At 34.2% G+C, this 61,926-nt stretch overlaps 1 protein-coding gene across 8 annotated transcripts; it reads left to right on the top strand.

The window, feature by feature from the left end:
• Positions 1–1,188: 1,188 nt before the first annotated feature.
• Positions 1,189–18,777, top strand: LOC107839081 (tubulin-folding cofactor E; the record flags this gene model as incomplete). Of its 8 annotated transcripts, none has more annotated exon segments than XR_007044139.1 (15): positions 1,189–1,359; positions 8,049–8,095; positions 8,847–8,993; positions 9,068–9,142; positions 10,324–10,433; positions 10,517–10,659; positions 10,745–10,806; positions 12,186–12,293; positions 12,375–12,409; positions 14,154–14,219; positions 14,769–14,860; positions 14,953–15,029; positions 15,112–15,189; positions 17,934–18,176; positions 18,337–18,777. XR_007044139.1 is itself a non-coding variant. In XM_047395804.1 (14 exon segments), coding segments are annotated over 14 exon segments (1,310 nt in total), but the record flags the coding sequence as incomplete, so codon positions are not given.
• Positions 18,778–61,926: the final 43,149 nt, after the last annotated feature.

Here is a 61,926-nt window from a genome sequence, read left to right as displayed (position 1 = left end):
ATACAATTAATTCAATCTTGATTTAGTAAATTAACTAGTAATTCGGGACAACTATTTATAGTAAGATGATCAACTAATATGGGACAAAGGGAGTATTTTCATTTGGTTTTGTAGTTAAAGGGTCAAAAACACACTGAGTTATTCCAATATTTTGAGTTTCACACCCGAAAAGTTGAGTAAGAGTTTTCTGCCTATACTATCACCTAATTATTAGGAATACACACCTCGACTGACGGTGTGTACTACATTCTCTTTTATTTAAAATTTCTGCCACATGGAAAAACAATTCCATCGTGGTAGAGTTTTATAAATGAATATTAAGTTAAAAGTTAAAGTTTAAAGATTAAAAATTATCACCATATAAAAATTTATTTCTCCATTGAGACATCCAACATCTTCTCCACCTTTTTAGTCGTGGTCTCGTCTCAGCTGTGACGTCGGTGTCTTCGGCTTGGAAGGGGAGACTGAGTTTTAAAGAAATCAACAGGAAAATATATATATAAAAAAGAAATAATGTGTTAGCTAATACAGCCTTTATATATTCTAGGTGGATGAAGATTTTATGGCCAAATACGCCTAGAAGAGTAGAAGTATTTGTAGGCAAATGTACATTTGGTCTGGTCATCGTCTAGGTGTGTTTCGCTGACAGCTGGGTGATAGTTCAGGTAGGAAACTCACATTCCCAATAGTTTAGTTATGGAATCCAAAAAACTTGGATAGTTAAGGTGTGCTTTTGACCCTCAAATGATACTGGTTAGTCAAATTAGTATCCAAAGTTTGTTTTCACTAGAGGGCTGATTTTTTTGGCAAAATAGAACTTATGCACTGAAAGATATGTGATATAACCACATTAAAAAGAAATTGTGATTTAACCCTATTAACGGAAGATTACAACTCTCTGAATCGACTACTAATCTGTCAAGTGAACAAGCCAGCAAATCTCACTGTGTAGTTCCAGAAAGCATGGAAGTTAGGAAGTCAATCTCCCAGTATCTTATCTATACCTACTAAATGAAGCATGGGTTGTTAGTTTCTTGTGCTCGGAATATATGCTTTTCAATGACGGGGTCCATTTGGCTCCTGCTTTTACCTTAATTTGCAGTCATTTCTTATCTCGCTGAACAAAGACTTCGTTCTTTGAACAGTTATACACTTTTTTAAAAAAATTTCTTGTGCATTATGCTCCAGATGAGATGTATGTTCTTTCTGCGACAAACAAAAAGGTTTCTATTGAGCTGCTGGGTATAGATAAAATTCAAAACAAGCTGAGTCGATTTGAGGAGTTGACAAGTGTATCACTTGCTTATTTAGGGGTTAGTTCAGCTGGACCCCCAGGTCATATCAATACAACTATACCAAGTAAGTATGTGTTTCTTCAAGTGCTTACTTTTCCTAATTGTACATGATTGTTCCTTCATATTTTAAAGCTTCGATTTGTCATTTCCAACTTATGCAATACTTGCATTTTCTGTTACCTGAAGTCAATGACTTTAATTATGAGGAAGTCGATTATGAAATTTCTTATTTCTTGTGTATCATACTGATTATTGATTTATTAAGGTTTGGCCAGGAAGGAATATATGAGTTTGCAGGCTTTTATTTTCTGGAGTGTTTATTCTGTCATTCACATTTATAGTTGGCTGTCCATCTTTTCAAAAGCTTCTTGCTTACAGTTATTCCAAATTGATTTTCCGAGTTTGACTTGATACAATCATAGGGCTCTTCCTCCCTAAACTAACGGCTCTCTCTCTTCTCTCTCTTCCTCCCTACCCTCTCTCTCGCTCGCACCGGTCACCGGCCCCCGTCGCCGTCGCCGACCGTCGGCGCCGACCCGGCCCGATCTCCGAGCCCGACCTCCGGCCCCCGGCGCCGACCTCCGGCGCCGCCCAAATGGCTCTCTCTCTCTCTCCCTACCCTCTCTCCCTCTCTCTCGCACCGGCCCCCGGTCCCCGGCGCCGTCGCTGACCTTCGGCGCCGACCCGACCCGACCGCCGGCCCCGACCTCCGGTCCCCGGCGCCGGCCCCGACCGCCGGCCCCCCCCCCCCCCCCCCCCTTCCCCCCCCCCCCCCCCCCCCCCCCCCCCCCCCGCGGGGTACACCAGCACTCCCCCCAACCTCGGTCTTCAGCCAGCCAGCCGCCGCTCCGTCTCCAGCAGCCGCAGCTCCAAGCGTAATCCGGTGACTTCTAACCTTTGTTATTTTCGTTATTTCATACTCCATTTTATTTCATTATTTCATATTCCATTCTTAGTATTATGCTAGTAGTAGCCCCTGTACCTTGACTTGCGTGGAATTTGTGGACATTGTCTGTTGTCTGTTGTTGCTGTTGCTGTGGTCGTTTCTTCCACTGCTTTGGATTGGGTTATTGGCTGGGAAACTGTATTTGGGGCGGTGGGTGTTGAGTCCGGTGGTGTTTGCCTCCTAATTGAGTATAGTTTTGTTTCGGGAGTATTTCTTTGAATTTGTGTGAGCCTTGTATTTCCTTGCTGCTGATTTGATACTACCACCGTGTATATCTATATATTTTCCTATACTTTCGTGTAGTGGTGGCTGTGGGCGGTAATGGGTGGATAGGGTCATGTCCGAGGGGGTTGGGGAGTGGGGCCGTGGTGGGGGCGGGGGATGAGGAGAGGGCGAGAGTGGGAGGGGGGCCAAGGTTTGGCCGCGGGGGGGGTAGTGGAGGGCGGGACGGTAGGCTGAGGGTTGGGTCTTGGAATATAGGGACCCTTCAGGGTAAGTCCATAGAGCTGCGAAGATTCTTAGGAAGAGGAGGATCAACATTGCGTGTGTCCAAGAGACCAAGTGGGTAGGGTCTAAGGCTAGGGATGTGGATGGTTACAAGCTGTGGTACTCTGGGAGCGACAGGCGTAGGAATGGAGTTGACATCTTAGTAGATGAAGAGCTTAGAGGTCAGGTAGTGGAGGTGAAGAGGATCAACGATAGGTTGATGACTATTAAGTTGGTTGTTCGGGGGTTTACCCTGAACGTGTGTAGTGCTTATGCGCCGCAAGTGGGATCGGAGGGGGAGGAGAAGATGCGGTTTTGGGAGGCTTTGGAGGAGGTGGTGAGAGGCGTACCTAGTTCGGAGAAGATTGTTGTAGCAGGGGATTTCAACAGGCACATCGGGGCGCTACCGGGAGGCTTTGGTGACGTGCATGGGGGTTTTGGTTTTGGGGAGAGAAATGACGAGGGGGCGACCCTACTGGAGTTTGCGAGGGCATTTGGGCTGGTGGTGGTGAACTCGGGCTTCCCGAAGAAGGACGAGCACCTGATCACCTTTCAAAGCGCGGTAGCCAGGACTCAGATTGACTTTTTGTTGCTTAAGAAAGGGGATAGGGCGTTGTGTAAAGACTGTAAAGTTATCCCGAGTGAGAATCTTTCGACCCAGCATAGGCTCTTGGTTATGGACTTGGGTATAAAGAAGAATAGAAAGAGGAGGACTAAGGAGTGTAGACCGAGAATTAAGTGGGGCGGCCTGACGCCAGTGAATGCGTGGGAGATAGGGGAGAGGTTGGCGGGAATGGGGGTGTGGGAGTGTAGGGGGGATGTGGATAGTATGTGGGACAGGGCGGCAAGGTGCATCAGGGAGAATGCAAGTGAGGTGTTGGGTGTTTCTAGGGGCCGAGCCGGGTACCGTCGGGGGGATTGGTGGTGGAATGAAGAGGTGGAGAAGAAAATGGGGACCAAGAAAGGGGCGTATGCTAAGTTGGTGGAAAGTAAGGACGAAGAGGAAAAGCGGGTAAACAGGAAAGAGTACAAGTTAGCGAGGAAGGAGGCGAAGTCAGCAGTCACGGCAGCTAAGACGGCCGCTTTTGAGAGCTTGTATGCAGGGTTACAGGAGAAAGGAGGGGAGAAAAAGTTGTTTAGACTCGCTAAGGCTAGGGAGAGGAAGGGTCGTGACCTCGATCAGGTGAGGTGCATTAAGGGGGAGGACGGTAGAGTGTTGGTGGAGGACGGCCACATTAAGAAGAGATGGCAGTCGTATTTTCATAGGCTCTTGAATGACGAAGGGGATAGAGCTATTGTGTTAGGGGAACTGGAGCACTCAGAGGATTGTCGGGATTTTAGGTATTGTAGACGTTTTAAGGTAGAAGAGGTTAGACAAGCTGTCCGCAGGATGCGAAGGGGTAGGGCGACGGGGCCGGATGAGATACCGGTGGAGTTTTGGAAGTTCGTTGGAGAGGCTGGTGTAAGGTGGTTGACTGGATTGTTTAATGAAATCTTCAGGACGGCAAAGATGCCCGAGGCGTGGAGGTGGAGTACCATGGTCCCTCTCTATAAGAATAAGGGGGACATTCAGAGTTGCAATAACTACAGGAGGATTAAGTTATTGAGTCACTCTATGAAGATCTGGGAGAGAGTGGTCGAGGTGAGGCTGAGACGGATAGTGTCTATTTCGGAAAACCAGTTCGGATTTATGCCCGGCCGCTCGACTACGGAGGCAATCCACCTGGTGCGGAGGTTGATGGAGCAGTATAGGGAGCGGAAGAAGGATCTGCACATGGTGTTTATCGATCTGGAGAAGGCATACGACAAAGTCCCCAGGGAGGTGCTTTGGAGATGCTTGGAGGTGAGTGGAGTACCGCTGGCATATACCAGAGTAATTAAGGATATGTATGGTGGAGCGAAAACCCAGGTGAGGGCGGCGGGAGGAGACTCAGAGCATTTCACTGTCCTGACAGGATTGCACTAGGGATCTACTCTTAGTCCCTTTTTGTTTGCGTTGGTGATGGATGTGTTGACGCGGCGCATTCAAGGGGAGGTGCCGTGGTGTATGCTTTTTGCAGACGATGTAGTTCTGATAGATGAGACTCGAGGGGGTGTGAATGACAAATTAGAGGTGTGGAGGCAAACTCTTGAGTCTAAAGGGTTCAGGGTGAGCAGAAGCAAGACAGAGTATGTGGAATGCAAGTTTAATGACGTGAGGCGGGAGAATGAGGTAGTAGTGAAGCTGGAAGCACAAGAGGTATGTAAGAGGGATAAGTTCAAGTATCTTGGGTCTGTGATCCAGAGTAACGGTGAGATCGACGAGGATGTCTCGCACCGTATTGGGGCGGGATGGATGAAGTGGAAACTCGCGTCGGGGGTGCTGTGTGATAAGAAGGTGCCGCCCAAGCTTAAAGGCAAATTCTACAGGGTGGTAGTCCGTCCGGCCTTGTTGTATGGAGCGGAGTGTTGGCCAGTTAAGAACTCCCACATCCAGAAAATGAAGGTGGCAGAAATGCGGATGTTGCGCTGGATGTGTGGACTGACTAGAGGGGATAGAGTTCGGAATGAGACTATCCGGGAGAAGGTTGGTGTGACTTCAGTGGAGTGCAAGATGCGGGAAGCACGATTGAGATGGTTCGGACACGTGAAGAGGAGGGGCATGGATGCCCCGGTCCGTAGGTGTGAGAGGCTAGCGTTGGATGGTTTTAGGCGGGGTAGGGGTAGGCTGAAGAAGTACTGGGGCGAGGTGATTAGGCGGGACATGGAACAGTTACAGCTCACCGAGGACATGACCCTAGATAGGAAGGTCTGGAGGGCGCGAATTTCGGCAGAGGATTAGGGCCAGTTTGGGCCGCTAGTGTAGGGAATTACTTGGTGGGGGTTTTATTCCTGTTATGATTCCGTCTTCCGTGTTCCATGTTTTATTACGAATCTGTGTGCTTTCCTTTGCTTTCCTCTGTTTTATATTACTTATGGGTGCCGTATTTATGTTAGGTAATCTGCTTCTGTTCTTTACTATGTGTTTGTGTGGTATCTCGTGTCTTGAGCCGGGGGTCTATCCGAAACAGCCTTTCTACCTCATCAGAGGTAGAGGTATGGACTGCGTACATCTTAACCCCCAGACCCCACTAGGTGGGAATACACTGGGTTTGTTGTTGTTGTTGTTGTTGTTGTTGTTGACTTGATACAATCATAAAAAGGAAGAGTTCCCTGCAAAGGATGATGTGTCAATATGAATATCTGTATGGGATACATCAGCTGGATTCCACCTATGTCTGGCTGGTACAAACTCAATATTGATGGAGCCGCCAAAAGTGATCCAGCTGGAGAAGTGTTGAATGGTATTATCAGGGATTGCAATTGGAATTGGAAAGTTGGATTGTAGAAATGTATCCCCTTCACCACAAATAGCTTTGCAGTAATCACTGCTGTTTTTGAGTGGCCTTTAAATAATTCTTCAACACGGGTTGCTTGCACTCATTAATTAGTGGAATTGATTCGCAGGAAACTATCAACATTATCACTCAGCAATACTTACACTAATATTGTAGATGACTGCAGATCAATCTTAGATAAGCTCTTGGTCTCCTTTACATTATGTCTACCGTGAAGCTAACCAGGTGGCTAATGCTTTGGCAAAGAAAGGCTGCAAATTGGATTTTTTTTTGTGTGTATGGTGGTGGTGGGGGGGGGGGCAGATCAAATGTCTGTACTGGACTTCACTATTAATATAATGTTACTGGAAAAGAAAAAAAAAAGAATTTCTACTGTAATGAGAGTTGAAATTGCATTTTTTTGAATATGTAAACTATTGTGAAATTTTCCGTTGGAATATGGACGGTGTTGGGACGAAACAAAGATGAAAACAGGGTGTTTGATTGAACTGAAAGAATTAATAGATGATAGTTTTTATTTTTAAATTTCTTTTTTCACATGATGATAATTAGCCGGATCAGCTTCCATACGCATATGCTAATCCATCGGGAGTCTGCTACAACATCCAAGCCTGCTAAATGTACTAGCACTGATGTCGAGTAAACCTATGCACCTAGTATCTATTTCTGGTGGGAGGTGGTAGATATCTCGTGGATTTAGTTGAGGTGCGCGAAAGCTGGCACATACACCACAATTATCAAAAAAAAAAATAAAAAATTATTGGATTAATTTCCAAGCCTTGGTCATGGCTGATCGTATTAAATATATGAACATCGCTGGTGAATGAAAGTTCTGCTAAGGTTGAAGGTTAGATTGGATGATCAAGGATGAGACAATAGAGTTGAGGTTCAAAGGAACCAGGAACTAGGATTGCCTAACGCTGATCAGTTTTGTCTAGAGTTTTAGGTGTCCATTGCAGCATCTCATGATATAGGTTTGAAAATCAGTAGAGAATGCAATTTGGAAAGAGAAGAGACTGAAAATTAGGTCTAGAAATCTAGCAAAGTTTTTAACAATTATATGTGCACTTAAGCAATATGACCAAGATACTTATGAATGCCACTGAACTTCTTGTTTTAATTATCTGAACATGGAAAAGCAACCAAAACATATTTAGGTTGTAGTGTTGAAATATTGAGGTAAGTAGTCTTGCTCCCTGAGGAATTTATTTGCCTTGCATGTTTTGAAGTTGTTAAATCTACAGCTTACTATTGAAAGTCGATGACGGTGTAAAAATTGCAAATACATTAAATACTTGCAAACCCAGATCCCACTTGTAGAATTACGCTGGGTATGTTGTTTTTGTTATTTATTAAGTACGTGAAAAGTTGGACATGACCTAGTGAACTGAAAGCAAGAAAAAGAAGTGTATCGAGTTTCTTTTATCCTCCTGAGCTGTAAAAGATTTCCACTTTTCCCCTAGACTACGTATACTAGTATTTTCATCTTAAGAGTCAAAAGACCTACAATCTCTAAGTTCCATGTGGTCTTAAGAATAACATAGCACAATGAAACAAAGGATCCATATATGTGACACACAACTAATCGGGATTAAAGGTTAGCAAGTTTGTACACTTAAAATTAGGTGAGAGTTGCCAGGAATGTGTAGACACATATATCAGTAAAAAATAATGAGAATATCGTGGTAGAAAACCCTTAATTTGTCTTAAAAGACAAGTTGAGCGTTGGAATGCAACATGTGCTGATGGAACAAATGGATGTTGAGAATTCATAGCAGACCCTAACTAGTTAGAGATTTTTGTTGTTGTTTCCGTTTTGCTGTTGTTACGTTCTATCTGCTGACATTTGCTTACATATTAGTTGATTCAGTTTCATGATTCAGCCCCATGAGCTTTCTAACAGGAAGCAATCTTTTACATGAACTTTACACGTCTTTTTCGCAGGATTAAAGGAGCTTGATTTGACTGGAAATCTGCTTTTTGATTGGAGGGTAATGCTTGCTTCTCTGAGTGAAATTGCATCCTATTCTGTTTGGTTGTGTAATTTTAGCATATAGCAGATTGTAACCAGATCCTTTTCTTAAGCACTCTCTACCTGTTGACTGGTTACGCGGTGTGATGATTTTTACTTTGTCCAATTTTATGGTGATATAGTTTGATTTTGGGTGTAAATTGAGAAGTCAATTTGACCACATGACATGCTCTTCATAGAAGACAAACTTTTTTTTTATAAGTAGTAAAAAAGGTGAACTAGTTACTAGGAGAACAACAGATCATGGTTTAAATCTGAAATGGTTAATTGCATCTGAAAGTGGAATAGATTCAAAGGTATGTTTGATTGCAAGTGTCTTGAATATTAGACTGAAAACTTGTTATGTGAACTGGGTTGAAGTTTAGATATCAAAATGGAAGGAGAGTGTAAGATTGTGTTTGTGCTGAATTCCTTTTCCATAACACCTTTCGACTCAGAATTTAGTTTATTTGATATATTGGTTTTAACTCTAAAAGGGCCTACTCAACTTTGACCTTGCCTTGAGAAAGCATTTGAGTCCAGCCTTTTTTTTTTCATAATACTTAGTTGGACTGCAAAATGTAGACAATCAACGTCGAAAAGAGGACTCAGATCATTAATTGTAGGACTCTTTGTGTTCATTAATTTGTGCATTGTCTTATTCACAACAGTGGCACCAGTTCTTTGCGCTCTCTATTCTAAGGTTTAGCTGAGCAAGCATATCTTTGCAGGAAATTGCTGCAATCTGTAAAGACTTACCAGCTCTTGTAACTCTGAACTTATCATACAACATCATGTCTCACGATATAAGTGGGATGCCCCTGCTAAATCACATCAAAGTTGTTGTTTTGAACCACACTGGTATATGTTGGAAACAGGTGAGAGCAACCTTATTGCTGTCTTCTTGCATTTTAACTTAATCGTTTATTGAGTACCAGATTTGATTTGGCAGGTCGAAATGCTTAAAGACTCTCTCCCTCTTGTGGAAGAGCTCCATCTGATGGGAAACAAACTGAGAGGAATAACGGTGAGTTTTCCCTTATTAGAGTTATTGGCAGTTGAGTCTCAAATTTCTGATGTCATTATCCACAAGTTTTATTAGTAGTTCTCTAACTGAAGATAAATAACTGGCTTTTGCCATTATCTTTTCATCTTTTTTTTAATCTTTTTGTGATCTCTCTTTCTCTCTCTTTTAGAACATAACAAAACAAACAAGTGTTAATTCACTAGTAAAACTCCTTCAAATTTCATTGATATATGCATAAGCATGCTAGAGAAGGTGTTGCAAATATCTTGCAGAAACTTCGTTGTAGCTCCAACGTTGCTTTTACCTTTGCTTTTATACCTGGATCATCATCATTTTCCTGGAGGGAATGAATCATATGCGAGATAGAGGATGACTACTGATCATTAGAGGAATTTGGGGAGGTGCTCTCAGCGGTGGTCACAAGATGATTGTGGGATACAAAACCAAATACTCCAAATAGAATGTCAAATTTAGTTTGTTATTCCATTTCTTCTAGCTGGACAAGAAAATTCATGTATCTCGACTCTCATATTGACCACTCTGGTTTTTATTAGATTCTGCATGGTAATAACAAGTAATTACTTTTGTTTGTAACGTGAAAATTGGGACGATGAAATTTGCTACTGTATTCAGCCGTTAGGTGGAGAACGTTTAACCGGGTCAAAATCAATTTAACAGATAATTTCTAGAAAATGTCGGTTCCAGAATTACCACAGAGTTTTTTTTAAACTTTCATATGAAAGGCATTGTTTGAATGTTCCTACTATTTCTGTCCTCTACGTAAAGTGCCGACCGCTGATCATACTTTATTTCCTAGTTACTGACATCAAGAACAATTACTATTCTACCACTCTCATGTCTGTAACCAATAGAGTACTAAATGATCTTTCCATGTGAAATACGATGATGAATCTCTTCATCTATATAAATTAGATAGAGGCCTAGCGGTTAATAAAGTGTGTTGAGAATCATGAAATCTCACGTTCAAATCTCGCCATAGGCAAAAACACTTGGTAATTTTTTTTATTTGTCCAAGCCTTGGTAGATAGAGTTACCCGTACTTGTGTTGGTGGGGAATTAGTTGAGGTGTGTGCAAGCTGGCTCACACACCATGGTTATAAAAAAGAAAGATCTATACTTTATTCACTGATTTGCTTAAAGATTTTCTTTTTCCTTTCCAGCCATTATCTTCAGATATTGTTCATGGATTTGATTCTCTTCGTCTTCTCAATTTGGAGAATAACTTTATAGCCTCCTGGGATGAAATCTTGAAGTTGTCACAGTTAAAAAGGTGATGCAAATTAAAGCCCTCGTCAAACACATTACCGTTATGTTGCATGTCGTTGAGATTTTGGTTTGCCATCTTACATTCAGATTGGAACAGCTCTTTTTGAATAACAACTGTATCAGTCATATCTGGTACCCTGATCATAATTCATTATCTAAACCACCCAACAGTCATGAACTTCTTGGGGAAAGCTTTAGGCCTTTCCAGAATCTTTGTTGCCTTCTTGTGGGTAATACTCAACTCTTTCTAGAGTTAACATTAATCTTGAATATTTAATTGAGACTTAACCGGTAGGTTACTTGTTGCATCTACAGGAGGGAACAAAATTGAAGATTTTTCTTCTATTGATACTCTTAATCTTTTTCCTAATTTGTTGGTAAGATTTTTTTAAAGTACAGACCATTTGATTTGATTGCATATTTTTTCATGAATTATTTGGATAATGATTTGTTATTATAGGTTAAACTCTATCTGGAAAACAAATGTAATAAATTAAACCGGTGTTTGGATCTAAATTCTTGTGGTGAAGCTTCATATGAAGTGATCTAAACCTTTTAGTGTTACACATTAGAAGCATATCTTGGAATTATGCAACCACTGCATGTGTGTTTTTAACTCTATCTTCCACTATCTTCCAAAACACGTTGCTGGTATGGTAATTGCGACATAATGTGGTTATTCCGTTGGATCTCACTTTGTATCTAAATGGTTCTTGTTATTTAGAACTTTGCATTTTACTCAAGGGATAACCTGTTCTCTTTGCATTTATTATGGGGCAATGAGAACTATAGATTTGGGTGGTTTTTTATTGTGCCAGTAGCTGATTTTTCTGTACTTATATTTGAGACGTTTCTTGGATTGGTACAATAAAATAATTTTTCCATCAATAAGACTCAAAGGGCTAAGTGCAAGCTAGCTTTTAAAGCTATAGCCATGTTTAAGCTGTACGTATTGTCACTAATTTGAGCTATAGTTTTGTCTTTCACAATGTAGTTGTGCTACTTTTGTTTCAGCTCCCTCCAACATTCAAGGTTCTTCTTGAAGTGTTTGAATGTTGAGTGTATTTATCAGGCATAACTTATAGCCGAACAAATAAAATAAAGAAATTTTAAAAGAATATTGCTGTTGACTAACAACTATTCTAGAGATAGTATTCTTTCTGGAAAGAGAGGAATAGGAGGGCTTTTGAAGGGGTGGAACTTGATTTTGTAAAATTAAAGATTAGTGTTTTGTACCTAGTTTACTTTTGGTGTGCTTGCAAGGTCCCAATTTGTATAGAGGATTGACCTCTTTTGTTGAGAAACATATTTTAGTGTAGGTTCTCTTTTTTGGTATATGTTTGCAGGGTTTCACCCCAAATGTTAATAAAATTATTTACCTTAACAAAAAAAAAGAGAGAGTATATCTTCTTAAAAAAACTATTCTACAGATACTGCAGTTGTCAAAAAGATGTTCGAAATTTTTGACTGCTTAAACCTTGCATTGGTCTATTTGGTATGACATAACGGAAAGATCTAACCTGACATGTCGAAAGAGGATGTGTATGTGCAACTCTTATCGCTGTAAAGAAGAAAATGAAGTCCCATTATTCTCTTCTTCGTCGAAGTTCTTTTATCATTAAAAACCAATTGCTAACTGCATTGATCCACAATTTACTTGCCTTCTATCTACACTAGTGGAGCATCTAAAAAGTTTAACTCACTACAAGCCCTGGGATCTTGTTTCAAATTCAGTTATTTGGTCAAATTTTGGTAGGATATAAGGCTTTCTGAGAATCCAATAGCAGATCCAGGGAAAGGTGGCGTGCCCCGGTTTGTTTTTATTGCTCGCCTTGCAAAAGTTGAAATTTTAAATGGAAGCCAGGTAAATCCCCCATATTCTATTGGCTCATTTTTGCAAGCATTTGAAGTTGCTCAAATTTTTTGATCCTTCTATTTCTTTCAGGTTAGTCCTCGAGAGAGGAAGGAATCTGAAATTCGGTATGTTCTTTCTCTTATGTAGCATGTGCTAATAAATTCATAGCGATTATATCAAGATCATTACTTATTATTTACCTATGCATCTAGAAATCTTACTTCTATTAATTACCATTGCTGGCTCTTTTTTAATCTTAAACTTATCATACTCTTTAGTTTCACTTGTGTTGTCTACTGAATAATCATAAATACAAAAATGTAGCTGGTTTATTGTTGAGAACCATGCTTTAACTAATCTTCATTATCGTTAGTGTTAAGGGCAGCTGTACTTGTAAATTTAATCACCTATATTATTAGTTCCTCCTTTTTTTTTTTCCTTTCTTTTCGTTTTTGGGAGCGTGGATGGGGGTAAAACCTATTTTAGTCTCTTTATGTTTGAAATATGTTAACCAAGAACCATCATGTATCATAAAGGTGTCAGTCCATGTATTAAAGTCTTAACTTCAAATTTTATTTGAGAAATTTAACTTCTAACAGAAGCTAAAAATCTAAAGGGAAGTTCTTATTAAGTTCTTGTTCTTTTATCTCTTAGTCCTGCATCAGCTGTTCCTTGAGAAGTCTATTATAGCTGTTATACATCGTACTGTGAGATGAATTAAAAAAGCTAAAGCCTTTCACTCACTTAAGGCCGTTTATTTATGTGTTCTGTTTGAATTTCACAAATCTTGAGGCATATTATTTGTTGGTTATTGTGATATTCTTAACTAGTTTTGATAATTCTTTTCCCCTTTTTTTTTGGAGAAAGGTAACCATTTGTATTAATAGTAAAGCTCAGAACCTAAAAGCTCCCGAGCTGTGAACTTTACAAACAAAAGTATAGAGGAATCCTGTTTTACACAAGATTCAAAAACTTACACATTGTTGCACCCAAGGGTGTGGCCTAGTGGTCAATGAAGTGGGTTGAGAAAATGAGGTTTCAGGTTCAAATCCCTGTAGAAACAAAAAAACACTAGGTGATTGTTTCCATCTGTCCTAGCGTTTCCATCTGTCCTAGCCTAGTTGGCCAGTGTTACCTGGTATGTGTTGCTGGTGGGAGGTGAGAGTTATCCCTTGGATTTGGTCGAGGTGCGCGAAAGCTGGCCCGGACAACACGGTTATTAAAAAAAAGGGCAAACTCACACATTACCAATTAACTCTTAACAAATCCCGAACTTCCCTTTATATTTCTGTTTACACCAGAATAGGAAAAGACACTAAGACAATTCATCCTGATTTTCTGGATGGAATTGCTACAATAACAACAACAGGCCCAGTGTATTCCCACAAAGTGAGGTCTGGATGGAATTGCTAGTGTCTTAAAAATTCTTGAGTTCTTTCCTTCCAAAAAATCCACCATACACAAGCTGGAATGATCATCCACCAACCTTCTACATTGCTTTTCCACCCCACACTCTTCCAATAGTTTAGGAATCTATAGCAGAATTAGACATAGTCCAATTTATGCCAAGAATACAAAAGAAAATGTACCAGAGATTTGTAGTTACCTTGCAGTGTAAGAAAAGATTCTCATTGCTTTTACAAACCTGACCACATAAAGGACATCTTGAACAAATCTGAAGACCTTTCTTTGTGATTTCTCTTGGGTGAGGCCAGCTGTCCTTTTTTGGTTTGCAAGCATTGGTGGGATGAGGCTAGTGTTTTTACGTTATTGCTGATTGATTCTTTAGGAAAATACACTATCTTGAGGTACATTAATTTATTTTAGTGGAGTCATTTTCCGATAATAGACTTCAAAATCCTTCTTCAGGTATGTGCGTTTGGTCATGTCTAAATGCCACGATAACCCAGAGGAAATTAAGAAGCTTCACCCCAGGTATTTATTTTATCTACGACTTAAATATGTCTTCAAATATTTTTGATGTGGCTAGAATATCAAGAAGCCAGTATTTGGTATATTTGGTCTCTGGAATATATTAGCTTGTGTCATTGGTACAAACTGTTTAGACTTTAGAGGTGATGTTTTGAAAAAAATTGTAGTGCTTACATCAAAAAATAAATACCTCAACCTATTCCTCTGTTTTTTGATTTACTCGCTTATATTTAAGTTAAATGCACTAACAGTGTTAAAAGTTTCACATGATCAGTTTATTTTGACCTTTTTTAGAAGATTGTTTCCCCTTTTTTTAAGATGCCAATTTAATATTTGTATAGAAAATTTATCTACTGTTGCCTTTCGAATGACCTGATAATGAATTTTTTTTACACCATCAATGTTAGAACGTTTACTCATCCGATAACTACATTTACTTTAGTTTCCTTTTGTTTCTCAAGTAATGAAGAGTATTAACTGGTTATCAAAAAGTAACTAAGAGTATTAACTAGGAATCCTACTAGCGCTCAAAGTATGTGCTAATTGGTGCAGATTTGCAGAGCTGAAAAAATTTCATGGGATTGAGAATGAAAAGGTTGCAAATGGAGCAACAGTTCCACAAAAGATGTCATCGAGCCTCATTTGTATGGAATGTCAACTCTAAACTTCTCCATAATTAGAGTTTATAATCTGATTTAAGAAAATGCACTTACCACTTATGCTCGCCTCTGTGCAGCTATTACCCTTAAGTGTGTTGCAGCATCAATTGGTGAGAAAGCCCCATTGACTAAAAAGCTGCCTGCGACAACAACAGTATGATCTTTTTCATTTACTGGACAAGCATTTGATTCCTCTTATGGTTTAAGTTTCTCTACTCAACTCTGGTTCAATTCAGGTCGCCAAGCTGAAAATCCTTTGTGAGAGTTTCTTCAAGATAAAATCTGTTAAGCCAAAGTTGTTTCTTCAAGAAGAGGTACATATCAGTCACTTAGATTTCATTAATAGATGATATAATGGATCAAACCGCTCCTAAACTATCACAATTTTATTAGTGTCATACTTAAACGGTGCTAGTTTACGTTACCCTTTCATACTTACACGATGCTAGTTTACATTACCCCCCTGAACTATAACTTTCAGGTGCTAAACCCCCCTAAACTATCAAATTTTTATTAATTTCATACTTGAACTATATCTTCAAAGGGAGCTGCTGACTTAAGGTATCCGGTGATCCAAGAAAAAGTATAATTTTGTATGGTGAAGAGTAAAGCAAGAAGTCATTGCTAAGGAGGACGACATTTACCATTTCCGCTGCCTGCCTAAAAGATTATTGGTAGCTCTTAGGTTCTCTGTCAGTAGAGTGATTGCCAAAACCTAGGTATGTTTTAGGAGAAAGGGAAGAACGAAGAAGTTCAGATAGGAGCAGGCGGCGGGAAGGTTAAGGGAGCAGTAAAGGTTAAGGTTAAGTAACCCCTTTCTTGAGAAAAAGCCGGATTAAATAAATAAAGATATTGAGCAAAGTATCCTATATAAAGAAACATTATATACTAAACTATATTCCAAGTTTGAATAAAGATATTGAGAACCTATGTAAAGAAACATTATATACTACATTTTATACTATATACAAAGAAACACAGAACATTATATACAATTTTCTCGGTGTTGATACAGATAGGCTTGGCGCTTAGTATATCTTGAAAAGAAAAGCAAGATGCTTATTATCTTGTAGACTTTAATACAATACTAGAAATGCATGAGTAAAGTGATTTCAGGGCTGCTTAATCAAGAAGTAAGATAGATTAAATGCTTCATTCCCCTGATTATTAGGATGGATAAAGTGGACTGGCTTTTCATCTAGATTGTGCCAGCGTCTTTTCTGGCTTTTATTAGCATTAATCCTGCAATCGAACTTAAAGAGAAGGTAAGACTTAAAGAAACTAACAACAGATGTTAGTTCTAGCTAACAGGTAATCCAATATTCATAATGTGAAATGAAGTCACTCTGGAGGCATGACGTATGATTGAATGATCAGGCCTGCTAATCCGAGCTAAGAACTGGAAATGTTAGTGACTTAAAGAAGTGAAGAGAGCATTATCCTTGAGTTACTTCTTTCCTTGCTTCTTAGTTTGTCTGGGAGTAGGAGTAAGAATTCATAAGTAGTGGTGAATCTGTGTAGCTGTCAGCTTAAATGGTAGTTTGTTTATTCTCACCTACTAGCTACTTTTAGTGAATAGTATCTCTTGCTTGGAGCTCTTCTTCATCCTTCGACCTTTTCAAGAATGATGCACTCTTTGGTGTAGCCTTTTCTAGAATATTCTATTCCCTAGGAAAGCTAATTTAATAGGAATTTTCTCTCTCGCCGATGCTATTGAATCCGCTCCTCTTGGTCTTACTGGTCTTGGTGGTAGGCAATAGGATCAGTATTAGGGCTTAAAGAGAATGTTCTGTCAGAGAAGAACTAATAGAATAGATGAATCGGCTGCAAGTCTTTTGGCACAGACGCTCTTCCTGGAATAACCAGCAATGGTAAACTCTCCATTGTCAAAGTCTCCGCCCTTTTGGTGCTATCATCATATATATAATAAAATAGATCACACCTCTAACTAGAACTCAAAATATCATAAGAGAAGACAAAGCTACGCATTCACTCGTAGCACTCGTTAGGGCTCCCATTAATATGTATGGCGACATGGAGCCATGCACATGATTCCAAGAATCACTATAGTTGCTACGGCCAGGCAGGGGATTAAAGTAGTTTACTTGCTGGCTGATAAGTCAGGTAACGAAGCCTTATGCTATTGAATGCGGAAGGATGGATGACTTCATGCGAGAATCCTCCATTTTTTATTTCTGATCTTGAGAAATGATGTAAGTAATAGATGGAATCCTTTAGTAGGCTAATCTTGATTGTAGTTTACGTTAAGACATTAAATATGACTTTTAGGTGCTAAACCCCCACATTTTATGTCATGTAAGTGTGTTCACCCTCCTGAAAAAAGCTTAAACTCAATGTCCAGTGCCACTAATTTAGTTTCTTTTTAAATGCTGTTTCGATTATTAATGATTTTAATTATAACATACAATTCTCTCTTTTTTTTTTAAGAAGGATATTACATACAATTCTAACTAGATAAGTAAAACTAAAGAAAAACAAGAGTAAAACTGAATTAGTATAGTAAATAGTAGCCATAAGGTCATACCTATCCAAAATAAATTCTTCTTTTGCCTCAACTAATTAACCCCTGAAAAATGCTAGAAACGGCTGCGCTGAAAAGAGTAGCTTCCTTTCCTAATTTGCAATATATAAATATTGCTAGTAGGGACAAAAAATGCCAGGTGATTTTTTCCCATCTACCTAAGTCCATGGCAGATGCAGTTATCCAGCCCATGTGTTTGAGAGGTAGTAGGTACCTGATGGAATAATTGAGGTGTGCAAGGAAAGATGGTGCGGGGGGGTCCCACTAAGGTGAATGTTATTGAACCCAAACGTTAAAAGCCATGCAAGGAATTCCTTCTACGTCCATTGCTACTGTAAGACCCCCAACAAATTGCCCGGACCACCGTTATTGGAAAAGGAAAAATAATTATACTATTGTTGTTTCTTTGAATTTCCACAACCAGTTGTTCTCTGTGTTTTTTATTATAGTTGCTGCAGATTTATCAGTGTTAAAATTTTGTGAATTTATGTTCAGAAGCTGTTTTGGACTTCTCAGGGTTCCCCATTACCAACACTGCTTGATGATGATATGACATCCTTATTTGATTTTGGAGTTGGCAATGGATCAACAATTCTTGTGGACGAGGAGTGTTAATGTCATAAGAAATCTTGGAACGTCCAGTGGATCTTCATCACTCACTAACATTATTGGAATGTCTTTGTTGAGTCCTGCACTTTTAAGTTTCTGCTCCAGAAATGTTTTCATGACTCCTTCCTTTCCTTTTCATCTCTCTCAAAGGTAATTATACCAGATTGCTGGATGTTTGGTTTGGTTTTCTATCTAATACATGAAGATGCTTTTGAGACACTACAATATGTGCATGATTATGGGGCAATGCTAGTGTTGTCTTTAGCTTTTAAGTATGTTGACCGACATTTGGGCTATGTGCTAGTTCCAGCCGCCAAGGCATGGGTCGTGGAATGAAGTGAAACAAGAAATGTGTGTAGAACATGAGTGTCAAGAATTTTCACATGGAGCCAAATTGGGCATTTGTGACGATCCACTAGAGTTTCTCCAACAACTAATCCTTTTTCTTCTTTTGATCTGCAAACTATTACATTGTGAGTTTTAATATGATTCTGTTATGAACTATTATAAGTATATAATATGAATGTCCACTCCTCTTCTCAACAATGTAAATACTGCCCCATTACTACTATTCACCATCATGGTTATGACTCCACACCTTTCGTAACCTTCCCCTTAACCTTCATGGTTACTTTTTGTATGCCTCTATATAATATTAAAAATAAAGGCATAAGAATTCATATTGTATAACACTTAAAAAAGATAAATACATTTGGATGAATAAGAAAAGTTCTCCTCTCTTGTTTCTCTATTCTATCGTTTTCATCTTTTGGTATTGTTTCTTATTCGCTTTAATTTATAAAACATCATTAAAACAATGGTCTAAGCGTTCAAGCCTTTCATGGGAATACCATGTGTTATTGTGGCTTTGAAAAGTGAGAAGAAAAGGCTACATTTTATTTTGTCAGTAACCATTGCATCAAATTCTTATGAATATTTTTAGGGGTGGGTTGGCAGAGTGTATAAGATAATAATGAATAGGGTGTATTAGTAATGCTGGGATTAATAGTGCTGGGATTAGTAATATTGGAATTAGTAATGCTGTGATTATTTTTTATATAGTGTTTGGTTTGATGTATTGAAAACATGAATGTTATATTTTAAGAAGAATATTATTTGTTTACAAAAATACCATCGACATACAATAACTTTGTATATTTAGGCCTCATTTGTTTGTACTTAATGGAGTTCTGAATCTGAATGGTTCAAATTTTAAACCATTAAGTGCATTTGTGTTTTATTAAGGTTTTAACTCTTAATAGGTCTGAATAGGTTTTAATCATTTAGATCTAGAACTAAGTCTTAATAGGTCTGACGGGATATTCTGGTATTGGATAATATTTACCACTCTATTCATAATCAGCAATCACTACCACTAACTACCTCTACCACTGTCACCATTATCAACCACCACCTACCAACAACAACAACCTTCACCATCGACAAAAAATGTTGCTACCAACCATAATTGTCAACCGCTACCGCACCTACTACCTCTTTTATTCTAATTATATTCACCGCCACCACTGCCGTCAACAACACCACAATCAGCAATCACTACCGGTCAATCCCTACTACCAACCAACTCATCTATCACAACTATCACCATCACTAACTACCACTAATACATCACAACCTCTGCACATTCTTTGGCCGCCACCACCATTGTCACTAGTAATGCCACCACTTCAACTAGTACCATCGCTACAATTTATCTCTACTAACAACCATCTCCACCATCACAACAAGTAACATCTCCAACTAGCACCAACACATCGTCAATCATCATGCATTCATGTTTCAGTCAACATAATCAGCACCTTAAACTACTAACATCAAGCAACTTCAAATCACAGCAACCACCACCACCATCATAACAGTTACTATAATATCAACTATTACAATTATCACCACCAACATTATTAATCACTAACATCAATCATTGTCACCGCAACCACTATTATAAGACATCTCCACTGTGACTAACAAACATAAATGTTTTTTTTCAATCAAATACTAATAATTTTGTTGTATTAAACTACATATTTTTTAAATATATAATTAATTTTTTATTTGAATTGTATTTTTTATTTTATTATGTATACAAATAATTTTTTTTACACATTCAGATGTTGAAAAACAGACAGTCTTAATCATTTAGTTTTCAGATTTAGAGACATCTTAATCATTCAGATGTGCATTCAGATTTTGTATTTAGATTCAGACGTCTGAATCTTAAAAAAACAAAAACAAATGGAGCCTTACTTTGCAAAGCTTTATTATTCTTTTTTAAAAATAAAAAAAAATCAACAATATAACTATAGTAATAACTTACTTTGAAATCTTGAACTTGTTTTTTTTGTTGTATTTTCTTTATTTGTTCATCATTTGTTTGTTATTCACATTTTGTGGTGTTCTTAAGTTGGAGGGTGTAACTTTTGAATGGGACAATTGAATTATTGTTAACATAAAATTGTGTTCCATGAAGTATTAAATCTAAGTAAAAAAATTATTTTTATTTGTGATATGTTCTATTTACAAAATTAAAACTTTATGTAACGATGCAATTTATTTTCGGGCTTTGGCCAATTTAAGTTAATGGAGTATTTTTTTATATGATTAAAATTATTTAAAGAGATATTATCATCTTGAAAATTGAAAAGAAATAACTCACATTGAATAAATTAAAAAAGATCTTGAAATCTAAGAATTTGAGGACATTTTTATCTTTATTCATATTTATCCATGAATTACTAATTCCATCAAATTGGGTGTATTAGTTATACATTCTATAATACCATGTAGGGTGTATAACTAATCAATGTATTAGTTAATCATTGCTCATTATTTACTACCAAACATTGTATTAGTTTATTCCGCATTTTAATACATGGATTAGAAAAATAATCCCCTACCAAACGGCTCCTTAATACATTAAGTACTTAGAATTTTTCTAATTGTTTTGTGAAAACATCTACTATTTTGTTAAAAGGTACGTACTATTTTGTGAAAAAAAGTATTGTCTACGTAGTTGTATACTAGCAGAAAAGAAAAAGATTTCTGTTCTGATAATTGAGATTATGCTTAAGAGGAAATTTATGATGATTTGAACGTATTTAAAAGAAAAATAGAACTTCACCTAAGTTCGTGATAATATGGTTATATTTTATATGTTTTGTTTAAATATAATTTACTTATGTATATAATCACAGAAATAATAATTTTTTTAAGGTTCAAGGGTACTTTATCGTATTATGTCAATAGTTGTGGGTGAGTCGCTGGATTTAGTTCCATCGCGCTAGACGGTAAAACATCTTTTGAGTTTTGATACACTATGATGATGTTGAGCTCAAGTCCCATCATGTTATGGTCTAACACACTTTTATATAGGTTAGATATTTGGTTCAAATATTAATACACCGTATTGATGAATATTATGATAATCAGACAAAATAATATTTTGATGAAAAAAATTGTGAAGTCCATCTCATACACTCAAAATACATCTTCAAATGTAACATGGTCATATGCAAGAATAGTAATTCCACTGGAGTCTAATCCATAAAAAATATGGGATAGCTTTTACGGAAGTGATTTACTATCAGTTTAGCTATCTGAAAAAAAGACAAATTCAATATCTTAAGATTGTACAGAATGGTTGTCACTTAAAACTAATATGCAGAAAGTACATATGCTGAAAGCATGGATGCTTGTAAAACTATAAGATTTAAACCACTGGGATGGTGTCCCATAGTGGATTGCTTTGTTTGTTGGTAATCATGCAACTACATATATGTTGGATCATAAATATATACCTGCTTCTTGCAATATCTCTTAGCCTTTTTCAAGGTCATGAATGATGTATCTACATATGATGCTTTTGCAATTATATGAGTTATTGACAATATGAGTGACCGATTATGTTAAATGAATCCTATTAGTCCTAAAATAAATTTATCAAAACAAGAGTTAATGCCTTGAGTTCATGCAAATTTTCTTTTACCAAATCTTAATTGCTCGTTCGAATATGTAGATTAAGATATTATGGCATAGGATAATATTTTCAACCACTATTACTTAATTAATAACTTAAAGAAGTTTGATATCAAACAATGCTAATTATATGCAAAGCACATGAAAATTTTATGAACTTTACAATTTCATTTGGTTTTACAACGTTAGTATGAAGATTTAGCTACTCATAATGATGGTAAGATAATAAGATATAAATTGAAAGAGAACATTACTTACTATAATTAATGAAAAGTTTGAATAATTGTTGAAGACTTCATTCAATAACTAAGAAAGCAAAAAGTTGCATGACAAGACTAGGATCGAACTAAACTAAGAGAATAATTGTAGACTCTTTACAATTGAGACCTAATGTGTCTATATTCTGTCTATTTATAATAGTTAAAAAGTAAAAAAATTCTAAACTAAATACATTCAACAATCAATATGCTTCGCGTCTTACTTTTGTGACTATTAGCTGGTTCAAGATTCGTGAAATAAGCTTGTGTCATTGTGGATTGCCTGTTAATTTTTTGAAGCCTTTATGATGGTACTTCGCTTTCACGATCACATAATTACCTCGCAGTCCTTGACAGTTGTTATCAAATGAATCTGCGACCGTCCTCCATTTTGTGATCTGATCTTCGTATGTAAGTTCCTGAATGACACTCTCTCTGATTCTTTTCATGACCTTAGATGCGCTCAGCCAAATGATCTGCGATCCGTAATGCGGCCATAAATTACCTAATTTCTGACGGTGTTTTCCATCTTTATGTCCTTTGGACATCCAAACCTAAAAAGAAGTATACTAATATAAAAACATCGTGAAACAAGTTTAAGAACAATTAAAACATTAAAAATATAGTAGAGAATGCGTGCTAAAATTTAGGCACGTCAACACCTCTTAAGATCTTTGCTTGTCCTTAAGCAAGTAACACGACTTGACTCTACTATAAATATGTTTAGGTAAAACAAAGAAAATTATCTGCAATGATTTCAAAAGTTGCTACCGGCAATCACTTCCAAATAGTTTTGGGGCCCTTTTGTTTTAACAGCCTGTAACACCCCGGGTGTTTGGGAGTCAAAAATCGAGCTTATTTGGTCCCTAAATTAAGCGTAAATCACTTTGGGAGGGGTTTAGATGCATTGGGGGAGATTTAGGATGCAAAAATAGGCTGTGCATCGTGAGGGGGCCAATGCGCGATGACCCCGCGCCGTGAGGGACCCCGCGAGGGCTCACTGCCTCACACTCGCACCGCAAGGAGGCTGCCTTGCGATGGGGTCCACTCCGCGACCCCCCTCCCCTTAGTCAATGGAACATCATTTTAATTGTTTTTAAGGATACTTAGGTCCTTTCCCATTTATTAAACCGTCCCACCTTCACTTAATACGTTCTCAAGCCCTTAATAACGATAGAAACCATCCCAAAGGGACATTTTATACTTCAAAGCTAATTTTGAAAGTAAAAAAGGCAAGGGTTCAAACTTAGGACTTCTCTTCTTGCGATTTACGGGGAAATTCTCTTCAAAAAGGTATGTTGAACACTCCCTATCTTATTTATTTTATTATGACATCGATTTTATTTGATTTTCATCTGTTCTTGAATATTTGATTTAAACTAGGGTTAAGAAAATTCATTTATGAAAGCTTTAAATCAGTTTTCTTCCAATCTTAATGGATTTCTATGTATGATTGTGGGTATTTGAACTTAAATGCATCCCATATAAAGGGTGGTGTTGGTATTATGGTTTAACAATAAGTTACACATTTGCATGATAATGATATGAACCTTAATTCATATTATAATTTGGTCTTTCAGTGAGGATTTTATGGTATATCTTTCCTTGAAATATTACAACTCATAAAGTGTTAAAGTACTTAAACGGATATTAAAATGCCCTTGATGGTTATGATTATGGATTTTGAAATAGGAGCTTGGAGTTTAAATGGTTTGGTGAAAATGGTATGGCATAATATGAACGATTTGCAAGCGTTGATATGACGATATCAATATGGGAATGCCTTAATGAAAGACTCTATGGTTCATGGTATGTACAAATATTTTAATTGGGCTTAAAGGAAATTGCGTTGCTTCACCGAGAAGGTGTAGTCATTGTGACCATCCTTGAAACTATGTTTGCCGATGTTGGCAGATTTTGTCCTGAAATATGGACGACTGTTGTGTGCTTGCTTCGCACAGCAGTATACATTTGTTTTAGGGAGGCTATTGTCTATTGATGACTTTAGCCTAATCCTCGGTCCACATGGTTAACATGGATTAGGGCCCCGAAGGTTGGGGGCACCAGACCCATATAACCTGTGGGTTATTGGAGGTTGGTGAAAGTTACATAGTTTAGGACTAAGTTTTAATGGTCTGATTTTTATGTTCCTCGTTCCCTACCCTCTTACTTTAACGTATTTTGGATGATGAACTTGTATTTTATGACTGATTTTGATAAAAGGATTATTTTATCCCTTTTCCCGTATTGCATGCCACTACTCGCCGTACTGATCATCTCCTGACGCTACATCATTTCATGATATAGGTTTGGAGGCTTTTTCTATGCAGGGTTAGAGTTTTCATTTCCTCCATTAGACAACTGGTGAGAAGTGGTGGGCCCTCCATCATCCGGGAAGCATTGTTACTTTTCAGTCCTTCTTTCATTTCGTACTTTTGGTTCTTCTTTTGGCATAGTCGAGATCATTCCCAGCTTAATAGATTTTTTAAGAAGGCTTTGTAAATGGTATTGGGTTATTGTTTTCTGGATTTGATTTGACTTCTGAGTTTTATCCTATGGTTTACTACACTTCTTATTTTATGGGCTGACTTCCGCAAACTTCTTATTATTACAGTGCTTATGATGTACCTCATGCTTTTATTGGCTTGAGATGTTGTCACGGTCAGGGTTCGATTTAATCGTGACACAGCCTTTTCAAGATCAATGCTTTACTTCAAATTGATACAATTAACTATGCAACTTCAATTCGTGACACGTTACTTTATCAGCTATATCGATGCATATAATAAATAGAGTTTATGGAATTTGACTTTATTTAGCCACTTTCATCCATATACCTTTACAATAGATTAAAGAATTGTCCCAAAATAAAACACACATATATATACACAAAATTAGTGGAACAAGGAGATTAAAGAGAAGAAAACTCTCACACTCACAAAAGAATTTGTATTATATACATGAACATATATAGACTTGTTTTTATTTTCTATTGCCGACATTTTAGGATGACTTTATTAAGATTATACAAAGAATTTTTTAATCTTATAATGTAGATTTCGATACGGATATGATATATATATTTTTTTTCAAATAGTGATTACTTCTTCCTTGAATACTATAATTTTAACAACTTTCAACCCTTTTCACTTCTCAACCATTTCTTCTTTCCCCCTTTTATCTTTTGCTTTTATTGACTTGGTGCTTTGTTTTCTATCACAAGTAGAAAAAAACTGTAAGTGCTCCTCTTTTGTTCATCTTTGACCGTTCTATTCCTTTCCTACCAAGTCAAAGTTTAAATATAATTTTCTGCTCTGCCTTCAACTTAGGCTTGAAATTTCATATCACTTTTCTTTTTCACCCTTCACTTGCAATTTAGGTTTTTATTCATCATATTCATTTCTAATGTCGGAGGGACATATTTCAAGAGAAGGTACATATTAAACAAGGGTTGTGATAATTTTTGTTTCTTTTCTTTTTAATTTACTTTTTATTTCTATTATATGTTAATTTATTTATTTATTTTTACTCTTTGTTTACATTATTTTTTCTTTCATTCTCTTTCCTTCTTTCTTTCATTTCTCAATCTTTACATCTTCTGACTTCATGCAATTGCTCGTATTTTTATTTTTTATTTTCATCATGTACCGTAGTTGCGTTATTATTTTAGTTTTTAAACTAAAGTAGAATTTTTGTAACAATGAGGTTATAAACTTATTTTTGTTATGAAATATAAAGAAAAAATAAGAAGAATAAATAGAGAGAGAAAAGTAAGACTTCTTTATTTCTCTTGATGGATGAGAGATTGTAATATTGAAAATACAATGAACAAAACCCCTTTATTTATAGGGGAAATTTACTCCTAGTCTGAGTAAAAGACGGATGCTTCAAATTCTAATAAATATCAAAGTAGATCTTGATAGATCTTGCTAGACATTCACTATAATGTAAATACATTTATAACACTCCCCCTTGAATGTCTAATTAGTAGGTAATGTGCCTCGTTAAAATCTTACTAGAAAAAATCCAGTAGGAAAAAAATCTAGTGAAGGAAAAAGAGTACACATCTCTAATAATATGCATTTCGGCTGCCTCAGTAAAAACCTTACAAGGAAAATCCAGTGAGAAAAAACCTCATAAGGGAAAAAGTGTACAGCGCGTATCAACTCCCCTTAATGAGAACATCCTTGGACCTTTGCATCCCGATCTTGTGCACCATCTTCTTGAAAGTTGCAATTGGAGGAAACTTGGTAAATAAATCAATTGCATTGTCACTTAAACGAATCTGTTGCATATAACTATCACTATTCTTTTGGAGCTCATGCATATAGAAAAGCTTTGATGAAGTATGCTTCGTTCTATCTCTTCTTATGAATCCTCCATTAAGATGTGCTATGCATGTTGCATTATCTATGTATAAAACTGTGGGTACATTGTCACATTTCAAACCACATTTTTCTCGAAAGAGATGTATCATGAACCTCAACCATATACATTCTCGACTAGCTTCATGAATAGCTATTATCTCAACATGCTTCGATGAAGTGGCTAGATATACTGCCTTGCATATGTCCAAGATATGACAGTATCCCTACATGTGAACACATTACATGTTTGAGATCGAGATTTATGTGGGTTAAATAAGTACCCAACATCAACATGATCAATAAGATCGGGACTGCAATCTTGCTAACAAATTAACCGAAAAGGTTATTCAGGCCTTGTAGTATTTGCAAGATATATTAGTACATCAATTGTACTAAGATATGGTACTTCATAACTAATTCAATTCGGTATGTTTCACATTTCAACAAATAATCTTATTATTTTTAAAAACTCTTCAAGAGTTTTAATGATTTTCAAACCATTAATTTATCCCTTATAAGAATAATAAACAAGTTTTCCAGAAACTTTATATGCTTCAGACATTTTGAATCCTTTAGGGATTTTCATATAGATTATTGTCAAGTGATAATATCCAACATGTCAAGTGTGACATCTTCAAGTGTGTGGACTGCAAATCAAATAAGTTTTACGCTTACCAATATGCATCCTTTCATGTCACTTGATAAATATTTCTACGTCTGCATGCTTAAATAAACATAGAATTCAGATCCTCGAGATCTTTCACAATATTGCGCCAATATTATATCAAAGATATTGGCGATATATCATTTCGCATCGGTTCATAATGCAACATAACATTTTGAGATCTCATCTTCATTATTTTCAGGTACCTGAACCTTTCATAAGGTTTTATAAAGTGTCATGTCGTATGCTCTTCAAGAGCACACTGCCTTCTTATTATGATTATTTGCTCCTTATCCTTTTCAAAGATTATTTCATTTGGAACCGATTGGTCTACCACTCTTCTTACATGCATAGACCTTGTGCTTTAAGGACACAAAATAGGAGCACTTGCAACTTAAATATGAGATTGTATTTGAGTCAGTAAATGCTTCCGACATATGACTTGAATTATCTTTTTCATGAGAATCTGATGATAATTCCTAACATATTTTATAACTGCTTATAATCTCCCACTTATGTTAGAAAAACTAACATATATCCTTCATTCTTTGAGGAATCCATCTTTGTGCATCATGGTAAATTCACTAATCGTATACCGCATATCAATATTATTAGATGGAATAGTTGGTTCCGACCTTGAACCAATTGGGAGGGAAGAAATAATTATAATTTATTAGTCTAATGCATACAAGTGTTATTGTATGCAACATATCATATTTCGGACCAACACATGAAACTTTGTTCTCATTAGCAATGACTTAGCTATTTATCGAAGACATTCAATGCCAAACCATCATCATCAAGATTGTCTTGATTACACAATCTGAAAGTTATGTTCTTAACTCAATTTTATTGAGCAAGCAACTTTATGAATGTCAAACTACAAGTTGACAATACATATACATGTGATCATCTTATTGATGCATTTTTTTAATATATCACATGATAGGTGAACGGGTCCTTATTCACCTTTTATAATTTTCAGATTTGAAGGGATCCAATCCCAATATTAGTTGGTTCAAGAAACTTTCATGAGCACAAACGACATAAATAATTCTTGAAGAATCTTCTAGTTCTTCAATACATGCACATCTTCTAGATGTCACAATCGTTCATATCAATTTATGAACTTTTATTCTAGTAAACTCCAAGTTTACCATGACATGTACTTGTTCTTTAGTAAATTTCAGATTTACTATTACATGAATAAATTTTAGATTTACTACTTTAGAAGTAGATTTCAAAATTATTCAACCTCTTTCGGAGGTGAGTTGTGATACAATCACAATCAAGTGCACGTTTGCATTAATAAGTTTTTCATTCCCGAGGAATGAAATATAACCGTGCCTTAAGCCTATCAAATTATGATAGTTTATAACCTCTTTCAAGATTTTTCTACTTCAGAAGCAAATCGAGGCATACATATAATGTAGAGAATTTTTCTCTAGCATATCTTATAATCATATAAGCGTGTGAAAATATCATCACTTTTGATGATCATTATCATATTGTCCCTCCACGCGTATATTCGTGCATTCAATTACTTGCCTTCTTTTAGATATTTTATGCACTGCTACTACATACACCTCAAGAATGACGTAAGTTGTCATATTTCAGACTTATCATATATTGCTACCACATTCACTTCATGGAATGAAGCATATTCAATGGGTCGAATTTCAAACTTTTAATCAAACACCCATCATTTTACCTTAGCCATCACAATATCATCAATATGGTGTATTGAGATTCAAACTCAATATTTGATCTATATAAAGGCGTCTTAGGCATGAATCTATGAGACTTGAACCCAACATATTATCATCCCTTTTTATAATATTGTTCTTGAGGAATAAATTTAAAATATAAATGGTTCTAAACTAATTATTTTTCCTCAAATCCAACAATAATTATATCATTGATAGAAAAATACAAATAACATAAGGAATTACTAACCTTGACTTTTAGATTTATAATCTCACTTTATTTGGCAGAGTCTCGTGCTGATAACGTGTTATGAAATATAAAGAAAAAACAAGAAGAATAAATAGAGAGAGAAAAGGAAGACTTCTTTATTTCTCTTGATGGATAAGAGATCGTAAGATTGTAAATACAATGATTAAAATCCCTTTATTTATAGGAAAAATTTACTCCTAGTCTGAGTAAAAGACGGATGCTTCAAATTCTAATAGATATCAAAGTAGATCTTGATAGATCTTGATAGACATTCACTATAATGTAAATACATTTATAACAATTTTTCCTTTCTTTTGAATTATATGTATATATTTATTTAAGTTCCGTTGGAGCTTATCTTATGTTATGTTGGCATTTGACATAAGAGTATAGTGTTAATTTTTTTTTTTTTTTGAATTGATGTTATAATTAATTTCGTTCTAATTTTTTTCTTTAATAGTATTGACTTGTTATTTGACAGGCCACGAAATTCATTTTTTAGTTAGAATTGATAGATTTTTTTAGCCGAACGTTTGAATAATTTTATGACATTATATTATAAATTAATCTTTTTGTCAAACATAAACTCTATGATGTCCTTACAAAATGTGTACTTTAGTTTTTATAATTGAATAAATTAAAATATTGTCACTTTGAAATATATATATCAATTATTATTTATAATATTAGTTAAAATATACATGTTTATTAATAAATGTATTTTCAAGAGATTATATGTATCTTAAATACCTGATTGATATTCTTTATAAATGCAAATATTAACTTTTGATTTTTGATAATCAGTTTTTACTTTAAAATTCAATCTAGCTGTATAATTACACATGGCACCCCAACAACATAATTATATTTACACTATAATTACATTATGACAAACAAATAGGTCATTTTAATTACTACTCCCTCCGTCCCATTTTATTCGTTCCAAATTTTCTAATCTAGTGTCCCATTTTACTTGTCCTTTTTTATCTATCAAGACAAGATAATTTTTTTTTTTCATATTTTACCCATTGCATTAATTACTTTTTCTTTAAATTAAAATGTAAATATCATTTAATAGGGGTACTATGGTAAACTAGCCATGTTATTTATTATTTTTCTTAATAGCTGTATCATCCCAATTTGGGACGAGTAAAATGGGACAGAGGGAGTATATTGTATAATTACAGCCCTAACAATCATACCAAAATCATACCAATTTCTATTTACTAGGTGACTTTTCAAACGTACCCTAAATTTAATATTATGATTGTGAAGCCTCCTAATGGGTAAATGTCCACACATAAAATCGGGTGAATCTCAAAAATAGACTCAAATTGGGATGACTTTTAAATTTTAGCCCCAAATAAAAAGGCTTCCTTAAAATAGCCTTTTACCTATTAACTGATATTTTCTAAGACGAAATTGACCCTGATCAATGGAGTAAATTACATAAATGATCCTCATAATGGATAATAACTCCATATTTATATCTTTCAACTTTTATTTTTTTTCTCTTTTTAATTTTACTTTGGTTTTTATTTTTCCTTTTCTCTTTTTTTATTTTTAATTTTTCTCAAACCTTACTTTTTTTCCCTCTCAACTTCTTTTTTTATTTTTTATTTTATATTATTTAAATTTTTTTTTTGTTCTTTTTAGTTTTTCTCAACCTTTATTTTTTTCCTTTACGCCTCTCAACGTCTACTTTTATAATTTTTTTTTAATTTTTTTCTTTTTTTCTTTTAAAATTTTTCTCGACCTGTATTTTTATTTAATCTTTTTTTATCAATCTTTATTTTTTTATCTATTCTCTCTCAACTTCTAAATTTTCTTTGATTTTTATTTTTTTAATATTTTTCTTCATTTTCTTCTTTTCCCGCAATTTTTATAATTTTTGTTCTTTTCTTTGATTTCTTCCATTCAAGTTACATCTCATGAGTAAGAGTTGACACTATCACATTATAAAGACAAGACTTATGACTTCGAACAACAAACTACGTTTCATGGGCAAGAATTGACGCTACTATATTATATTTTCATTTATGAGATGTTCTACAACTATTGCCTTAGAGGCAAGACTTAACTCAAGGACTTACAAACTACAAATTATGCCCCACGGGTAAGAGTTAACTTTACCACGTTATGTTTTCATTTATGAGATGTTCTAAACTATTGCCTTAGAGGCAAAACTATAATTAGTTCAAGGACTTTCAAACTACAAATTATGCCCCATGGGCAAGAGTTGACTCTACCACGTTATGTCTTCATTTATGAGATGTTCTACAACTCTTGCCTTAGAGGCAAAACTTAGCTCAAGGACTTTCAAACAATAAATTATGTCCCACAGGCAAGAGTTGACACTACCACATTATGTCTTCATTTATGAGATGTTCTACAACTCTAACCTTAGAGGCAAGACTTAGCTCAAAGACTTTCAAACTACAAATTATGCCCCACGGGCAAGAGTTGACACTACCACGTTGTGTCTTCATTTATGAGATGTTCAACAACTCTTGCCTTAGAGGCAAGAATTAGCTCAAAGACTTTCAAACTATAAATTATGCCCCATGGGCAAGAGGTGACACTACCATGTTATGTATTCATTTATGATATGTTCTACAATTCTTGCGCTCAAAGACTTTCAAACTATAAATTATGCCCTACGGGCAAGAGTTGACATTACCACGTTATGTCTTCATTTATGAGATGTTCTACAACTCTTGTATTAGAGGCAAGACTTAACTCAAAGACTTTCAAACTACAAATTATACCCCACGGGCAAGAGTTGACACTACCACGTTATGTGTTCATATTTGAGATATTTTACAATTCTTGCGCTCAAAGACTTTCAAACTACAAATTATGCCCTACGGTCAAGATTTGATATTACCACGTTATGTCTTCATTTATGAGATGTTCTACAACTCTTGCCTTAGAGGCAAGACTTAACTCAAAAACTAAACTACAAATTATGTCCCATGAAAAAGAGTTGACACTAACACGTTATGTCTTCATTTATGGGATGTTCTACAACTCTTGCCTTAGAGGCAAGACTTAGCTCAAGGACTTTCAAATAATAAATTATGCCCCACGGGAAAAAGTTGACACTACCACATTATGTCTTCATTTTTGGGATGTTCTACAACTCTTGCCTTAGAGGCAAGACTTAGCTCAAGGCCTTTCGAATAATAAATTATGTCCCACGAGCAAGAGTTGACACTACCACATTATGTCTTCATTTATGAGATGTTCTACAACTCTTGCCTTAGAGGCAAGACTTAGCTCAAGGACTTTCAAATAATAAATTATGCCCCACGGGCAAGAGGTGGCACAACCACTTATTTATGAGATATTCTACAACTTTCGCCTTAGAGACACGACTTATCTCAAAAGTTTTCAAAGAACTTTGTAAAAATAATTCATGCCCTTAAATTTACTTTGATGTAAAAAAAAAGATTCCTTTGCAGATTATCTAATTTTTTATTTATTAGTAAAATACAATAGAAGTTGAGAAAAAAAAATGATCAAACAAAATAGAGAAATAAAAAAAAGATTGAGAAAAAAAAGAAAGAAAAAAATTAAAGATCAAGAAAAAAATGAAGAATTAAAAAAATTAAGAAAAATAAAAATGAGAGGAAAAATAAACATAAAGTTTGAGAAAAATAAGGGGAAAAAGAGAGCAGAAAAAAGAAAAAAAAAACGATCAAACAAAATAGAGAAAAAAAAGATTGAGAAAAAAAAAGGCAAGAAAAAATAAAGATTAAGAAAAAAGCGAAGAATTAAAAAAATTGAGAAAATAAAAAATGAGAGGAAAAAATAAAAATAAAGTTTGAGAAAAATGAGGGGAAAAAATGGAACTGATAAAAAAATAAAATAAAAGAAAAATAAAGGTTAAAGACAAATGAATTAAAAAAAGAAATAGATAATGCTTGAGAAAAAATAAAAAATAAAAGATAAAGGTTGAGACAAATGAATTAAAATATGAAAATAAAATTAAAGAAAAAATAAAAAGTAAAAATAATAAAAAATAGAATAATAAAGTTAAAGGAAAAAATAAAAAGTGAAAATAATAAAAAGTAAAATTTGAGAGACAAATGAGTATGAAAAGTTTAAAAATATATTTGAGGTGTAGAGGGACAAAATGATATTTTTACTATACTTAAAAAGTAAGGAAGGTTATTCTTTAAAGACATTTCTTATTGGGGTCAAATATCTAAAGCCACCCATATTTGGGTCTATGACATGCAATTTCCTGCATAAAATCCCAAAATTGGGCCCCTTATAGGTTCTTTATGACTCAAAGAACATGTGCGCAAAATTTGGGCACAATCCTAGCTCATTAGCTCACTCAAATCAACCCCAACATTAGAAGTCAAGAACCTTCAATGGAGAAATTAAGAGAAGGAAAGCTTGAAACTTATAAGATTCAGACGATAAAGGTTGCCTTGACATTCCCATAATATACACGACCTTAAGCTAATATTCCCAAGCTGATTCTTGAGCTCAAATGACATTTAAGGGGCTTTGAAAATGGAGGAATGAACTTGGGGTTGTAGGTGAAACAAGCATAAAAGTCCTCAGCTAATTGCTAAGGTACCAAATGGGATCTCCAAGGTGCCCCCAACTTCGCATAGGTGACACCCTTGGTCGCTTAGGTGACCTAGCCTAGGCGCCAAGGAGGTCGCTTGGGCGATGCACCAAAAACCATCAATTACCCAATTTTCGTTTGGGTGCTCTGAGCCCATTCGAGGTCCTATGGATGCAAAGAAATAGTGTTATCCCATAAAAAATGGTATTCCAGACTCAACAAAATCAATAACATTTCTAACGGAGGTTGTTTCAGCAAAATGTACCACCAAACCCCATGTGTCATTTTAACCAACTTCTGATCTATATCTCAAAACGAGATTAAAAGTCTCGAGACCCGAACCAAAGGTTTTCCTAATCTAAAATCCATGTTCTGGAGATGACACGCTGTCAAAATATTTATCTAAATACATTTACTAGGAATTTTGATCTGAGACCAACTTTTCAACTTTAAAAGCTCTAAAATAGAAAAATGAACTTAAAATTCAAAAAAACTGCCCAAAAATCAAACCGTTGATTCTAGCAAATCATAAATAACCTGTAGCTTTTGTGGGAAGGCACTAATTGTCAAAAATAAACAAAAATCAAGAAAAAAGTGGAGGATCATTAAATATATTCATTGGGGACTTACCTAGACTCCCATATTTAGTGTGCACCCATACATTTACTCCACTCTTTCTGCACGTATAACCTTCCATATTAACCTTAATCGCCACCATAATTATCTTACCATTCATATTCTCACTTACTAGCACTGTATCATAAATCGAGTCGAAAACACATCCATTAACCTTTAACACCATTACTTCAAGCTTATTAACCCTATGAGTATTCATAGCTGAATCTACATTCGCGATAATAATTATTCCAGATCATAAACACTTCAAAATACACATAAACCACAATTATTGTTCAAGAAAATTTGAAATTACTGATTTTATCTCACCAAACATTGCACCCTGATGTGAGGTCAATATATATATATATACACTCACATATTAGTTATTGTTTGCCTCGCATCTAGTATTTTTATTTGTCTTTTTTTAGCATTGATTTTATTGATTATGCTTAGTATTATATTTGATGTGTAGGATTAAAATGGTGTGTAGATGAAGAATTTGAGTCTAAAATGAATTAAAGATGAAAAATTATAGAAGACAATTAAGAAGACAACTTAATGGAATAAATTTATTAAAATAATAAAAAGTGACCCTTGAATTTAAAATGTCAATGGTTGCATATCCAGTGATTGTCCGCCTTTTTACCGTGACACAGAACATTTGCTCCACGTTATCGCCGTGGCACAAAGGAGATGTTTCGGATTTAATTTTTCTCAGTCTATTTTGGACTCTATTATTTTATTTGGAACATTTTTCTACATCTATAGATATTCTAAAAATTCAATTCTGACATTACTTTTGACTAGGAAGAGCTAGGATCCTCCGTGGAGGCATGATATAGAATCAAACTATAAAACTAACGACGATATAAAAAAGTAGGGATAATCGATAAGATAGATAATCAGATTAAGATAGATAATCAGACACAAGAAAAGAAGTAATTAAGAATAAAAGAGTCTATCAAACTTTAATACCCTCAACTACAATCTAATCGAACACCTAATTCCTACGGTGACCAAGAGGAATATGAACGTCCTCTAAACCAATGTTTCTAAATCATAGTTCAACAAAAGTTGTCCGACACTCTCACTCAATGGAGAAGCATTCATCAATTCATCAATAATCTAGCAAAAACTAAGGAAATAAGCTAGCTCTTAGGTATTTATAGTTTAGGCTAATTATTACACATTTAGGGTCCAAAAGTGACCCAATTGCAAGAAAATACCCACTAGGGGCTGTTTTGACCCTCTCTTGAAATGTTAGAGTGGATCAAAGGCGGATCTAAAGCGCCTTGGGCGCATGTCCCTTCCAAGGGGCTTTCTAGCCCCGTTTTGTATTCTCTTTGCTTCTCCATTGATCCTGGACCCCATGCAAGTGCGATCATCAACAAATAACACCCTCTTGATGATGAGAAGACTTCGTCAAGTACCTCCTGCTTCATGAATAATCCTTGAATCCTTTGGAGTTCCAAGGCTTGACTTCTAGTAAACGGCTTGGAGCTAATCCGAATTGTATCATCCTTTCCATCTTGAGAAGAATTTAACCTCAAATTCAAGGGGTGATCATCTTCTATCATGTCAAAGAGTGAAGGATACACACATTAAATATATTGTGTACTTGATATTCTGGAGGAAGGTCAATCTTGTAGGAATTGTCTTTATCTTTTCAAGCACTTAAAATAGACCATCACCTCGAGGAATCAATTTGTGTTTTCTTTAGGTTGGAAATCTATCCTTCCAGAGGTACACCCGTACCCAATCACCAGGTTTAAGCATAATCCATTTACTTCTCTTACTCACTCTTTTAGCCACCTCTTGATTCTTCTTCTCAAGATGAATCCTCTCCTTCTCATGCATCTTCTTCATGGTTTTCTCCCTCTTGTTTCCATCTAAGCTTATCATAATATCACTAGTCAAAGGAGTGAGGTCTAAAGGGGTAAGGGGGTTAAAATCATAAATATATTCAAAAGGATTCATACCAATAGTCGAATGGATAACACGATTATAAGCAAATTAGACAAAAGATAGATGGTCCTCCCAAGAGGTTATTTTTTCTCTAACTAAGGTGTGCAACAAAAAACCCAAGATTTTATTTACCATATCCATTTGCCTATCCATTTTTGGGTGGAAAGACATTGAGAAAAACAATTTGGTGTCAAGCCTACCCTACAACGACCTCCAAAAGTGACTAAGGAACTTAGAGTCCCTATCACTAATAGTGGCTCGAGGGATTCCACGTATTTTGACAACATGATCAACAAATAAAGAAGCCACATTGGAAGAATCATCAATGTTATGACATAGAATGAAATGGAATATTCTTTAGAACCTATCAACCACAACAAAAATGCAATCTCTACCCCTCCTTGTCCTAGGCAAGCCTAAAACAAAATCCATATAGATATCAAGCCATGGGCATTTGGGAGTGGGTAGTTGTAACACCCTAAAAATGGTCTCGAGATGTCACACGGTGCTTGGGACCACAAGTGATCCCAAGCTAACCCTTCTACTAGAATAACTCATAAGCAACTGAATAAAATACATAAATCTGAATGAAATAAGCGAAAGATAACTCTTTTCTGAATCTGATCAATACCCAACTAAATTAAAATAATTACAACTCTGCTTTTACAAATAAAATTGAAATCAAATACCTTAACTCTACTAACTGTCTATGAAACCTCTACTAGTATTAACTATAGGTAGCCTGGACATGACCCCCAACTATCCCAAATCAATGCGGCTGAATAAAGAAAAAAAATATTGCTCAAACTGTATAACTGACTCGAGCCCTTAAATCAAGAGGACTCATCACCTGCTGACTGGAATCTGCAATTGTCTGAATATGGTATGTGTGCTATAACTCATACCTACATTATTAGATAGTGTAGCACATAGACATATATGTGAATCAGTACTTTGAGGATGTACTGAGTATATGGAGGTGGAATGCATAAGTAAAAAAATCATCTCATCATCATTACTTGTAAAAAAATGCATGCAAAATGTAAATGACTCACATAAGCTGTAATATCTGAATCTGAAATTCTGAAAATAATAATCATGAGAAACAAATCATACTTGTAAATCTAGTGAGCCATAACATTTAGTTCTAAAAGCTGTGCTATTACTCTGTTTTTAAATCATACTGTCTAAGTGTAGAAAGGACTCACTTCTAAGTCTGAAATCTGAAAGCTGAAATCCATAACTCTTATCTTTCTGTAAAGCATAATCTGAGAAAATGGTGAGCCTTTACACTTAGTTTTCTAAAAATCTAGGAAATACTTTATCTTAGAGCTTAAGAATCATAAATCCATAACTTCCAAAGCATATGCTTTTATCTTAAACTTTTAAATCAATAGACTGTTGAAGAGTGGGGGACATCTATTGGGAGGTTCTTCTAACCGACATACACCATGTGAGCATCCATGGAGTCCCACGTCTGGCCCCCGTTAGGTAGGGCTGTTCTACCCTTGCCATCAAAATAGAACTTCTATCTTAGTGATCACAATATGAGTCATCCACATAGAAGTAGGAATAATCTGAATCCTATGGTGGTACGTAGTTTTGGAGTATGAAACCTTGGAATCATACCCAACTCAGTGCTAAATACTACTCCCATTCTTATGCTCAAAATCTTAAGAAATCCACTTTAAAATTAGCACAAGGGTTTACAAGAAAACTTCTTTAAATCTCAAGTAATATGAATAAAGTAGATTCTTTATCTTAGCTTAGGACCAAAAAGGTCAAATCTTTATCAAAATTTGAGAATAGTCTTATCTGAGGGTGCTTATAGCACAAATAATCTTAAAATAGCAATCTTAATTAGGGCTTAATGACCCATGCAATAATCTCATGTTCAAACATCTAAAAATTCATGCTTGATAACGTAAACACTTATAATTCATCATAAAATTTGGAAATTACTGCACAATGCATAGAAATATGAATTAAGTCATGTAATTTCAATTTCTAAATCAATGGAAATCTCACAAGTTTGTAAACAACAATAATGGGTATAAATTCTAACTTCAGTTTCATGGAAAATAATATAAAATCAAATAACTTTGTAATTTAAAACAAGTTTTGGGCACAAAGATGAAAGGAGTATCCTTGTTCATAACTCCACATATCTTGGATGATGAACTAGATGAACAAGTTTGCTTTTGGAATTCTATTTGTTCTCTTGAATGATGATTCTTGGTGTTCTTAAATTGGGAACTTTGAATCTTGAACTGATTTGGGAAAAGAATGGTGGAATCTTGAGGATTCTTGAAGTTGAATGATGAAGTTTAGGGTTTTGATTGACAGAAATTTTGAACATAAGCATAGAAGGCTTGTAATAGGGTTAAATCATGTGTTTGGACGGATTTGGAGGCTTGGGAATTGACCAAAACACTACTTTGAGCTTTTAAATAATACTGGAAAAGTAGAAAAAAATCCCAATTGGCTGGCCACCGCGACGCGCCACAATTGCGGTGACTCACTGAACAAGGACGAGTAGGAACTGGGCTTTCTTTGCGACGCGGAGCTATCACGGTGCCCTATCATTTTGCCATTTTGGCCACTGGTGCGCCGCGCCGCTATGGCGTAGGCTTGCTAAAAATTGACAAATGTGAAATGGAACTTCTCCGCGACGTGGTGGAATCACGGAGTCTCACTGAAATTTGAAAACTGCCAATTTTCTTAGCTCCGCGATGTGCTGAGAGTCCTGATGACATACTGTCAACTTTAAAATGTCATAACTCCTTCACCGAGTGTCGGATTTGGGCGAATTTGGTATCGATGAAAAGCTTATTCAATTTTCCACACAATGGAAAGTCGAAATCTTGAAAATTTCATATGAAATAAATATTATTCATTTTTGAAGCTATCCCTTAACATTCTAGGAATGAATTTAAGATAGAAAAGTTCGGGGTATTACAGTAGTGGGGTGTATAATCCTTGAGGGAGAAGGAGGGGTTTCACACTTATACAATCCATGCATTGGCCGCAAATTCTAGCAATATTTTGATGCATCTTAGGCCAATAGAATTGTTCCTCTAGTATTCCAAGGGTCTTGTCAATTCCAAAGTGACTCATCAGACTACTCTCATTTGTGTCTCTTATAAGAAATTCTATCCATAAGATAGAGTGAACACACAACCTTCTTTCTTTGAACAAGAAACCATCAAACTAGGAGTAAGGCATAGATGTACTATCCCTCTCCTACCTTTTCCTACCCCATGTCTCACGATCTTGGTAAATTTGAGGAAAGTTTAGGTTTTTGGGGTACATTTTCTTTAGACTCTCGAGTCTCGTTAATTTAGAAGATAATGTAGAGATAAGCACATGCCTCCTAGATGATGCATTGGCTACCACATTTTTCTATATCTTTTGTATTGAATTACATAAAGGAAAGTTTCTAGGAAAGAAATCCATTTGGAATGTCTTTTATTTAGTTTATATTTGGCTCAGAGATGTTTAAGGATTCATGGTCGGTTCGTATTACAAACTCCTTGGGCTAGAAATAATGTTGCCAATTACCCAAGGCTCTAATCAAGGCATATAACTATAGATCATAGGTGGAATAATTTAGAGTTGCGCCCTTGAGATTTTCACTAAAATAGGCAGTAGCTTTATGATCTTGCATTAAGATGGCACCTATTCCTATCTTACTTGCATCACACTCAATTTTAATCATCTTGTCAAAATTGGGTAATTGCAATAAGGGGGTAGAGCTAAGCATAGCCTTCAAAGTTTCAAACGCATTGGCTTGCTAATCACCCCATTTTAGAAGTTTATCCTTATGGATCACCTCAGTTTAGGGAGCAGTGATGGTATTAAAACTTTGAAAAATTGCCTATAAAAAATAAACAACCCATGTAAGGTTCATACTTCACCAATGAATTTTAGAGTTGGCTAATTCTTGATGGCATGTATCTTAGATTCATCCACCTCGACTCCTCTTGAGATCATAAAAAATCCCAAGAACATAACTTTATTCACACCAAAAGAACATTTTTCAAGATTAGCAAACAACTTCTATTTTTTAAGAACTTCAAACACATTTTGCAAATGTAAGATATGTTCTTCAACGGATTTGCTATAAATTAGAATATCATCAAAGAATACCACAACAAACTTCCGTATGAACGGTTTCATCACATGGTTCATTAACCGCATAAAGGTACTAGGAGCGTTGGTGAGGCCAAAAGGCATGACCAACCATTTATATAAGCCAAACTTAGTCTTGAGTATGGTCTTCCACTTATCACCTAGTTGCATCCAGATTTGGTGGTATCGACTCCTAAGATTTATCTTAAAAACATACATGAACCATTTAACTCATGAAATATATTATCCAAACGGGGAATTGGGTGGTGATACTTTACCATTATTTTATCGATGGCTTGGAAATCAACATACATGTGCCATTTCCCATCTTTCTTTATAACTAGCATCACTGGGATCGCACATGGACTCGTGCTCTCTTTGATATAACTCTTGTTAAAGAGTTTCTCAACTTGCCTTTAGAGCTCTTTTGTGTCCATTATATTACTTCGGTAGGTTGGTTTGTTGGGTAACTGAGAACCTGACACCAAATTAATTTGATACTCAATTTCCTGAAATAGAGGTAATCCTTAGGGAATCTTCTTTGGGAGCACATCTTTGTAGTCATGCAAAATAAGGAAAATAGAATGGAGGATAAGAGAAGTCGAGTGATTAGTATGAAACATATGGACTAGAAGGAGCATAGGTGTTTTTTCATTATGCTTTTTGGAAAGATCTTGTTCCTAGCCAACACCACCAAGGGAATCTTCCCTTTTAACATCTTTTTCTCCTCTCCTTCATTCTTTTCCTCTATTTGGTCCTCATTCTCACCTTGTTTCTTACTCTTCTCTTTCAGTTCTCTTAACTTTTGATGGCCTTCATTCACTTGAGATGGCGAAAGTGGATGGAGAGTGAATTTCAGACCATTCAACTCAAAAGAATACCAATTGATCCTCCTATTATGCTTGGTTGAACTATCATATTGTTAAGGCCTCCAAATCAAGAGATGACAAGCTTGCATGAGTATTACATCACAATGTACCTCATCATGATAATTCTCAACCTTGAACCAAATCACCATTTACCTAGTAACCTTCAACTCATCATAATCATTTAATGATTGAAGCTTGTATGGGGTGGCATGTTTGGTTGTAAGCAGCTTTAATAAATCAACCAAAGTAGCACTAGCCACATTAACATAACTTTCACTATTAATGATCAAAGAGCACAGATTTTTCTTGATAAGGAATTTAGTATGGAATATATTCTCCCTTTGAATAGGATCATCTATAGCCGTAATAGTCCTTGCACGCCTAAGAACAAAGTTCAAAACCTCATACTCTTCATCTTGTAGCCAAGCATCTTCATTATCCTCCTCTACTTGCTCATCTTCTTTAGACCCCTCACCATCTTGGACTTTTTCATTATTCTCATCTTCCAACCCTACCTCTTCTCCAAGGTAATATAATTTTTTTCCCTAAGGATCATATTTTTATTTTTAGGTCATTCACTTGCCTTATGTCCCTATCCTTGACATTTAAAACATTGAAAACCTTTAGGTTTAAGTGTAGGATATTTGTTACCTTCACTCTTTGGTAGGTAATTTAAAGTGGTATTTTCTACAGTCTTTTTGTCATTGTACTTGTAGTCCTTTTTCTTGTTTCATCCCGATGATGATCGAGCTATTACTTTATTCTTACTCCAAGTGTTTATAGAGGAGTGCACTTTTAGTTTATAAGTTACCCTTTCTTTGATATCTCTCTCAATCTCTAAGGCTGCTTGGAAGATTTTTTCTATGGTTTCAAACTTGTGGGTAATCATACATGAGGAGATTTCTTTGTTCAATCCAATCTTGAAGCATATAATGTCATGATTCACATTCTCATGATGGTCGAGCTTCAAGATTGATAAGCCGTCATTTGATGACTTTCTAGTACCTTTCAAGCCTAAATTATCATACTTTTTTCATTGATTTCCATTGAGTTGATATTTATATCATACTTAATGCTCATTTGTGTAGGAAAATTTGAAAAGGGAAGATGAGCAATTCTTTCAATTAAAAAAAAGTCAAATGTGAAAGTAAAGGGCCATCTGCTTTGCATCCGCTTTCCACCTACTCTCCATCTTCTTAAGCAGATCAAGAGCAAGGTGACATTTTTTGATATTGGAAAAATATGGAATTGGGGCTTAAATAGCGGATTTTAGCTCATTTTCACCATCTTTTATTTAGTCACTATCCATCTTTAGTTTAGTTTAGGATTTTTACAATTTCTTGGAGCTTGCTGCCTAAATTTGTATTAATTTGAGCTAAAACTTAATTAGAGGAACTCCAAAGAGTGTATTTGGCATCTTCCATTGAAGATTCACTGGAGCTTAAAGTGTGGTTTGTCTTATCTTTATTTTTAATGAATAACTTTAATGAAAGTTTTGATTTATTTGTGTTTATTATGTGTATGATTTTCTAGATACACCTCTTGGGTTTATGTTTGAATAGAGTGCACATGTGTATGGGTAGTGATATATTTGTGTGGATTCTAGTGTGTTGATGATAGTTCTAGGAATTCTTGATTACCTTGGTTGGAATTTGTGGATGAAAGCCTCAAATACCTAAATGGGTTTTATGGGTGAAAATTCCAAACTCTTGAAAGCTTAATCCATCCTTAAAAGAGGGGTTTGGGTGAATTTTAGGAAGCTACATTATCCTTGAAAGAGGGATGTAGGAACCAAGGCATTAGTAGACAATTAATGGCATAGTTGAATAATTTTTGCTATCTTAGAAATAAGGACGATTATGAGGTTCACTATACCTAGGGTACCATCCTAGAAATAGGGTTGCTCAATTGAGGTCTTGGGTTGTTTTAATTGACACATTCGTTAGGTACTCAAAAGGGTCAATGAGTGACATCTTTGATGTTTTGTTGAAAAACTAGCCTCAAAGACTCTAAACCTAGCCTACCAATCATCGTCTATTAGAATTTATAATAAATCATCATGTTCTCATGACTAGATTGCCCCCAGGAAAACATAACCCCAAGATCCATTCTTAATTATTTACGCTCTAATTATTTTTAGTTTTGAATTAATCCCTTAGAAGCCCAAGAATTGTTTATAGGTCAATAGCTATTCAAACCCCCCAAATCATTTTGTACCATAGGTTTGAATCTAGTTAGTAACTTTTATTTCAAAGTAACTTGATTTCCACGCACATGTTCGTCGTGGATTCGACCCTAACTCCAAAGTTGGGTAAATATATTGACAACGACCTCCTTGCACTCAAGTTGGACGTGTAAGTTGAGCGTTATCAAAGATCAATTATTGGAATTCATCATAATAGGCCGAGAAACTCTTGCTTTCTTGCCTCAAGTTGTATAACTTGGAGAGTAACTTATGTCTACACCTCTCTGGCACATACCTTTGTCTCATGAGTCCCTTTAATGCATCCCATAGATATGGTTGTCCATCATTCAACGCATTTCCAAACCACTTGACATAATCATACAACGTATTATCATACCCTTCAAATTGGGCTATGGTATTGCAACTCTTTTTCTCTTCGGTAATATCATTAACTTGGAAGATCCTTTTACAAGAGGAATCTTATGAGAGATAAGCTTGGGGATAACTCTTTCCTTTGAAAATTGAAAGACTAACATTGATTGAATTGATACCCGCATCGCGATCCTTATCACCTTATTTGTTCCATTGATCATAACCTTGGAGTTGATTTCCCAAATTTTCTCTACTATTAGGTGTTAGACCAAATCTTTCTCCTCGACAACCTCTTTGATCCATTCATCTACCTCTCATTTTCTCTACCAATATATCGGACTCATCGAATGCTCCAAACTCCGCTTGTTGTTTTTTCCTATCTTCATCTTATATTTGGATGGGTTGATTTTAGTTAAGGGTTGCTTGAAATGGGGTATTTGGTTTAGTAGAGGTTGGGATGGGTTGATATTAGGTAAAAGTTGCTTGGAATGGAGGTATTTGATTTAGTGGAGGTTGGGGTATTTAGGTTCAACATTCATCTTGTTGTATTTGGTTGAATTGTGGTTGGAGTGGTTGAACGTGATTTTGGTTTTGTGGATATGTAGTGGCTTGAGGAATGGAATCATGTGCTTTTATTGGTGGATTGATCATTTGTTAAAGGTTTTTTGGGAAAATAGAAATAGGAGGATTTGGAGCATGCCCACTAGTTGAAGCAGGGTAGTGTTGAGGCATGGATAGGGATGTGTTTTTTTCAACCTTTCACGATAACCACACTTTCACCTATGAGGGAAATACTCTCTTCAAGAGATCCTACCTTAAAATCAAGTTAATTTATCTTAGCATCTATGGAATCAATTTTACAGTTGAGAGTTTCAATGACCGCTAAGATGGCATTTGTTAAGTGGTTATTCGTGGTTTGCAAAGTTTCACCTTTTTTAGCCATTGTACCAATGAAAAAAGACACTCACAAAGACAACAAACATGTTAGCATTAGAGAAATTAACCTCACAACTCTTCACACCTTTGTTTACCTCACACTTAGTTCACAAATATTGAAAGATAGTCTATACTCCGTATGGTAATCGAGGTGTCAAGTGTTATTCTTGATCAGATTGAATTATCATTTGAAAGACTCAAGTCAATATGTACGATCGTGGATCAAGAACTAACAATGATATCAAAAGAGAAAATCTTGAAAGAAAATCGAACAATGAAAGAATTTGGACTCAAGAACTAATAAACCAACTTAATAGGTGAATTACTAGATGTTTGATAGTTTAAGAAACATGAGATAAATTTAGGAATGAAGAAGTGAAACTAAGGAATAAAACCTAAGAAAATTGGAGTTTAGGAGTGTTAGAATATGTTTGGAACTTGAATTTGACGTTGGAGAGGCTTGATCTGGGTTTTGGAGGTGTCACACACCTTTGGCGCACCTCAAGGGCATGCCCAGTGCATGTGAGGACAGCCTTGGCCTGCTGGAGCAGCCTGGGTGCATGTCCAAGTAGAAGGCAGCCTAGTTACTAGTTTGGCCTATGGGATCAGCTGCTTGGGCGCAGGTCACACGTAAGTTGGTCGTTCCTTGCTTGCTAAATGGCCAAAAATGCCCTTCTAGAGGTCCTTTTTGGCACTTTCTCTTGGAATATCCTTGGAATCCTTCGGAGATACCCTTGTACAAACACTTTTCACTCTTTTTTCTTCCTTTTTTGGATTAAACACTCACTTTTGGTTGAACTTTCAATATGAAGATAACAATATCCTCAAGAACACACCAAGAACACCTTAGCTCGAAATGAGTTGAAAATTTAAATCTATGCACCTTTCATCATTCTAAGCTCATTCTACATATTATTTTGCTCAAATTCCTCACCCAAAACTTCAAATCTTACAACCAACTTTAAACTTCTTCAACTCAAGCTTCCAATGATAGTATAAGACTCAATATCACTCAGATTTAGCTCAAATTTGATATTTGGACTATAACAATGTTAGGAAACTTAAATCTAACACTAGAAACACAAGAAAATTCAAAAATTAAAAACTCAAAATTTGACCTAAGACCTGAAATGTGAATAGTAATTCTTTTGTGATTTTTTATTTTTCGAGACGACTAGACGAAACATTGACTTCATAAGAACAAAATCAAGCTCAGTTCTAATATCAAATGATATAGAATCAAACTATGAAAACTAATGATAATACAAAAAAGTAAAGATAATCAATAAGATAATTAAACACAAGAAAAGAAGTAATTAAGAACAAAAGAGTATATCAAACTCTAATATCCTCAACTACAAACTAATCAAACACCTAATTACTACGGTGACTAAGAGGAAGATGAACGCCCTCTAAACCAATGTTTCTAGACCAAAGTTCAACAAAAATTGTCCAACACTCTCACTCAATGGAGAATCATTCATCAATTCATCAATTATCTAGCAAAAACTAAGAAAATAAGCTAGCTCTCAAGTATTTATAGTTTAGGCTAATTATTACACATTTAGGGCCCAAAAATGACCCAATTATAATAAAATGCCCGCTAGGGGCTGTTTTAACCCGCTCTTAAAATGCTAGAGCGGATCAAAGGTGGATCCAAAATGTCTTGGGCGCATGTCCCTTTCAAGGGGCTTTCTAGCCCCGTTTTGCATTTTCCTTGCTCCTCTGTCGATCTTTGACCCAATGCGAGTGCGATCATCAACAAATGACTCCCTCTTGATGGTGAGAAGACTTTGTCAAGTACCTCTCATTTCATGAACAATCCTTGGAGCTCCTGGGCTTGACTTCTAGTAAACGACTTGGAGCTAATCTAGATTGTATCAAGGCAGGAGAATTTTAATTTCATCGTTTCTTCTCCTTTATTATTATTTTTTTTTGGATGATTTAATTTGTTGTAATTTCTCCATGTCTATGTGGAGTTAAACTTCTCATTCTAGGATTGTGATAGCTAACTACATGATTGTTTAGTAACTTCTTGATTCGATTTGTTTGATTATTATCATAGTTGTTCTTATATTCTTGTGCTTACTATTTTAATACTTAGCTATCATTAAATTAAATTTATATTCTTATTGTGAACTCAGAAGAAGAACAAATGAGATAGAACGAAGACTATAGGGACTAAGATCTCTTCTTTTGTAAAATAAAAAATTAATTTGTGGCTAGAATAGGAATACACCTAGATTGCCTTACTTGGTTATAAAATGAAAACACATATAAATTTATTCGAATTGGTTATCATATCTCCACTCAATAATGTAGTTGAGAAGTCAATCAAAACAGATAATTAGATGCTCGAAAAACCATGATCATGTAATCAACAATTAAAAAATAAAATAAGTTGATGAAATTGATACTTGAAATGATTGTTAGTGAATTCATAGTCCTATATTAATTCATTCATTGATCATAAAATCAACTCTTCATCTTTATTAATTATTCATTAGTTTTTTTTAATTTTTAGTTTAATTAATTCATAAACACATCTTTTGAGATTTACTTCTTGAATAAATAATAAGAATTCATTTAATTTAGAAATATAGTTAATCGACAAGTTCATATTGATACGATATCTAGTTTCTCGATCCTATACTACTTGTACCATCGCGTACACTTGTGTGTGCATTTAGATGCAACGTGCTTGCACACCTAACATAAAATCTTTCATCAATCTTGTTATGAATATATTTTTTAACCCAAGTCTATGCTACACAATTAAACTTGGCCTAACTAGACGCGAAGCAGCTGCTACGGAGGCATAAACACAAACTTTTTAACTCTATTTTATCAATTCCTGGTGTGGAATCCATATGAAAACAATGATTTTAACTTAGTTCAAGCGTATCCCTTCTTCTCCACTGCTTTAAGGTCATCAGGAAACCCTAGAGGGTTAGTAGAAACCAACCTCGTCCTATTTGCAATTAAAAAAGAGAAGGAAATGTACTAAATTGAGGGATTGTTTCTGAACTTCAGCATCAACCTATAGTGGCTAGTAGGCTGTTACCACGATGCCGTTATAGACAAAAAATTTTGCTATAGAAAGATGACATCAGATGCCCCTAAATTTTAATATCTGAAATTTTCAGCTTAAGTCTACATGCACTAGATCAAGACCATATTATACAAGAATTTTTGTACCCGTTCCCTAAGATGAGGTGCCTTTGGCAACGATGAAATAGGTTTTTACATGGATTGAGATGATAAATGGGTGGGCCAATAACCAACCCAAACTTGAATGAGTTTGGTTAGGTTAGGTTTAAGTTTTCCACCTCTAACTGTAGGTTCTACCATCCCCAATCAAATCAACCACCAAACAACCGAAAAACACCACTTCAAGTCACAGGAATCTAGCAAACAACTAGAAAAATACCATAACCAAATAACAAATCTGACTACCTACCTCATTTCTTATTCATCACCAATAAGCCACCACGAATAAACTCCGTCCAGAGCTCCACTACCACCACCAAACCCATCACCTCCCTTTTTCTCTATTTTTCCTAGTTAGCCACAACTTTCCATCACAGACCCTCAACTTCTTAGCAACCAAATTGACATAACTTCACTGATTTCTCCTCCATTTTCAATCAAAACATTTCCTTTTCATGAGAGTTATGGTCATTGTTGTTTTCTATTTTATTTCTAGAGAAGTCATCTCGGTAAGGTTGGATGAAAATTCATTTTTTGCTACATTGCTTTCAAATCCAATTCAAAAAATCACAAAAAGGTGAACTATAACATCATAATTAAATAAAATCAATTCAAACAATTGACTGAAAATTCAACTTTGCTTCATTAACTACAAATTCAATTCATAAAATTGCAAGAAACTAAACTATATCACCATAATCAACCGAAAAACGATTGATAAAATGAATGAAAGTTCATGTTTTTTGCCAGTTATGAGATTATTAGATCTTGGAGCTTGTTGTTCACTGGAATAAGTGGTTGTTGGTCTCTAATTGTGTTGAATCTCTGTTGGTTACTGAGTGTGTTGTTGTGTGTTCGTGATTTCTGGTGTAATAATGGTGAATAAAGCTGGCAGTAAAGCTGTCATTGGTGGTGAATCTCAACAAAAAATAGGGGAAAAGGGAGTTTAGTGGCTGGTTTGGGAAAGAGGTAGAGAAGACAAAAAAAAACAAGGTGAAGGACTAATCAACTATTAACACTTTATTGGATGGTTGTTTAGTATTGTTTCATGATGTATGGTAATGTATTGCATCGTGTGGTATTGTATTTTACTGTACTACTTTAATGAATACAAGTATGGATAGATTCTACCATTTTTCATCGTTACATAATCTTATACGTCAATAATTTAAAGGATAAACCTACTAGAAAAGTAGGATACGAGGTAGGACTACTATAAAAAGGAAGGATAGAGGATAAAATAGGATTATTAAATACCACCAATTCGGTAGTTACATAAAGTGAGACTTTTCATGGTTATCTGACCATGGAGTCTAACCATATCATACCATATATTTTAAGAAACAATAAAAGTAAGCATGGTACTCTTAGTAACGATACCATACCATACCATGATAATCAATATCCAAACAAAGTGTAAGGATAAAAGCAGGCTATGATCCGTTGTAAAATAAAAGTAGCACTAAATAAGACAATAATGCTTTTATATTATATCATTTATGCAAGGTAAAACTTCACATATAGCTAACTTAGATCCCTATTAATTATTACATTTTATATATTTCAGTTAGTGATTACATATGTATAGAATCCTAATATACAAATAATAACTAATAGATTTTGTTACTATTTTCGTTATGTATAGAGATAAAAAAAGAAAAGAGGAGTGATTCACTCTCTTTATTCTCCCATTATTCTCTAACACCCCCCATTATTATTGAGTATTAAAATTCAGCTATTGAAGATGATGTGGGCGAGTAAATCTGAGTATCATGAATGCATTGATATCCGTTCTAATTTGTAATACACAATGTATAAAAATCAGCATATGTATATAGAAACAGTTACTCACACACACACACATATATGTATGAATGTATATATGTATGTGGATATATATATATATATATATATATATATATATATATATGTATTTTTTTATGTATGTATATATATGCACACACACACATATATCTATGCATGTATGTATGTATATGCACAAAAATAGAACAAATGTATACACATATGTATATGCATAATGTATATATGAACCAACACATAACAAATATATATGCATATATAGTTATCCAAAAGTCTTTGTGTATATATATATACCTCAAAAACATATATCCAATACATTCATATGTATATATAACCATACAAATAAAAAAATATCATTAAATAAAGTTTTATCAGCCATTTGAATCAAGCATAACCATTACTTGAAACCCTACTCAAAACTACAAATATGGAAAAATTGGACAAAAAGTAAAGACAAATTAATGAAAAAGAAGTTAGAAAACACAACAATACTCAAAGAAAAAAGTAACCATGTATTCTACTTTTATGTGAGAGAGGTGAGAGAATTTTTTTTGCTTTTAATAAGGTGAAAGAGGTAAGATAAAAATCTTTATTTTTAATTAAATGAAGGAGGTGAGAAAAAAAGTAGGTCAATTAGGGGAGAGAAAAATATTTGCTTTTAATTAGAAATGGTATATACGCTACTTTTATTTGTACTAATCAAGTGTATGTGCTCTGCACGTGTATATAAGAAATTAAGTATTATGTACATTATATTATTAAGAAATAAATTTATGTACCTAAAGATATACACGCATTAATTTGAAAATAATTGCCTATATGATAAATTAAGAAAAATTAAATTAATTTTTTTCATAATTAGTTAAGTCAAAGACTCGATTATTCATTATCAATATTACAACAACAATATGTTCAGTAAATTCCACCATCGATATTTGAAAAGGGTAAATAAAGAAAATATGACAACTACTCAGCCACAAAAAAGTACTAATCAGCCACAAAATAGTGCGATAATCGAAACACAATAAATAACAACGATAATAGATATATATGGATAAATCCTAAGCTACGATACTATGGTGCATGGCAACACTCCTATCCGGCTAATCTTTTACTCGGATACGCGTCCTTCATATCTCTTATCTAAGGTCGTGTCCTCAGTAACCAGAATAATTGCCATGTTCTGTCTAATTACCTCACCTTAATACTTCTTCAACCTACTTCCACCCGTCTTCGTATCTACTATATCTAACCTCTCGCACCTGCTCACTGGGGCATCTGAATATTGTCTCATCACATGCCCATACCATCTCAATCTTGCTTTCCTCATCTTGTCTACCATGGAGGCCACTCCCATCTTATCTCGAATAACATCATTCTTGATTCTCTTACACCAAGTGTGTCTACATATCTATCTCAACATCCTCATTTCTGCAATATGCATCTTCTGAACATGGAAAAATATTTATTTTTGTTGGTAAAATTTTTAATATTGATTTATCTTAGATTAGTTTGAATACATGAATGCGAAATTCATAAAAGACAAAATAAATAGGAGAACCAAAATCTCATTATTAATATTCATGAAATTATAGACATCAACAAATTAAATTATGAAAATAATTGTTATGGAGTATGAATAATATGTAAAATAGTATAAATACTTAATAAATTCAAATTCTATGTTATCTTGCTTGGGATAATATTTAGTACTTTTGCAGATTCTAATTAAGTAATAAACCACGACCATTTTTTTGGGTTAGGAAAGAGCAATACTAGATTTATTTATCAGGTCCAATTTTGTATGAGGTTATGAGGAGCTAAGTTAGACACCATATATTTTGCCATCCTCCATGTATTTTGCAATTGAATTTTAATCTATAGAAGGTCTATGTATCTAATAATTTTTATCTCAAAAAATCACTCAACTTAATAGATATTTGAAAAATTAACTCACTAAGCTAGAAGGATAAATGCAAAACAAGAAGGGGCAAGGAGGTGGTATACTACTAAATAACCTTGACCTGCTTGAAACATAAAGAATATTTTAAGAATTTAAATACGGTCGAACTAAAATGAAATTAACTCATAAATCTTGTCATGTACAAATACTATAGCAACATATAAATAAGCAAGACATAATTGAAATACATATACAATCATACATAGCCTAACAAACAAATATACCAAGCGACATAAATAGCTTAGTTACGTACCAAAGTTTTTGTAGAACACAAGCTATACACTTCCAAAGCTTACAAGCGGATATGAAGGTTGAGGGCATTTGCTTGCTTCTCTTTACAAACATATATATTTACTCTATTAAGATTTTTCTATACGTAGGAGTCATTAATTTTTCATACACCTCTTACTATATATTTTTCTTTTGTCATATATTTTAGAATTCTTGATTTAAAAGGTCTTATTTATGAGGATTCTGTTTGTATATGTAATTGAAGGACTAATTCTACAAAATATGAAAACAATTATATTATTATTTTATCTAGAGTGAACCTATGCTAAATTTAAGGAATCAAAATTAAAGAATTTTTTTCCTACTAATGCATGCCAGGATCAATTGGCTTCGAATTCAATTAATTTTTGGAGACTTCTACCTCAAATGACTTATTTATATGATATAATAATTAGAAGAGAAAAGCTAAAAAGACTATTTTGTCAGTTGCAGAATTTTTTAACGAAGGACAAAAAGTTTGATCATTTTCCTAAGGGTCTTCATACTTTTAATATATTATTATTATTATCATTATTATTATTATTATAAATATAAATTATAGATTATAGATATAGATATGAGGGCCCACGTTAAAAACAGTTAAAGAAAAAAATAACCACGTATAATAATTATTTTAAACATTGACCATCATAGATAATTATAGACTGATTTTATCTACACCAAGTAATTTTTTTGTTTATTTAATTATCCCCTTATTTTCTAGTATAAGCAATAGAAATTTCACCTTTAATAAACTTAATTACATAGTATTCCAGATTCTTTTTCTCTCTCCCAGATTTGAAAAAATACATATACATGTCGACCTTACCTTATACATTACTTGAATGTATGAGGTAAGCTGTTTTACCTATATTTAAGAAAATAAAATCAGACACCATTATTCTCTAACTTAATTAACGACAGTCATTAATTTACTGATTAGGTGGAGCCTTAAAAATAGTAACTGTAATTCAAATTGAAAAAAAATCTGAAACTTCACAATAACTAATTTTATTGAAATTGAGATTTGTCCACCAACAATTCTTGGTGATTTCTTTTCAACATCTGGTTTCTTTCAACTGCCAACATCAATATGAACATCGCTATTTTGTTGAGGTATTTTGATATTTGGCAGTCTGAAATTGTATATGAATAATACAAAAGTGATGATATTATTGTTTCAGAAGGTATAACATTTTTTAGGTTAGTCTCGATGATTGCTAAAGAATTAGATATTGATGAAGTTAAAAAAAATAGAAGTAAAGTATATCGTGAAAGGTAATTCTTCACCAATTATTATAAGGAATGATAATGGAGTGAGGGTGTATGTTGAGTTGAAGAAAAGTTTTTCAGGATTTGTCAATTATCCTTTGTGTATTTTGACTTATGATAAGTTGCATAAAGAGTTAGAGTTTGATCGTGAAATTGGAGTTGTTCTTTGTATTGATGGAACTGAATCTGATGCTCTTGCATTAATTGTAGTTGAAACACAAATCAATATTCATTATACGTTCTAGAATTTGAAGTAAAAAAGTTCATTACTGATTACAAGAACACAATAATAAAGGTTCATCACCTTTACAAGGATAAAGCAACTCTGGTTGCTGTAATGTCGAAATATGCATTAGTGAATGACTTCGATACCAAAGCTAAACGATATGACAAAAAAAGGTATGAACCGACATTAGATTTAAAATTTGCTATAAGTTAAATTTTTTTATAAGTTAATAGTTTTAAAATTTACAATGCGTTAATACTACTTCCCTATACTTTATTAGTTAGTATAAGTTCTAACATAAGTATATTAAAAAGTGGAATAAAACTATTGTATTCAAACACTGCATACATAGGAATGATATGTATGAGGGAACAGTTAAAAGTAATGATAGGATATGCTTCAAACAATTTATACATGGATATCTTATCTATAAGGAAGTTGCTTGTTTTATTTTGAAGAGTTGCTTATACATTTGATTTACTGCAGTAAACATAATCACTTTTGTATTGTAACTGCTTATACATATAAGCGATATGTATGGGGAATCTGTGATTAGTTGAGAATCATATTAACTTTTTTTTCGTATTGTAATCATATGATATGTATTGGAACTGCTTATACATAGATATGTTTAAGCACAGTGAGTTATTGCTTTTAAGTACCAATGTTTCTTATACATTCAGTATATCGCAATAATGAAAAAACTAATGTATTAGATTTGCTTATACATAAAAATGTTATGCATGAGAAAATCGGTAACATGATAATTTACATGTAAATCAAACATGAATTATATATATATGTTTTCATACTTTGTGTTTTGATTCTTTTTGTTGCAACTATGTCCTTCATTAATGTAATAAACATTGCAAATGGATCCTCAAGGCATCTTGTATGAATGAATCGGATATTTTTGTGATTCGACGATTTAATTTCAAACATACTTGTTGAGTTAGTGATAAAATTCTAAGGAATTTAATTGCTACAACACCTTTTGTGAGTGAATTTACAACACCAAAGTTAGTAAATCACAAGAGAATATACACACCAACATACATAATTGAAAAAGTGAAGGTCGTTTATGGAGTTGATATTAACTACATGAAGGCATGACGAGTAAAGAACAGGGGAATAACGATACTTAGAGGAGGTCCAGCTGATGGATATCGAAAGATGCCGCGATATATTTATATGCTAAACAAAGTGTATCTTGATTTCCACATTAGGATGTATAAGGCAGTGGATAATGAGTTTAAATACTTATTTATTGCCTTAAATCTCATGATAAGGGGTTTCCAGTGTTGCCGACATGTTATAGTTATTGATGGTGCTCATTTAAGAGGCCCATACAAAGAAACTTTTCTTTCGACAAGTACACTTGGTGGTACAGGTATTAGTCATACTTTTTTTTTACCCTTTTATATAGTGTTGTTTAAATTATTTATTAATTTTTGCAGTCAATAAGTATTTAATTCAAAATATATGTTATAGCTTTAAATTATTTATTGGGTTATGATGTATTTTTTTTGTTAATTAGGCTGTATTCTGTCATTAGCTTATGGGGTTCTAGATTCTGAGAATGATAGTTCATGGACTTGGTTTTCTCATCAGTTTAGGGATGCTTTTGGCGAACAGGACGACATGTGTGTTGTATTGGAACGAAAGTATCATAAAGAGTTTGAGCATTGTGTATTCTAATGTCTCACATCTAGCATGTATTTGGCACTTATGAAAAAATGTTTGCACTCACTTTAGAAAAAAAAGATAGACTTTGTGACCTATATTATTCTATGGCTAAATCTTATAGAAAAGAAGATTTTGATTACATTGTGTCAAAGGTTTCTAAAGTTGATCATAGGGTTAAGGATTACCTGGAATAAACTGAATATGAAAAATGTTCTCAAAATTACTCACTTGTAAATAGAGGTAAGATGATGACCTCTAATATAGCTGAATGTATTAATGGTTACTTGGTAGAGGCCCGTGAAATGCCTATTTTAGAATTTCTCGAAGAAGCAAGAATTTTATTTACAACATAAAATTATAAAAATAGTGAAATTACATCTTATACCAAGATAATCTTAGGGAGAAGTTTTGAAGACATTCTGACTCTTAATGGGGCGAAAGTTTCTCAAATGACGGTTGTCTTTGAATATATATATGTAATTATATTAATTTTTTTATTTATAATTTTTATTTTGTCATATGTATTGAAGCATGTATGTCTAATAGGTTAAGACAGCCATAAGTTATCTTTAATATATAAATGAATTCGAAAGAAGATACATTATTGATATTAAATGTGGTGCGTGCAACTATGATCGGTATCAAATTTATAAAATATCTTGTCCTCACACAATTGCAGTATTGAAGAGTAAAAATATAGATGATTATGGTCCTTACTGCTCAAATTTCTACAGGCCAAATACTATTGTAAAGACGTATGAGTTTTCAATAATTTTAATACCAGACATGAAGGATTGAAAAGTACCTCAATTTGTTGAAGATGAAGAGGTATTACCGCCAAGATATAGCTAAAAAAAGATAGGCATTTGAAATAAAGTGAATTACTTGCTTTAAGCTTAACCTGTTGTGATAAATTCAAGCGTACAGGTCACAACCGACACACCTGCGATTTTTTTCCAAAGGACACCTGAAAAGATAGTTTGTTTATTCATAAAATGTCCCAATTGTGTTGGCTCATACGTTCCATGTTTATCTGGTAGAATCTTCTTTAAGTTTGAATAATCAGCTTTCTTTATCATGTAAAGAATCTGAAAAATATATGAACTAGATTTAATAATGTTAATTCAAGATCAGTTCTTAATATTTTAAAATTTCTTATATTTCAATAAGATCATTCAATTTTATATTCATTTATGATCGTTAGTTCGTGCTTTTATTGTTCTAGTTGTGTATTTAATGGCATATATATTTAGTGGTGTGTGTCTGTTTCACATATATTGCAGATTGTATGTTTAGTTGGATTGATAAGCTGATGCAGCCCAGTGATGTATAATATCATTGTTATGTCAATGTGTAATGATCCAGCTAATATATAATGTTATCATATTTAATGATTAATAAATGTTAATTTTGGTTAAAGTATGAAATCTGATAATATAATGTTTAAGTACAAAATTCATTTATGTTACAAACTAATGTATGAGGGTTTCATTGCATATTTATGTTAAGTTATGAACTTTTAATATACCAATTGAAATATTGTGAAATGAGGTTGTCTTATAAACAATTTAATGTCTAATGATTTATTATACATTAGATATAAATATGGACTTTTCACTAATATATGGGATCGATTATACATTTATGTAAAGATATGAACTTTTAATCTTTCATTTTAAAGAGTGAGAAATAAGGTTGTATTAGATACAATTTAATATATAATAGTTTATTATACATTAGATACAAATATAGACTTTTCACTAATGTATGAGAGTTCATTATACATTTATGTTAAGTTATGGACTTTTAATCTATCTTTTTAAAGATTGAGAAATAAGACTGTATTAGATACAATTTAATGTATAATGATTTGTTATACATTAGATATTAATGGCCATGTAAGACATTAGCTGTAAACAAAGTTAGTAAGTAACATATTTATGTATAAGGTATAATTTAACAATTTAATATTAGTATGTGATTTTATAATAGTAATATAAATAGATATTAAATGATTGTATAAGGTAGCATATATAAGGATTTATGTTATAGTAATGTACATATAGTGTAGTGTATGTATGAATAAAACATTTCAATGTTACACTATCTTAATACAATACAGTTTTATGTATAAGGTTAGACAATTTGTAGGATGGGTACATTTGTATTAATTATATATTATACATAGATTTATTTGTATACGTTTCCCTTGCTAATGTATAAGGTCATTACAATCTTACAAATTGTTAATAATAACAAAATTAATCTATCAATGTATTGAAGAAGAAGAAGAAGATAGATAAGCATTCTTAAGACATCACAAATCCAAAATCCAACAAAAAAATCAAAATCCAAACCAAAATTAAAAATCTAACAAGTGCTATAAGTCTTTAACATCCATTACTAAAATAAGTTAGTAAATGTGATCTATGTAGAAGGTTACAAATCTATGCTACTCTAAACTAACTATTGTTGTTTCGTCAACTAATTGATCATAACTAGGCCTTGATCGCGGAGGATCATCACTATCACTTGTGTATTCTTTAGATGTCTTGATGACTCCGTAATTTCAAAGTAATGTTACATAGCATAATCGTTGAGTTTGTGCGTCAAACCCATTTGAAGGCACTGCCAGCCCTTCACTTAAGATTTCTGCATATCCAGCTACAAAAATATCACAGTCTCTAAAATAAAAATAAATATTATTTAACAAGCCGTAAAAAAATTCTTAAATGCTTATACATAAAAAAAAGTAAAAACAGATGTATTTATAGACCAGCACATGCTTGCTGGGCTATATTTTGAACATACTGAATGTCAAATGGGTGTTAGTTGATAATCTGAGTACGCTGACCCAATTTATCTTTGTATGCATTCAGATTTACCCAATTAATATGTTTTATTCTTTCAAAGAACTTACTATCAGACAAGTAGGTAGGCAACATCACTGCCAATTTATGTATTTCATTGGATGAGTCCCTATTTTTGATTCCTAATAATGAGTCGTAGACTCGTATAACTCTTTTCTTCAGTACAATAACGGTCAACACCCAATGAAATTCTTTGCCACAATTAACAGGAACATACACCTCATCAATCATATGCCAAGACAATTTTGCAGGAATACAGAGTCCGTTAATTGTGTTGTTATTGATTCCTCATTTTTAGTAATAGCATATAATTTCGCATAGTCTTCCTGCATAGAGGTCTGAATATTTGAAGCATTCGGATGATACCTACTATATGTCTTCTCAAAAAATATCATGAAGTATGATTAAAAAAATAGTCAAAAAAGCAACACAGCTAATACATAACAGTTCAAATACATAACAGACAAAAAAATTTCAATACGTAACAATTTTATGTATAATTTGCTATTATACATTTGACTGATAATATTTAAATTTTAATGCGATGGTTAACTTAAATAACAACCTAATACATAATAGTTCATAGTTACACTAAGAACATTTTATATGAGATTTGTATAAGGAGGTGTTGCACTTTACTATTTATGTATGAGATTTAAAATACTAAGTAATAATAATGTATTAGTTGATATTATATATTACACAAATGGTAGAAGATCACATTTAAGAGCTACAAATAAAAATAAAAATACAAAAAATATTAAAAACTATTAGGATAAAGACAGACATAAAAAATAAACAAGAAAAAAAATCCAATACTTAAATGATGTATATAAGCTGCTATTATACATTTAGCTGAAGATAACTGTACACAGACAGACTTTGATCAGTTAACAAAAACAACAATCCAATAAATAACAGTGCACAAACAACAGTTTGATCATTTTGTATATGATGATATTGTACATAATACATTATGTTTTAGATATTCACATTAAGTAATAATAATGTATAAGATGGTAACAAAGCTTGGTTGGCCTAGTGGTTAGCTCACTAGGTCGCTTAAGCAAGTGGCGGGGGTTTGATTCTCGCCTTGTGCATGAAGCAACCAATTGGCCAGCGGCAAACCCTTAAATGGAGCTCAGATCCGCGGAGGATTAATCCTTGGCCTATCGGGATGGGGATGCCTTGGAAAATAAAAAAAAATGTAAAAGATGGTATTATACATGTCATAATATGGTATATTAGATTTCAGCAGTAAGTAATATTAGTTAACACTTATGTATGAGATGGTATAATACATTATCCATTATGTATGATATTTTGACATTGTCTATGAAATTTACACAACAAATATGAGATTTATACTTCACCAACAGTATATATAAGGTACTTAAATTAATGTACATGTTAATACAAATTTGATTGCATAAAAAAGTTAGTTTAATGTACCTCATAGTTTCAGCATGTGTTAGTTTGTGACATCATGTAGAATCAATTCTTTGACTGTGGATGAGCAATGACGAAATTCAACTCTGAATAATCTAGATCAAAATAATTTTTTAGATAGTGATTGTCGTTCTGTTTCCTGTATCATTAACATTGCATAAGTGTTACATAAGATTATGTTGGCGTACTGTAACGTCCCAAAATCTCATCCCGAGACGTCACACGGTGCTTAAGGCTACAAGTAGCCCTAAGTTAACCCTTTGAGCCTGTTACTATTTCAAACACTTACTTTAAGATGGATAAAGCAACACAATGGCACTGTCATAACATATCTCAATTGAAATAACAAAAGAATACTGTCTGGATATCAACATATTGAAAAGTCTAAAACACCACTGATAGTCTAGTTTGACAAAGCCTTTACTACTCAAGAACTAAAGAGCCATTGGGACATATCCCCAACTGACTCATGCTCAACTGAAAATAAATAATCCAACTACTATGAAGACTAAAATTAGGGAAAACATATCCTCGAACCATGAGGACTCACCAATTATGGAGGTATAGATAAAGGTACTCAGAGATCACTGACACTGCTGAGACTGAGCACCTGAACCTACATTATGAGACAATGTAGCACACAGAAGTATATGTGGATTAGTACTTTGAGGATGTACTGAGTATATGGGGGTGTATACGATATTTAAAATAATAATAATATCATCAATCTTTACAGAGCATGCTAATATAACTGACTCGCATAGCTCAAATAATCTCAAAATGCATATCTCGTAAATTATAAATAATGAAACACATTGTATAAATCTCATCTCAAGGAACATACTTTACTTTAGAAACTGATTACTTACTCGTACTAATAGGGAAAACTACTTTCTTCTTAGGAAAATTTTACTTTAAGAAACTACTCTAAAAATCTTACTATTAGGGAGGTTCTCTTAACCGACATACACCATGCGAGCTACATGGAGTCCAACGTCTTGTCCTCCTAAGGAAGAAACCTCATGTTGGGGAGAGGCGTCATTCTCTTGATAGGAAGTATAACCTCAACTTAGTGATAACTATCTCAGCCTCGGACCCATAAATCTCAATCCTACGGTAGCACGTAGTTATGGGGTATGAAACTGTAGTAACTTACCTAACTCGATGATAAATACTACTCCCTTTAGTTAGCTACGCTCATCTCATAGAACTCCACTTTAAAATAATCTCGTGGTTCATAAAGAACCCAACTATAAATTTTGTAATCTCATTTAGAAAAGTTGATTTCAAAGCTACTATGACCATTAAGGTCAAAACTTTCTCAATAATCTCAAAATACTCAAATCATGGGTGCTTATAGCACAAAAATTCTTAAAATTTCAATCTCAAGTAGGTCTTAATGACCCATATATCAATCTCACATTAACACGTATAAAAATTCATATTTAATATCATAAAGATTCATAAATCATATAGAAATCTGGAAATTTTCAGCAATATACATTATAATCTCAACATACTCATGTACTTCAATTTGTAAAACATTGAAACCATCATAATCTCAAGAAATAATAACATAGGGTATAAACCCATACTTCAGTTTCATAAGAAACCTGTAAAATCATATATCTTTGTAATTAAAATAACTTTTGGGCACAAAGACAACATGAGTGTCCTTGTTCAAATCCCATATACCTTAGAGTATGACTTGTAGATGAACAAGCTTGCTTGAGACATTTTTCGTACTCTTGAGTGAGGGTTCTTGAAGCTTTTGACTTGAGAACCTTGAATCTTAACTAAATTTGTAGAAACTATGGTGGAATCTTAAGGTTCTTGGAGAAAGATTTAGATTTTCTCTTGAGGGTTAATCTTGAGAGAAAACGCTAGTTCTTGATTCTTTGGATGATTCTGAAGTTCTATGCTTTGTTTTGATATATCTAGGTGTGAAAAAGGATGAAAAAAGACCAAAAAGCCTTTTTTAAAAATGGCTTAAAATTGATGAACGGGATCTGCGACATCTCGTGCGATAGTCCGCCGCTGGCTCGACAGTCCATCGGTCCGACCATCGCACTTGGACCAGAATAGGGGCTCACTGCCTTAGTAGCGACGGCTTGGGCGACGGTCCGTCGCAAGCTCGATGGTCCGTTGGCCTGACCGTCGCACTTAGCCAGTGGATGAGTTTACTGCCTTGGTTGCGACAGCTCTAGAGAGGGTCTGTCACAAGCTCGACGGTCC

Source organism: Capsicum annuum, chromosome 8 (assembly GCF_002878395.1).
Source record: "Capsicum annuum cultivar UCD-10X-F1 chromosome 8, UCD10Xv1.1, whole genome shotgun sequence".
NCBI classification, from domain to species: Eukaryota; Viridiplantae; Streptophyta; class Magnoliopsida; order Solanales; family Solanaceae; genus Capsicum; species Capsicum annuum.
This window is presented reverse-complemented; position numbering and strand designations above follow the sequence as displayed.